Genomic DNA, 72089 nt, shown 5'->3' with positions numbered 1-72089 from the left:
CACTCACATGTCTCTACATGAATGATTTGTAGATCACATCATTTGTATCAGTATACGAAATGGGTCGCATCCAATAGTGTTACCAGGATGAAATACCCAACTTCATCCATATATTTATAGACCATTTAGGCTATATACTATAACTTGGTCATGTTTATGTCATCACATAAAGTTAAAGTATTCATACTATAGCCAAGGATTTATTTATTGGATTTTCATTATAAAATGCAATATCAATGACTTTATTGAATAAAATATTCAATAATATTTTATTGATAAATAGAATGTTTAACACAAAATTTACGAACTGCGAGTTCTAGGATATTTCCCATAATTGATATACCAAATTTAAAATAAATCAATTGTAATGCATATATTATGACAAATATTCGCATTGATTTACAAAAAAGAAAAAACTCAAATAGTTATATTGATATACTAAATATATACATTAATATATTAGTAAAATTTGTCAATAAGAGATTACAAGTGTAAACTTTGACTAATTTATCGGCAATTTATCAGTCAAGAGCATCATATCAACTATCAAGTATATAAAGTATATCAACCAAATGTATCAAGTTTATCAGTAGTATAAACGAGTGCATGATTGACAAGTATATCAAGTGCATCATTATCAAGTATATCAATCAAGTATTTCAAGTGTATATTAGTAGTATAGCAAGTGATAGAGAGAGAGAGAAAGAGACATAGAGAGAATCAAATAGCGAGAGCATTATATTTGCGAGTATCAAGTGCATCAAGTGTATATAGTATTTATCAAATGTATAAATATATATTAATAGTATATCAAGTGTATATCAGTAGCATATCAAGAATGTATCAAGTGTATTAGGTGTATATCAAATATAAGACATGGGTATATCAGACATCAATTAATAAATGTTTGATTAACTTTAATTAAAATGATGTATATCAATAATATATCATCTATATATATTCAACATGAGGTATATCACTTAACAAATATACTTGATCTTGAGTACATCAACAACAAGGGTATTTTAGACTTTTAATTTTTTAATGTTTGGGTTGCGTCAATTTGTTAGATCTGCACAAAAAGAAAAAGTGAAGCCACACTAGCAAATATGAAATCCTATTTTGTTATACATGCAATTGCCCTGTATTAATCCCAAATTAGATAAAGAAAAATAATTTTATTTTTGTAAGCGAATATTATAGGTGAATTAGAAAATAATTGTAACAAGTAATTTAAACCCACATCAATCACATTGTTTCCTTAACTTTAAATTTTAATATTGTTTATAAAAATTAAGATATTTTTGTTAAAATAAAAAACGAGAATTGATGTGGAACTAAAGTTAGAAAAAAATAAACATTAGTTACACTTCAATTTCATTTAAAATATGAAAATTATTATTATAAAGTAGAAAAGAAATAGAAAAAAAAAAAAAAAAAGAATTGATTTGGAACTGAAATGTAACAAGGATTATGTTAAAAAAAATAAAAAAAAAAGTAAAAACATGTTTTTGACATGTTTTCAAAAGTGAACCACATTTTTTAAAATGTTTTTTTTCTAAATAAAGTTATAAAAACAATTTTTAAATTGAAAAATAGAAAACTCAATTGGATATCAAATAAATCTATTTTTTAACATTTGAAAAATTAAGAACCAATTAGTTATACAACACCTAAAAATAATTTAAAAACTAATCAATATATAAAATATAAATATAATTTTTCTATCTACTATAACTCCATGTTTTTTTAAGTTCTAAACTAAATTTGTAATTTTAAAAATTAAGATTTCATTTGATAACCATCTGATTTTCTATTTCAATATTTGATTTTGAATTTGAGGTTTTGGTTTTTGTTTTTGGGTTTTCAATTTTTAAGGAAAAAAAAAAAACATATGTTTGCTTATTGCTTTCAGGAACAAAAAATAAAAAATATGTCTTAATTATGTTTTTGTTTTCTACTTTTTAAAATGAAAATAAGATTTTGATGAATTTTTTTAATTTAATATATTTGTTAAAAAAACAGATATTTTTACAACAAATTTCTATCTAATATGGGTTGTTTTTAAATATAAAAAAATAAACTAAAATATAGAAAAATATAGAAAAATTTTAGAATTATCCATGATAGACGTTGATAGACATTGATAGATTTCTATCAGTGTCTATTAGTGATATTGATAGACATTGATAAATCTATTAGTGTCTATCAGTTTCTATCATTGATATTTTAAAATTTTGTTATATCTTATAAATATTTTCATTCATTTTATCATTTGAAATAATTTCTCATCTAATATCATATTTATAAAATTATATCTTTTTTTTAATTCTTTTTTAAAGTCCATATTGATAAAATTTTAGAAAATTATGATAATTTTAATTTTAGTTTATTAATATCCATTGAAAAAAAATATATCATTCCGTTAATTTTAGTAGGGGTTAACATCAGCCGAATGGGATCAATTTTCCATGAAAACGTCACCGAAATCGTCATATTTGGTTTGAAATGTCCCAAAAATGCACATTTTATTTTGGTTCTATAAATCGATCGGTTGGGGTTTGTTTAATTGACCAACCCTTTTTTTATAACACATTTTTGGTTTGTTTTTTTCCGTTTCTGATTTTTTTTTCCATTTTCTATTTCATTATTTTTTTCTCCCTTTTTTTCCACTCTACTCATAATTTTCATATTTCAATTATTTTAATATATATAAATATCTATCAAATAATACCTAATAAATTAGTCATGCAAATTACAAAATTCCAACATAATTTTAAGATATTTGAATTTTATTATTTATAATAAAAGTATATTATTATTAATAAATTATAAATGTTATAAAATAATAATTATAATGATTATATAATATTTAATTAATTCTATCAGGGTCGAGCGATTCTATCAACTTTTCGGTCGAGATCGAGTCAGTTTAAAACTAAAATTCAATAAAATCGCCCCCGACCAGTTTTTTTGAAAAAATCGATCTCCAACCCTCGGTTCAACCGGTTTCGATTGTTCGGCCCGATTTTTCGACCATACCTACTCACCCCTAAATGTTAGGCGATTTTCCAAAAAAATATACTCTCTCATGAAGTTTTGTAGTTTTGTGAATAAAAAAAAATAAGAATAATTTTAATTTATTCATATTTTCTAATTATTTTAATTTGAAATTTTAAAATCGTTTGGAAAAATTACTTTAAGATATACTTGTTAAAATCACAAATGAGAATTGATGTGGAAGTCAAGTAGAAAATTCTTTTTATATTAATTTACAATTTATTTTATATATATGAAAAATAGAGATTGTTATTATAAAATGGAAAATAAATAAAAGTGAGGGAAATATTTACAATTATTCTATCAGTAAATAGACACGAACAGAAGTCTATTATTAATAGTTCTAAAATTTTACTATATTTTATAAATATTTTGATTCATTTCTCTATATTTAAAAACAGAAATAATACAATTTCTTAAATTTGAACCAAATTCGTGCGAGATGGGAGCCAATTTCTTAACGACTACACCACAGGACAATTTTAGTGCAAATGAGCACGCATTTTACAAACTAAAAATTGTTTTTAAAATGATCTACTTAACTAACCATTTTAAAAATGATTTTAAAATTGAAGAAATAAAAAAACTTTGACCTTCATAATTATTTGATTTTCTATTTTTAAAAATTGAGCCTATAAATATCTCTTCGACCTCTAAGTTTATTTATTTTGTTAACTATTTTCTATCAATATTTTCAAAGATCAAATCAAGTTTTGAAAACTTAAAGAAATAGTTTTTTTTAATAACAACTAAGTTAACACATTCTTAGCACTCTCATTATATCTCACCATCTATTCATTGATATAGAATAAACTATAAAGTACAAAGAATTCCTCCGATAAAGAAAATGAGCGAGAAGGGCTAGAGAGAAGCCACAAGCCCAAAGCAACAAATGACATACAGGCAGCCAGGTTTAGTGAGATGGAGGTTGAGTTGTAATCATTAAAGATTTCTTTTTATCGATAAGTCCAACAATCTATCAAAGAGAGTATATTTTCCCAAAGACTGACTTCACTACTAAGAGTATCGTTGACACTGAGATTATTTCTTTGAATCCATATTGTCCAACACAACAATATATGAGTTGAAGATGATATTGTTTCTTTTAGAATTTAAGTTTAGGCCACAGAGGTTTTTGCAAAGAATAAACAGGTCAGTATTATTGTTGATGTTGATCCCCAACAGGTTATATGCAGCCTATTCCAAAGGAAGTTTGCCACTCCACAACGAATAAATAGATTGTCCATATTTTCCCGTTGTTTTTATAGAGTGAGCACCAATTTGGGTTTACAGAGTGGGCACCTCCATCGTGTTTAGACATTTGTGGAGAGTGGTCCACAAGAAGAACTTGCATTTCTTTAGAAGGTTGAGCTCCACAACCCGACAAAAATATGTGTATTCAAAATTGGTATGTTTCTAGCATCAAGTTGGTAGAGTGCTTCCTTGACCGAGGAGATGTGAAAACCTTTGTTTGCATTGAGCTTCCATCTTGGTTGATCTGAACCTCTATTGTTATCAACTATGAAGCACAGATACAGATACAGTTACACGATACAAATACGATCGGATACGACGATTCGTCATTTTCTAAAAAACTAAGATACGGATACGTCTAATGATACATCATTTTTTATATTTTTTTAATATATATATATTTTCTAAAAAAACGAGGTTACTAATACATTGAAGATACATTTTTTTCTTAAAAAAATGTAGGTTATAGATAAATTTAGCATACAAGTTAATAACAATAACACAAAATAGAATATAAACACTGAAATACAATACAAAAAAGATAACATTTAAGATGTTGAAGTACAATAGTTAATAAAATGCAATAGAAAAGTGACTCATATTACAAAGAAGAAGATGATGATTAGAGGGAGAAGTTGTAAGCCCTCACTCCCTACAAGTCGAAATAAAAGAGCAACAAAACAGGAAAGAACAAAACAGAGACAAGAAGAAGGGTGAAGACGATAGAAAATGTAGCTCTGCTACTCCTTGCTTTTATTTATGAACGATTTCTTCTATAAGAACCCTTCCATACAGTCATTCAAACAGTCCCTCTCGACCTTCCCTAAAATGGATCAAACCTCTCTAAAATATAACTCTCCCCTACCTCTCTGAAAGAAGAAAATACAAACAAGGAATATCGCAGCACCTTAGAGAGAGCTGGGCACTTCTCTCCTCACCAAAAACCTCATCACTTTTAGCAAATTCCTTTCCTGCCTCCTTCAGTACGATCCTTGCCCTTTTGTAACAGACTCATGGTCCTCTCCATCCTCTCTCCCCATATTCTTTCCTTGATCATCATTGGTTGTTGTGACATTTCCCTTTTTACCCCTCCTTTTATAAGTATATATTATTTATGGCCTTACAATACCTCTCTTCTCAAAATGAACCTTGTCCTCAAGGTTGAAATGAGGAAACTGTTGATTCAATACTCGAACATCTTCCCAGGTTGCTTCATTCTCGGACATCCCCTTCCATTTGACCAGCCACTCGTGTGTTGCCATGTCTCCATTACATCGTATCCCCAAAACAGTCTCAAGTGCAGTTTGCAGCTCAAACTCCTCAGTCAACATGGGAGGGTGTTGTTGGATCTGTTGGCCTTGTCCTAACTTCTTCTTGAGCTGAGAGATGTGGAATACATTATGTATTTTAGCTTCTGGTGGTAAACCTAATCTGTAGGTTACTTCTCCCACTCGTTCAGTTATTCTATAAGGTCCATAGAATCTCGGTGCCAGCTTTTCACTTCTTCTTTTTGCCAATGTTTTTTGTCGGTAAGGTCTCAACTTCAAGTATACTTCTTTTCCAACCTCAAAATTCAATTATCTCCTATGTTTGTCGGCTTGGTTCTTCATTCTATTCTGAGTTGTGGCCAAATTCTCATTCAAAGCATTGAGTGCTAAGTCCCTCTCTTGTAACTGTTGTTCCACGATGTTGTTAAAGGTCTTCCTGTCCCCATAAGTGATTAGGGGTGAGGATTGTCTCCCATAAATGGCCTGAAAAGGGCTAGTTTTGATTGAGATATGGAAGGTTGTGTTGTACCATAATTCGGCCTATGCTATCCATTTGTTCCATTTCCTCGGTTGTTCATTACAAAAACAACGCAAGTAAGTCTCTAAACATCGGTTCACCCTCTCCGTTTTTCCATCAGTTTGTGGATGGAATGATGTACTTCTCTTAAGTTTCGTTCCCATCGTTGTAAACATCTCCTTCCAAAAATTGTTCATGAAGATTTTATCTCGATCAGTCAAAATAGACAAAGGTACTCCATGGTGTCTCATTACTTCCTGAATAAATATTTCCGCGACTTACTTTGCTGAAAAGGGTGTTTGAGAGGGGTGAAATGAGCATACTTACACAAGCGGTCTACCACAACCATTATAACATCATACCCTTCAGCCTTTGGTAACCCTTCCACGAAGTCCATGCCCCAATCCTCCAATATCATGCATGGAATAGGGAGTGGTTGAAGTAAGCCTGCTGGTGTGAGGGTCTCGAACTTGTTTCTTTGGCATATTTCACACCCCTCAACATACTTTTTTACATCAGATTTCATTACCTGCCAATATAGCTCTCCACTCATTCTCTTCTATGTTCTCAAGAATCCCGAGTGTCCCCTGACACCGAATCATGGAATGTATGCAATAGTGAAGAGATTAAACTAGATTTTTTTTTATAGTACTAACCTGTTCTTGTAAGTTAAACGGTCATGTTGCCATTTATACCTTAGCATTCCCTCTGGATTTTCCTTCACAAGGGTGATGATTTTCTGTAGTTCCTCATCTTCCTCTACTTCTTTCAAAACAACTTCAATATCTATAATAGTTAGTGCTAATAGTGTACTCAATTCCCCTTGTTCCCGCACTCTTGACAGGGCATCTGCGGCTTTGTTTTGTAACCCCGGTTGGTATAGGATTTCAAAATCATATCCAAGTAGCTTGGTTAACCACCGTTGGAATAGGGGTTGTACTTCTCCTTGCTCTATCAAGAATTTTAATGCCTTCTGGTCCGAGATCACTATGAATTTGCTTCCCAAGAGATAATGCCTCCATTTTTCTACTGCTAGAACTACTGCCATCAACTTCTTTTCATAAATAGACTTCCCTTGGGCCCTTGCTGATAATTTCTGACTGAAATATGCTATAGGTTTTGATTCTTGGGACAGAACAGCCCCTAAGTCGATTCCTAATGCATCTGTTTTTATCATAAATCCTTTTGAGAAGTCTGGGAGGGCTAGGACAAGGGCCGTGACCATGGCTTGCTTCAGATTTATGAAGGCTTGATTGGCTTCTTCACCCCATTTAAATGAATTTTTCTGGAGAAGCTTAGTAAGAGGGGCTGCTATATTCCCATACCCTTGCGCAAAGCGTCGATAGTAACCGTGAGCCCCAAAAAACCTCTTAGTTCAGACACATTCTGAGGTTGTGGCCACTCCCTCATAACTTTGACCTTCCCATAATCAATTTCTACTCCATTAGCTGATATCCAATGGCCTAAGTATTGGGTTCGCACCTGACAAAAAGTGCATTTTTTTTATTTGCATACAGCTTGTGATCTCAAAGCACATTAAAGACCACTCCCAAGTGTGTTCCATGTGTTGATAGGTTAGGGTTGTACACCAATATGTCGTCAAAGAAAAAAAGTACAAATTTACGAAGAAAAGGATGAAAAACCTGGTTCATTAATGATTGGAAGGTGGCTAGCGCATTTGTGAGTCTGAACGACATGACAAGAAATTCATAGTGACCTTCATGACTTCGGAAAGCTGTCTTCTCCATGTCCTTCTCATTCATCCTGATTTGGTGGTACCCTGATCTCAGATCCAACTTAGAGTAGACTGCTGATCCATGTAATTCATCTAACAGCTCCTCATTGACCAGTATAGGGAACTTGTTAGCCATTGTTGCTTGGTTTAGTTTTCTATAATCAACACAAAACCTCCATCCTTCATCTTTTTTCTTTACTAATAGGACCGGACTGGAATATGGGTTGTGGCTTGGTCGGATGATTCCTGCCTTCAGCATTTCCTCCACCAACTTCTCAATTTCTTCTTTCTGGCAGTGGCCGTACTTATATGGCCTTACATTCATCGGTCTCTAATCCATGTTCATCAATATGCGATGGTCTACAACTCTTTTAGGTGGTAATGCCCTTATTTCCTCGAATATGTTCTTATTTTCTTCGATCAGAGCTCGGATCATGAGTGGGAGTTCTTCTGCCTCCTCGAGTTCCTCTTTCCCTTCCTTCTTTCCTTCACTGTCATACTCATAATTTTGAAACTCTACCAAAAAGCCTTGGTTTTCCTCTTCTCAGGATGTTGTGAGTGGTCTTGAAGGAAACCTATGCCTTGGTTAGGGAAGGATCACCCTTCAAAATGACTTGTGAGTTCCCTGACATAAAAGACATGGTTAAGGATGGCCAATGTACTCCCATGAATCCCGTCGTGCACAACCAAGGCATCCCTAGTACTACATCCATCTGTCCCAAATTAATCGCTAGGAAATCGGCTTTAACACTGAGGTTGGGTAGTTTAAAATCAATCGCCTTACAAATCCCTCCCCCTCTTATAGCATCCCCATTTCCGATGACTACAGAGAAGCTCTTCCTATTCATTGGTATTTTCAGTTCGTCTACTAACCTTTTATGCACAAAATTGTGTGTGGCTCTGCAGTCGATCAGGACCACTACTTCCTCCCCCTTCATTTTCCCTCTCAGCTTCATTGTTCCCCAGGCTGATAGGCTATATATCGATCTCAATTTCGGCCGTTTTCTCTATTTTTTCTTCTTCCCGCAGCTCCCCTTTTTCCTCCTACTCTAGGTTGAGTTCTTCGTTATCATTGGTAATGAATAACATCAGTTCCCGGTTCTCCTTCAGCTTGTATCAATGGCCTAGGCTGTATTTCTTATTACAACGAAAACATAGTCCCTTGTCCAGCCGTTCGTGAAACTCACTGTCTAAAAGTCGTTTCATGGGTGGCTCCTTCTTCACGAAGTTGGTCTTTACAGGTAAGGTGATCCTTTTAGTCCCTTGTGTATCCAAGCTCATCCCGCACTTCAGCATCGAATTCTCTTTACCTTGGGCTTTCTTTTTGCAAGGCCTAACAACCCCCAGATCTGCTAAAGCTATCTTCAGGGCTACATTGCGGTCGCTTACCAGTTGGGCTTCATACATACATTCCTCCAGAGTGGTTGGTTTTCTACTGATCACTTCAGCCCTCAAGGTTGGTTCCAGTCTGTTTACAAACGCATCTTTGAGAACTTCTTCAGCTAGGTCAGATAAGGGTGCCGAATACGTGACAAATTTCTTCACATAATCTGCATAAGATCCTTCTTGCTTTATCCTCAATAACCTTACGCCCAAGCTCCCTTCTCCGGTCGGTCTATAGTATTTCGAACATCCTTTTTTTCCTATGTACTAATAGGTCTCCGGTTGTGGCTCCATTGAAACCAGTCCACTTCCTCCGGCCCAAAGCTGATGACAACGCTCTTAACCTTCTCCTGATCAGATAGCTCGTGGATTTCGAAATAGTGCTCTGCCCTGTACACCCAAGATTTCGAGTTCTCTCCAGTGAAAACGGGTATTTCCAGCCTCTTGTACTTGCTTTTATCGGATCCCCCTCCTCCACTGATGGGGGTCGACTCGGTTTATCAACCTTTCCTTTCATTTTCATCCTCCTCCCATTAGAAGTGCTCGACTCTTCAGCCTTTGAGCCGTATTACTTTCTCTCATCTCCTCTGTCAACTTCTCGATGTTCTTGCACAAACCCAGCAACATCTCTTTCATCTCCGATACTTCCCTCTCATTCTTTTCAAGCCTTTTCTCTATTTGTTTCTGAGCCATCGCCTGTGTACGCCCCAGGATGAAGCGACTCTGATAAAATTTGTAAGCTCTCACTCCCTGCAAGTCAAAATAAAAGAGCAACAAAACAGGAAAGAACAAAACAGAGATAAGAAGAATGGTGAAGATGATAGAAAATGTAGCTCTGCTACTCCTTGCTTTTATTTATGAACGATTTCTTCTATAAGAACCCCTCCATACAGTCATTAAAATAGTCATTCTTAACCTTCCCCAAAATGGAGCAAACCTCTCCCAAAAATGACTCTCCCCTGCTTCCTCGAAAGAAGAAAATATAAATAAGGAATACCACAACACCTTACTTTTGTAACAGACTCGTGGTCCCCTCCATCCTCTCTCCCCACATTCTTTCCTTGATCATCATTGGTTTTTGTGACATATCCCTTTTTACCCCTCCTTTTATAAGTATATATTATTTGTGGCCTTATAGAAGTATGAAGATAAACGAAGAACTTCTTCATTGAATTATTGAAGATATCCAAATGGTTTATATTTTTGTGGACTTTATAGGGACTCAAATATGAAGATGAAGATTAGATGATTCTAGGGTTTGGTCTTTTATTTATTTATTTTCTTTTAGTTTTGGACTCGAGTAGTGAGATTTTTAAATAGGTTGCCTAGTTTTAGATTGGGAAAATTTAGATAAGTTGCTTGTCTTTTTCTTTAAAAAAATGTACGTGTAGAAATAGATATGTCAAATCGCGTGTCAGATACATATTTGAAAAGTATCTGGAAGTATTGGTATCTGATACGTGTTTGATACGAATTCTTTGCCTCACATGAAGTATCTGTGCTTCATAGGTTATCCGAGATGAGAAAATTCATTTTTACCACATCCCAAAAAGATAGTTCTCTTTCAAGGAAAGGCCTATGTGGATGAAAGTCCCAATCGTTTGTAAAAGAATTCAAGCCTTCACTTATTGTGATATTTATGTGTTGAGTGATAGCAAAAAGCCTGAGGAAGTGCTAGACCAGGCGGATGTTGTTGTTCCAGTTCTTTTTCCACAATGAAATTTCTTCACCATTTTTAACATTCCACTCCAAATTTGTTTTGAACCAATCTAGGTCTTTTATAATGGATCTCCTAGGAGCTTTCATGCTGCTAAAATTGCCTGAGGTTTATATCTTCTCAATATAAGTTTGTTTGTATTTGGCAAGAATGATTCTCTTCGGTATGGAATTTTCTTCCGATATAAATCTCCAAGGCTATATTAAAAGAAATAGTTTTTAAAAACTTGTTTTTGTTTTTGAAATTTGGCTAAGAATTCAAATCTTTTATTTAAGAAATATGAATATCATGGGCCCCCTAGTATCTAAGATATGACGGTACTTAGTTATTACCACGTGCACGTAGATTGAGTTGATGTTGGCTGTGTTGAGATTACTCTACACCAACTAAGGTACGAGGTTGAAGGATTGAGCAAAAGAGTTTTCTCTCAACTAAGGATTATGTCCGTTAATGTTTTCCAGCAGTTTCACATTAAAAGTTTTAAGTATAAGTTTGCTTGGTAATTTTCAGTACATATGTTTTTTTTATAATCACTCATTGGGCTAGTAGCTCATTCTTTCAAATGTTTTCTTTTCCCCAGGTAGTGGTCATCTCCCTAGAGGTTAGTTGCCTTCTTGCTCTGCCACTCAAGAACTCGAGTTAAAGCTAAAGAGAGAAGTGAAGTTTAGGTGCTTATCTTTAAAATGTCTGTATATATGTGTTGATAATGTTTAGGGACTAGTAAGAAGTTAGGACCCACTAGGTGTTGGTATCTGTAATTATGTTATGTGTGTGTTGAACTCTAGTCACCCAGGTTATTTTATTAAGTCATATTCAGAGTTGTTGTGTAGTGATTTCTTGTATCCAGGGTAATTGAAGCAGGGTAAGGAAATCTATATGGGTAGTAAGTGCCAAGGATTGGTAACTACTGCCATCACATTCTCTCCTTGATTAAGTGGGTAATCTAAGAGGGGGTGTGACAAGTTGGTATCAGTGCATAAGGTTTTGAGAGAGAGTTCATGCATTAGTCCAGGATCATATAGTGGGTTCCTAACATGTGTATTCCATAATTAGGTAAGATGTCGAGAAGAAGTGGCAAGCGGAGAAAGCAGACAGCAGATGAGGACCTTGACCCTACCACTAGAGATCTCGAGGTTTGAAGGGATCTAGATCCAACTAAGAGAAAAGGGCGAAATCCAGTAGTACAGGAAATGACTTTAGAAGGTGAGTCGAGTACCCCGCGGGTAGGAGAAAATCCTCAGTTGGAAGATAGAGTATTTGATAGTATTGCCCAGAGGTTGGTAGCGAACGTAAGGTCTATATAGGTGGATCTAAAGAAAAATTAACGCATTAAAAGGCTAAAGGCCTTAGGTGCAACAGATCTAGCAGATGCCGAGATCTGGCTTGACTTGATAGAAAAATGTTTCAATGTGATGAGATGCCCAGTCGGTTTACTAGTGTTTTTACTATAGAAAGGAGCTGAGAAATGGTGGAAGATCGTAGATGTCAGAAGGAACATATCTGAAGCTATGTCATGGCCAGAGTTTAGAAAAGCTTTTGAGGAGAAGTATTACCTCAGCTCGTTCAAAGAAGCTAAGAGAGATGAGTTCCTCAGGTTAGTTAAAGGTCGATGAAGATCGCTGATTATGAGCTGAAGTTTACTGAGTTGTCTCAGTATGCTCTTCAGATCATAATCAGCGATCTTCATCGATCCTTTAACTAACCTGAGGAACTCATCTCAGATCATAGTAAAAGAGAAGGATAGATGTAGAAGATTCAATAATAGTTTGAGGAAAGAGATTCATACATCAGTCACATCTATAGCTAACTGGATAGATTTTACTCAATTAGTAGAGGCAACTATCAGAATTGAGAGGAGCTTAGCTGGTGAAGAACAGGAAAGAGTTCCAGAAGAATCAAAAGGTAAGAGTTTCAGGCCTTATTTCTGTGGACAGTCAGCAATGAAAGGTCAAACAGTTGGGAGTCAGCAGGGCTCGAGTTGGAAGAGATCGAGAAATCCAGCTGGTTCAGTTAGTAGATCAGGGATAGGATGTACTGGTAAGTCTGTAGCTAGTACCACTAGGAAAACCCCATGTGCGAATTGTGGTAAGCATCATTTAGGGACATTTTACAGTAGAAGGAATGTTTGTTTCCAATGTGGCCAGGTAGGTCATTTCAAGAAGGATTGTCCTCAGTTAGTTCGAGAGGCTCAGGTAAAACAAAGGATGATTTCTCAGATAGTAGATCAACCAAAAGCAACTGGAGCCAGAGGTGAAGGTTTCAGTGGAGCCAATTAGAAAGAGGTAGCAGGACGACCTCAATGAAAAAAATCTAAATAGAGATTCAGTGAGAGGAATCAGATCGTTCAAAATCCCATTGAGAAAGAACACATACAATTACAGTCCAAACGGAAACGATTATGCATAAATAGTAAATTACAACATGTTTCTTTAAAAGACTAAACAAGGGATAGAGTATGCAAACCTTTGAAGAACTCTTCTTCAAGTACCTCTCGATCGTTCAGCAACTCGTTCAAGAACACAAACTTGAATGCAACGATCAAAACACGATTTCAACGGACGACTGGATGAACCTCAATCCCGATCAAGTCCAACTCGATCCTCAAGCGAAATTAGAACACAACAACAAGAGTTATTTTGGTATTCTCAGTGTGAGAATCCATGAGTTATGGGCTCTGTATGACTTTGGATTGAGGAAAGCAAGAGGTAGACAATCGAGTAAGTGGGAGATGAATGTTGTCTATCGTATAGACGAAATACTCGATTGTTTAGAAAGATGAAGCCTAGCATATAGACTTTGCTACTCAATCATGTAGCAACGAGTAAACGAGTAACTATTGTATAGTAAACTTGTAACTCAATCATGTATGCTCTCTATGCTATCGTTTAGTAAAATCTTTTTACTTGAGCCTTTTTGTGAGATTTTTCCGAATGAATCATCAACTGAATTTTGGAAAAAAAAATTCTTTCATCTCATAGTTACCATGAAACTTCCAATAATCTCCCACTCAATTCGGTTATTAGAGAAAACAAATAATTAATTATCATATAATTAATATGTTATAAATAAATATAATAATCAAATTATCATATTATATTTGTAACCTATAGTTTTAATATTTCATCACATGAAACATGTAAACCATAATTCTTTTTCTATTTTATGGTATTTAATATAAACCATATTTATATTGATTCCTCTAATGATAATGTATCAAATACATCATATCAATTATATCACATATAATTGAATTTTCTTTTGTTAATTTGAATACTTCAAATTAACCTAAAATCTGATTCTCAACTTGAACCCATTGAGCTATCAAGGGGACCTCATAGACCTGTAGTTTGAATCTCCAACGGTATGTGAATAACTAATTAAACTCTTTAATCAAAAGATCCACCATTTGTTAACTGTTGGTCATTCCACTGAAGACCGACAGCTGCACTCTTCACATTACAAATATATTTCTATGTCCATATGACCAATCAAAAGTGCGATGACCCTTCACAAATCGCTCGTAAGTACATCTGGGCCAATTCACCATTTTGCCTCGTGTAGTTACATCTAACTCCTTAGGTACCATTGATTCCTCTAATGAACAACAAGTCATAATTCTATTATGACTAAGTCCTCTCTGGCCACTATGCTCAAGATCTAGAATCAGTCCTTAAGGAAGCAATTTATCTGCTTACCCTTACTTCAGGGAAGAAGTGAATTCCGTCTTGTGTAGCTGAGTTCCCAACTCTCAATTCAGACGAATCCCCAAAATGATAGGCTTGTTGAGTTCGCAATCTGGCCACTCTCACCCATACAAATTAAAGGACTCCCTTATAGGCAGGAGTTCCCAACTCACTCAGCAATAAGGTTATGTCACCTATGGTCATTCTATTGAAATGTAAGTCTCAATTATCAACGACATTATATAAAGAGACTAATCATCCCGTGGTCCGGTCTTATACAAACTCTTTGTATAGGATATCCCCGCTCATATGTCTCTACATGAATGGTCAGGATCAGACCATTTGTAGTACTTTACAACACTTGTAACATCTACAAAGCGGGCTATATCCGTAGTGTCACCAGGATAAGGTATCCTTCCTTTATCCTTATACTACAGACCATTTAGGTTATTACTTAAGGCATGATCCACTTGTATGTCTCCACATACATGCTTAAGTTACATGAAATAACCATAGATCTTAGTTTATTGGATTTGAGTAAATGCTTATAAAATAACATTTATTTTATTAATAACAATATGTGTACAAAAAGTATAAAAACTACGAGACCACCGGGAGAATTAGGACACTAATCCTAACACTCAGCAACAGGGTAGAGTATATGTAGTAACCCGCCTGGGGTGGAGGAGTCACCAAATGTTGTAACTGGTAAAGTAACTTTATATAACCAATTTGGTTATGTATTATCAGATCCTGGTGCTATACTTTCATTCATATCCAACATGTTTTCATTGTATATAGATAGGATGCTTGAAAGCATGCCCGATGAGTTGTTTATTTCTACACTTGTTGGAGATATACTAGTAGTGCTGAAATATTACAGGAACTGTGAGGTAATAATTAAAATCCAGAGTTTATGGGTTGATTTAATTCCTCTAGAATTGCTTGAATTTGATGCTATTCTAGGCATGGAGTTTTTAAGTAAATATTATGTCTTTATTGATTGTTTTAAGAAGAAGGTAGTATTTAGAATGTCAGAAGAGAAGGAGATATTGTTTGTCAGAAGCAAAATACTTCTCCCTAGTAGTTTGATATCAACAGTTAAAGCTAGAAAGTTGTTGAGCAAAGAATGTGTTGCCTATCTGGCACATGTGATTGTTTCATAGGATAAGAAGTTAAAGCTAGAAGACATGTCAGTTGTGTAGGAGTTTCTGGATGTGTTTCTTGAAGAGTTATCAGGATTGCCACTTGGCAAGGAAGTTGAGTTTACTATTGATTTAATTCCAGGTATAGCCCCTATTTCGTAAGCCCCGTACAGGATGGCATCAGCAGAGTTGAAAGAGCTAAAGGTACAATTATAGGAATTAGTGGACAAGGGGTACATTAGACCCAGTGTGTCACTCTGGGGAGCGTCAGTTCTGTTGTGAAAAAGAAGGATGACACTTGCAGGTTATATATAGATTACAGACAACTAAATAAGGTGACGATCAAGAATAAATATCCATTACTCTGTATTGATGATCTCTTTGATCAATTAAAGGGAGCCACAGTGTCTCTAAAATAGACCTGAGATCAGGATATCACCAATTGAAGGTAAAGAGGCGGATGTTCCTAAGACTGCTTTTAGAACCAGATACGAGAACTAGGAGTCCTTAGTAATGCCATTTGGTTTGACGAATGCCCTTGTGGTATTCATTGACTTAATGAATAGTATCTTTCATCCCTATCTAGATTAGTTTGTAATTGTTTTTATTGATGACATCTTAGTATATTCAGGTAGCAGAGAAAAGCATAAGGAACATCTGAGGACGGTGCTTCAGACGTTACGAGAAAAGAAGTTATATGCAAAGTTCAGTAAGTGTGACTTCTGGCTAGATCAGGTCATGTTTCTGGGGCATTTGGTATCAGCAGTAGGAGTTAATGTAGATCTCCAGAAGACAAAAACCATAGTAAACTAGAAGTGACCTACTACGGTATCTGAGGTACGTATTACAGGAGGTTTGTGGAAGCCTTTTCTAGGATAGCTCTTCCATTGTCTAACTAACAAGAAAGGAGGTGAAGTTTGAGTGGTCGCCTGAGTGTGAACGTAGTTTTCAGAAGTTGAAGGAAAGACTAGTGTCTACACCAATACTTACTCTTCCTACCTCATGTAAGGAATTTGAGATTTATTGTGATGTGTCCAGGCAAGGGTTAGGATGTGTTTTAATGCAAGAGGGTATGGTAGCCTATGCTTCTCGACAATTAAAGAAGCATGAGTGTAATTACCCTACACATGCTCTGAAGTTAGCAACTGTAGTATTAGCTCTGAAGCTAAGGAGACATTATTTGTTTAGGGAGCGTTGCCACATATTTACTGCTCATAAGAGCTTAAAGTAAATTTTTTATTAGAAAGAACTGAACTTGAGACAAAGGAGATGGATGAAGCTGATCAAATATTATGATCGTACTACAAAGTACCATCTAGATAAAGCAAATGTGGTAGCTGATGCCCTAAGCAGAAAGTCAGGAACGGTAGGAACTACTCTCTGTTCCATACGAGGTTATTGCTGCAGGAATTAAAGAGTGTTGATGTTGTTTTAGCAGTCGGCCAAGCAAGGAGTTTGGTAGTTTCATTTCAGGTACGATCTACCTTAGTTGATGATATTTATCGTGAATAGTTAGGAGATTCTGATCTCCAAAAGATAGCTAAAAAGGTAGGTAAGAATCAAAGGACATACTATGAGCTAAGAGCAGACAAAGTTTTATTCAAAGAGGGTAGGATATGTGTACCTAATGCCCTAGCTTTGAAACAGGCCATTCTAGAGGAGGCTCACAGTTCAACCTATGTTATGCATCCAAGAAGTACAAAGATGTATAAAACATTAAAAAAAGTCTTACTGGTGGCCTGACATGAAAAAAGAGATAGCAGAATTTGTTAATAAGTGTTTAATTTGCCAACAGGTAAAGCCTGAACAGTAGAGACCCACAGGATTACTTAATCCACTCCCAGTACCAAAATGGAAATGAGAGCATATTACGATGGATTTCTTATTTGGCTTGCCTAGAACACCTTCAGGTATGATGAAATTTGGATAATTGTTGATAGGTTGACGAAGACGGCTAAGTTTTTACCAAGAAAGATCACTTTTACCCTAGATAGGTTGGCCAAGCTGTATGTTGACAGGATAATAAGTCAGTATGGAGCTTCAGTATCAATAGTATCTGATCGAGGCCTAAGGTTTACTTCGAAGTTCTGGCCTAGTCTACAGAGAGCTCTGGTTACTAAGTTACATTTCAGTACAGCTTTTCATCTGTAGACAGATGGTCAATCAGAGCGAACAATCTAGACATTGAAAGATATGTTAAGAGCATGTGTACTCCAGCTTAAGGGAAGTTGAGATACCCATTTGTCGTTAATAGAATTTGCATATAATAATAGCTATCATTCCAGTATTAGAATGGCTCCATACGAAGCTTTGTATGGAAGGCCTTGTAGAACACCAGTGTGTTGGAATGAGGTTGGAGAAAGGAAGCTGATAGGCCCAGAACTTGTGCAGCAGACTTCAGATAGTGTTAAGTTGATCAAGAAAAAACTGAAAATAGCCTGAGACAGGTAGAAGAGTTATGCAAACAAGCGAAGAAGAGAGATGGAATTTGAAACTGGTGATCAAGTATTCCTTAGATTGTCTCCCTGGAAATGAATATTCAGGTGCAGGAAAGGAAAGCTAAGTCTGAGATATATAGGGCCATATGAGTTAGTAGAGCATATATTGGCCCAGCTGCGTATAAGTTAGCTTTACCTGTAGAATTATCTCGGATTCACGATGTCTTCCATGTGTCTATGTTGAGGAAGTATGTATCATGTCATATTCATGTGTTACCAAAACAACCAGTACAGTTAAAGGAAAACCCAGCTTATGAAGAATAACCAATTGAAATTCTTGATAGAAAGAAGCAGATGCTGAGGAACAAGACGATATCTTTGGTAAAGGTATTATGGAAGAATCATGGAGTTTAAGAAGCCATCTGGGAGATCGAAGAGCAAATGAGGAGTAGATACCCTCATTTATTCACTTAATGAACTTGTAACAAATTTCGAGATGAAATTTCATAAGGGGGAGATAAATTGTAAACCTCAAATCCTATTTTCCGTACTTAAGTATGTTAATTAATATGTTAAGATTGATTAAGTAAGAAATTCTTAATAGAAAGGAGTAGGTGTTGAGGAACAAAACGAGGTATTATGGAAGAATCATGGAGTTGAAGAAGCCACCTGGGAGATCAAAAAGTAAATGAGGAGCAGATACCCTCATTTATTCACTTGATGGACTTGAAGCAAATTTCGAGGATGAAATTTCATAAGGGGGAGATAAATTGTAAACCTAAAATCCTATTTTTCGTACTTAAGTATGTTCATTAATATGTTAAGTAAGATTAAGTAAGAAATTCTTGACAGAAAGGAGCAGGTGCTAAGGAACAAAACGAGGTGTTATGGAAGAATCATGGAGTTGAAGAAGCCACTTGGGAGATCGAAGAGCAAATGATGAGCAGATACCCTCATTTATTCACTTGATGGACTTAAGCAAATTTCGAGGACGAAATTTCATAAGGGAGAGGTAAATTGTAAACCTCGAACCCTATTTTCCCTACTTAAGTATGTTAGTTAATATGTTAAGTAAGATTAAGCTTATGATAGTATTATGTTTGTAGGGAAAGGCTTGAGAATGCTAAGAAAGAAAAAGAAAAATGTTCTAAGTGTTGATTATCAACGGCTCGTGGGTATAAGTGTAAGTGAGCTTGGTTAAAAGAAGAAAATTTGGCTAAGTGTGGAAGCCAAGATGCATTGTCAGTGAGCAGCAACCTTATGCATCATTTAAGGTTAGATTGAGTGCAAGACAGGTGTTGGGGTAAGAGGAGACACAGCTAAGTGTTGGGCGAAGATGATGCTATGCGCTGTGAGTGAGGACACCACCATGATGTTTACCTTCGTATTCTCGGTGGGAGAATTCAGAATTTATGGACTCTGTATGAACTTGACTTGAAGAAGAGACAGGAGAACAACAATCGTGTAGACGATCGAGCAAGTAGGAGATAGAAAACTGTCTATCACATAGACGATGTGCTCGATCGTTTAGTAAATGGCAGCTTATCGTATAGACTTAGTCGTGCGATCGTTTAGCTACGACCAGCTAAATGACTATCGTATAGTCAAAGCTCCACGATCATTTAGTCTCTTTACCTGCTATCGCTTAATGAAACACTTTCACTTGATAGCTTAATCCGTGAGTGACTTTCCGAATGAGGCAACTCCTTAAATTTAGGAAAACATTTTTCCTTTTATCTCACGGTTACTATAAAACCACCAATAACCTCCCACTCAATTGGTTATTAGAGAAAAAAAATTAATTATCAAATAATTAATATTATTATAAATAAATGTGATAATCAACTTACCATATTATATTTATAACCTATAGTTTTAATATTTCATCTCATGAAACATATATATCATAGTTCTTTTTCTATTTTATGGTACTTACTGTACATCATATTTACATTGATCCTCCACTTGATGTATCTCATACATCACACCAATTATTTCATATATAATTGAATTTCCTCTTGTTAATTTAAACACTTCAAATCAACCCTAAGAACTGATTCTCAACTTGAATCCATTGAGCTACCAAGGGAACCTTATGGACCTGTAGCTTGAAGATCTAACGGTACATGAATAACTGACTAAACTCTTTAGTCACGGGATCCATCATCCGTTAACTGTCGAGCATTCCATTAAAGACCGACAACTGCACTCTCCTCACTACAGATATATTTCTGTGTCTATATCAACCAATCAACAGTGCGATAACCCTTCACAGATCGCTCGTAAGTACAGTTGGGCCAATTTATCGTTTTGCTCCTATAGTTACATTTAACTCCTTAAGTATCACTGATTCCTCTAATGAACAATAAGTCATAGTCTTACTATGACTGGATCCTTTCTTCCAAAGAGAGGATGTGGCCACTATGTTCAAGACCCGAAATCAGCTCTTAAGGGAGTAATCTACCTACTTACCTTTGCTTCGGGGAAGGAGTGAATTTCGTCTTGTGTAACTGCATTCTCAACTCCTTAATCAAACAAATCCCCAAAAAGGTAGGCTTGTTGAGTTGGCAATCTGACTACTCTCACCCATACTAGTCAAAGAACCGCCCTCAAAGGCAGGAGTTCCCAAAACACTCAGAATTAAAGTCATGTCACCTATGGTCATTTAAGTGAGATGTAAGTTTCAATTATCAACGACGTTATATAAAGAGACGAATCATCTCGTGGTCCGGTCTTATACAAACTCTTTGTATAGGATACTCTCGCTCGCATGTCTCCACATGAATGGTTAGGATCAGATCATCTGTAGTAGTTTACAACACTTGTAAACCTCTATAAAGCGGGTCGTATCCGTAGTGTCACCAGGATAAGGTATCCCTCCTTTATCCTTATACTACAAACCTTTTAGGTTATTACTTAAAGCATGATCCACTTGTATATCTCATATACATGCTTAAGTTAACATAAAATAGTCATGGATCTTTGTTTATTGGATATGAGTAAATGCAAATAAAATAACTCTTATTTTATTCATAACAATGTGTACAATGTTTACAAACTACCAGACTCTAGAAGAATTAGGACACCAATCCTAACGCTTCATAGGCAGGAGTTTACAACTCACTCAGAATTTAGGTCATGTTACCTGGTCATCCTGATGAAATATAAGTCTCTATTATGAACGACGTTATATAATGAGACTAGTCATTTTGTGGTCTGGTCTTATACAAACTTCTTTGTATAGATTACCCCCGCTCACATGCCTCCACTTGAATGAATCAGATCACTTGTAGCACTTTACAACAATTGTAACATCTACAAAGTGGGTTGTACTCGTAGTGTCACCAGGATAAGGTATCCAGCCTTATCCATCTTTTACAGACCATTTAGGTTATCACTTAAACATGATCCACCCGCATGTCTTTACATACATGTTTAAGCTACAAAACCTTAGATATTAATTTATTGGTTTGTGGATTAATACAACTAAATGTCAAATAAAACATCACATATTTTATTATAAATAAAATGTTTGTACAATACAATTACAAACTATAGGACCCTACAAGATTTAGGGCATCAACTCCAACAGTTATGTAGTGATTTCTTGTATCGAGGGTTATTTAAGCAGGTTAAGGAAATTTAGATTGGTAGTAAGTGCCATAAAAGGATTGGTAACTACTGTCATCACATTTTCTCCTTGATTAAAAGGATAATCTAGGAGGGGGTGTGACATCCCCCCTCTACTCCGAATAACATAATAATCACTTAGTCATTTTCCCTCTCTGAAAATGTCCATCAAGTTTGGAGAAGAGTTATGGCTCCAACAGTTCACGTCCATCACTCAATGGTTTATTGATTGCTTGTGTGCGCGCCCGAGCATCCGTCCTACTGCTTGTCACGCGTGCCCGTGCACCCATGAGCACTGCCTCACCTACGCATGCCCATGCGCTACTTGGCATGCACCGGGGCCTTCCCAGTGCTTGCTATCTTGCCACGTTTGATTGCTCGTGCATGCCTCTGCACCCACCAACCTCCATCCCAGCACGTGCACCCACCCACGCTCATTTGTGTGTTGATGTAATGTTTGAGGCCCACCTATCTTGGATGTGTGCCAAAGCATGCTATTAGCTGGGCCACCTTGTGGTCTCTGAACATGGTTGCCACTCCCGTGCGTGCTCAAAAGTATGCCCTCTCGCACCTTCATAGCCTTGAACCTCATATGTTTCCATCTCTGAAAAAAGTCTTGTGACACAGAACCTTAATTAGATGCCAAATAGACCTGTTTTTAAAAAACTAAAAACCAAAAATAAAAAATCAATTGGTTATCAAACGACCCCTAAGAAACTAAATAGACAATTAAACATAAACTTTTAAGTTTAAAGACTTACGATTTAATAAATCTTCTTTTTCCTTTTTAAGACACGTTTTAGAGTAATTTGAGACATGACAATATTGATTTTAAAAACTTCAAAATCACTTTTCCAAACAAGTCACAAATTTGATTTTAACAACTTCAAAATCACTTTTCTAAATAAGCCACGAATTAATGTCACACTTAGTTCATATAGTTAGATTAGGTGAACTAAAGAATTATTTTTGCAAAATGTAGGGTATTGATCAAATGGCCTAATTCTTAGGAGTTGATCGTAAATAATGATAGGTTTCAATATGCAAAACATTTTAGTTGTTTTGTATGAGATCCGATCCTAATAAATTCCATCCTAAATTTTTTTTCTTTTTTCTTTTTTCTAATATTTTAAATATTTTCCCACCCTCAACGATAATTCAAATATCAAACTATTAGAGAAGTATGTAAATATTTTAATTCTAAATTGGTTAAGTTGCCCGATTTTCATGACTTGAAAATCGAACAATTGTAAATAGTTTTACCTTGACACGGTTTCAAAAAAAAAAAAAAAAGTTATATCAATTCTAGAAAACAAGCCTTCAAATCTCTAAGATGGTTAATATTTTGTTCATTTTGGACATTAACCTTCATGACTTTGTTTCTTGTTTTATCCAAAAATCTTTATACCAATCGAGATAATTGTAATTCCTTATAAACCATGATCATTTTTCATCTAGTTATGTGAGTCTTTGACATTCCTAACTACACAACTATTAAAAAAAAATTCTTATTGTAATCATCCAAATAAATAATACTATCTATCCTAGAAAATATTCATTAAAAATATATATTAATTTATGAATACATTTAAGTGCTATCTTGGATTGTATTCATTTTTGTCCAACCTATTCAAGTATATAATTAATTAAAAAGGGTCACATGACCAAAACTTTTATTATATATATATATATATATTTGTAATTAAAAGAAATGAATGATTATAAATGTGCGAGGACATCCGAGTATTATTCTTAATATATATCAAACTTCTCTTATGGCAAACAACAAAAAGAGGCAATATGTCAACTAAAAAAATAATTTACCATTTATGAAGAACAAAACACAGGCCTAAAATTAGAATAAATTCTCCCTATTTCGAGGATCTAATGTTGTGTTCCCAATGAGATCCCCACCGTTCATCGGCCCAAACACAAAGAATGGCCATTGGAAAAAATGATGGACATGTCGGGTACACACACTCGTGCACTGTTAGCTCTTTTATGCAGTGGAAAATTGAGAATCGAGATGGGGGACTTTGCTTCTGCCCCACTGTTTTGTTCATCAAAATCATGTTATCTTTGTAGTGAAGAAATGAAAAGTAGGGTAGTCAATCACTCCATGTGCCCTTTCTCTGTACGTGTGTTAAACAAATCGTACAACCCATATCCCATTTCCATATTGCCTTCATCTAATCTACTGTTGGAGTGTAATTAAAGTTTTACGTTGATTGGACAACAGAAAGACTTCATGGTGTACAAGTAAAGATAATTATCGTCTTATGGACGTGAAACAAAAATTAAAACTATAAGAGACCATTTGGTTTAATGTTTTAAGACTCCGTTTGAGATTGCGTTTGTAATCATAAAAAGTAATTATAGAAAAATCTAACTGTCTACCTTGTTTTGTAAAATGAATTATTTATTAATCTAGCAAAATCACTCTCTAATTTTAACTCAGGTGTAAAAGCGTAGAGATACTAATTTTTAGATTTAGTCTATTAACCATTTAACTAAATGTATTATAATAATATATTTGAATATTAATATATTTTGTTATATGTTTTTTTAAATGTTAATTAATTCATCTTTTTATAAGAATTATTTTTTAATCATTTTCCCAAAAAGAAATCTTTTAAATTTTTTATCAAATTATTTAGATCAAATAAAATTAGTTGGGATTTCAATCATAGATATTTTAAAATAAATTATAAATTAATTATCTAGACAAAAATAATTGAAATAATAACTCTAGTTTGATTCATATAACTAAATTACATAAATTTAGTATTAATTTACCAAACAGCATAGCCAGTTTTTTCTAATTTAAATTAAAATTTACTAAATACTACTTTACTTCCTTTCGCAGTTGCACAACTATCAATAATTATTTTAAAAGCTACAGCAACCTTAAATGGAGCCTAAAGATGCCCAAGAATTAAGTATAGAATAAAAAGTATGAGAATAAGATTGTTGAGAATTAAGGATTACTGTGTTTAGTTGTACATAGGAATGTTATCAAAATTTTATGGTAATAAATTAGTTTTGTATTTTATCTATAAAATTAATCATGAACAAATCTATAAAATTTTAATAGATTAATTGATAAACAATAAATTAAATTCAAAATTTTGAGTAAAATTAATTATATAATTATTAAATAATAATATAATTAAATTATTAATTACAAATATTTGTAAAATGAGTAATTTATAATTAAAATTATTTGATTACAAAATTTGATATATCAATTTGATGAATTTATATAAATATGATGTATTAACGTAAGACTATATTACTTTACGATGAAAATGAAAAGAATTGATCTCATAACCCGAAAACTAAAGAGATGTCAATGAATAATCAATTTGATGTGGCAGTCCTCTAAATAATAATTAAGTGTGAATTCGAAAATCTACAGAGCCCAAAGCATTTCTTCTTTTGTTATCGTGATGCAAATTGCTTCTCCAATTCTAACCTTCTACAAGGTTGATTTTTCGTGAAGTATATTGAATGGTTTTGATCGAATTGTCGTTTGACTGAACATGGACCCACTAATTCAATCTAACCCATATTTGAAAAGGGTTGGCCCATAATCCAAATTCTTACACTTGTCCATCTCCCTTTCAAAAGATGTGACAGTGGTCCCGAGTTGTGGAGGTATGGTAAATTTTCGTATTTTTAACTTATTAGATTAAAAAAATTCTAGAACTACTGTGATGTAATAAGAAATTTTTTTCATATCTTATGACCATAATCTTTAGGCATAATATGAGTCCACAACTATCAAAATGGAATTCAAACAACAGAACTCTTTGAATTATGTTTATGTGTTTAATAATTTTCTTAAAAGAAAAGAAGGGCACGTGTGAGGTAACCCTCTATGGCTTTGCCGTATGGATTTAGAGGGAAGGTAGCATGTGTCAGATGTTTTTAGGGGTGTGATTAAGAGGGGTTGGGACCCATGACTGCCAACTCATCACAATTTAAGGGAAATAATCAAGTGGATCACTACCTGAACTCGAGTGAGGGGTGTGAGAATTGAAAGTAGGATGACAAACTTCCCCACGAGGTCGCATCTACAACCCAATCGGAACGTAGAATCCTTGATTTGATTGGATATGGGATCAAACCAGAGATTTAAATTGAGATATATATAGACTACCGAAACAATAGTTGAAAAGCTATTGTTTTAATTTTTTTTTTAATTTTAATTTTCTAATATAATCAATTTAATTTTTAATAATTTTTAATAAAATAACATAAAAATATATTTTTTTAATTGTTAATTTAAATAAATATATGTAATAATAATATTAATTTCTTACCTGAAATTTACAATTTCATTGTAAATATTAAATTTAATTAATTTAAAATAATAAAAATACAAAAATAAAAAAACAAGAATTTTTAAAATGGAAAATGGAATGGAGGCGGGGATTAAAAATCTCCATGAGGATAGGGATGGGAGTGCATCCCTACCCCGCTCGGACCCATTACCCTAATTGAAAGCCTAATCCCAGCTGTATCCTTGAAAACCTGACATAATACCCTTTTGAACCTTTTGTCAACAAGACGCATCTCCTCAAATATCTGTTAATAATAATTGTTTATTCTTGAAATTGGATTGAGTTTTTGTTGGGTCCAAATCCAAATAATGTTAGATTCAATGTAAACATTTGAGTTGTAGGTCGAAATTCAATACAAGATGGATTCAGATCTAACCAGTTGTATTTTCAAGAGTAAACTCATGAAGAGTTAGATATTAAGTAGACAATTAACACTATTTAGTCTATTAATAGAGGACTTGCACTCCAAATTAGCTTCTTGTCAAAAGACCAAACTTTCTAAAATAACATCAATGAGTTCTCATCAAATGGCGTATCAATGCATGTTTCAGAGGGGAGAAATTAAAATAATATTGTAGTTTTAAAAACAATTTATAAAGATAGTGTTGCTTTGAAACTATTTACAAAACTATGATTTTTTTTTTAATAGGTCGAGTGTTGAAAATTTGACCAACCTAGGTCGAATTTTCAACATTCGACCTTTACATTTTTTCTTTTCTTTTTTTTTTTTTTAAATTTTCTATTTTATAAATATGGTTGTTTTTTTAATTTTTTTTTAATATGTCGAGTGTTGAAAATTCGACCTACCTAGGTCGAATTTTCAACATATGTTTGTAATAGCTAAGTGATCGTGTAGGAGTTTATGGACGATCGTGTAGTGAGGAAAGAGAGCTTTCGAGAGTGAGAGTTTGGAAGACGCTGTCGTGGAGAGGCCATCGCAGCATGTCGCTCATTGTCTACTTCCACTAGGCGATCGTATAATAAAACTCAGCGATCGTGTAGTAAAACTCAGCGATCGTGTAGCACTTGGTAGACGATCGTATAGTAAAAAGTATGTGATCGTATGGGTTCTGAAAAGGCGATCGTGTAATAGTAATAATTAAGCGATTGTGTAGGAGTTTGTGGCCGATCGCAAAGGATTTAGTAAGCGATCGTTTAGTCATACTGAGCGATTGTGGAGAGATTGTAAACGACCGTTTAGCGTCTCATAAGCGACCGATTAATCTTGTTTGATTCCTATCGTCTAATAAAGAAGTTGTTTATCGTTCACTTGTTTTTTCCAGAAGTTTGCACCTATTGTTACATTAATAAAGAATTACTAAATGATCGCATATTAATTTTACTAAACGATTGTGTGTGATCGTGTATAATTACTAAACGATCGCATTGTAATTTACTAAACGATTGTGTGCAATCGTGTATAATTACTAAACGATTCTTTAATTTCCTTTAGGTCGAAGGTTTCTTCTTTAATTTTTGACCCTCGACCTCTTCTTCAATTTTTGTCCTCTTTCTTTACTTTCCTTTAAGTCGAGGGTCAAACCCTAGACCTCTTCTTCAAATTTTATCGTCTTCTTCTATTTCCTTTATGTCGAGGATCTTTAATTTCAAAATTCCCGCCCTCGAAAACTCCAAAACAACCCTAGATTTCTAAATAGTTTCAGAACCACTATATTTTCCTAATCACAATAATAATAATAATAATAATAAAACTCCTTTCAGAAGCCTCCTTTCTTTATTGACGAAGCTAATTCGAATGTGGCCACACGAGTTTTTTTTCCTGATGTGTGGGGCGTCAATTTTTATTTTTATTGAACTCACTTCCATATAAGGCGTTGATCGAGCAAGATTCGTCTCCCATGTTTTCTTCTTACTCTTAGTGGTCTTTTTATAGTTAGGTTGGTTTTGGGTCATGTTTTTATTTGATCCTTAGGTTTTAAAATGTTACATTTCTAATCCTTAAATTTTGAGTTCTGTTTCAATTTAATCTCTAAATTTAAAATATGTTACAATTTGATCTTTCAGTTTTAAGATTTATCTTTTTAACTTAAATTTTTCACTTAATACTCACTTTCAGTCTCTTGCTTTAATCTCTATTAATTAAATAAAAATAATTATGAAGTGGACTTTCAAATTTAATTTTATTAGTAATGAAAATTAGTGATAATTAATTATAACTCTTTTAAATTAACTAATAGACATCACCACTTAAAGAGGAAAAGTGGGTGTTTAGAGAAAAATCAGGGTTAAACATGTAAATCTTGAAGTTTAGGGATCAAATCAAACCGAAGCTCAAATTTCAATGATGAAATCGTAATATTTTGAATCTAAAGACTTAATTGAAACCTCACTCAATATTTAAGAACTAAAAATATAATATTTTGAAACTTAAGGATGAAATAAAAGTTACTATTATAGTTTTGGACGAAACTTGAAATAGACTCAATTTTGTTGATTAAACCATTATTATTAGGCAAAAAGATTAGATTGATGGCTGAACTAAAACAACTTAATTTTAGTGGGATCTAGTTGTAGATTCAACCTAAATAACATGGACTTTATTCTATCTTTTTTTTTAATAAAAAGAAGTAAAATGTATCAACTTATACCGTTGAAGAACTATCAATCCTTTTTAGTTTTTTTTTTTCTTTTTCTATTTATGATTATCAACCTTGTTGATGACAAAATCTAGATAAGAGACATTCATATGGCTTTCACATGTTACAAGTTGTGAATTTGTATTTTGAGGAAGAGGCCGTTGTAAAATAATTACAAAAACACACTTGTATGTTGTTTGCCATAGACAATCTGATGCTTAAATTAATTTTCGCCAGGAGAGTTAGAGCAAGCAATTTAGGTAAGAGAGTGAACTTACTCGATATGGAGCTATCATGCTCTATATATAGTGGGATTAAACCTAAGACTTCCTTCATTCTATTAGGAAAAGTACTCAGATTTCTTTCGTCTTTTTAGGAATAGGACTCTTAAAAGTTGGATTGAGCAACACTTGGACTCCATATAGGATTGGCCGACCCAATTGTTTTATCCTCTCTTCTTTGGCAGCCGTCCAAAGGAAAAGGACGAATTGATCGTTGTCTTGATCTCCGAGACTAAGGAGGGCCAATTGGGTCGAGTGACCCAAATGCTTTGCCTCCCTCTCGTCTTTGACATCTATCAAAACGGGTGAGGTGAGGTGGCATCGATCTCAAAGAGGCGAGCCAATTGGGTCAAGTGACCCAATTGCTTCGTCTACTTTTCATTGAGATCTTTCATAGATCTTCTACTCGTCTTAAATTCGATTGGGATGGAACAACTTTTCTAATCTTACTCCCAAAATTGATTTCTTCTCACAGGTGTTGAAATACCCACAACAAGCATAACCATCATTCATTTTTAATTAGAAGAGATTTATACATCTACATTTTCATATTCATTTGTTATTTGTTATTATTATTTTTATTAAGAATATAGGATCTATTTTGATTTAAGTTTTAAATACTATTTTGATTATGACATTTTAAAATTTGATTCATGTCTATTATCTACTTTCAATTTTATTTCATTTTAGTTTACATATTTTTTAAACTTTAGTTTTTGTTTTGCATTTTAGTAAATTACAAATTTAAAAAATACATACTTTTGTAATACTATTTTTAAAATTCATTCAACGATAATCAATATAACATCTTTCTTTTTTCAAATATATATATATATCTTTCAAACTATTTAATTTTATCTTGTTTAGTTTACAATGAGATAAGAGATTATATATTATATTGCCCAAAAAGACATCTTAAGACACAACTAATAATAAATTCATCCCAAGTAATTAGAAAAATTGCAATGGATGCCAATTTGAATATATTATATTGTAGATGTGTCACCCATATTTAATATTTTATAAATATGGCAAAAACTTCAATTTAGATTTCAAATCATTTTTTATTTCATATTTTTCCTAAACAATCAATTGATAGAGAGAGAAAGAAAGATAGAGAAGGAGAGAAACGTATCGACCAGAGATCGGATGTCCGATAGAACGGTGGCTGGCGGTAGATGGTGTGCAGTAGTTGGTGAAAGAGATATTTAGGGGGGAGGGGAGGGGATTATAAAAGATCAATGCATCATTATCAAGTTCATCAGAAGTATATCAGTCAAGTGTATCATTATCAAGTATATCGGTCAAGTGTATCAAGTTTATCAACAATATAAACGAGTGCATGATTGACATGTATATTAAATATATCAGTGAAGCGCATCATTATCAAGTATATCAAGTAGATCAGTCAAATATATCGGCAGTATAAGCAAGCGCATGATTGACAAATATATCAAGTATATCAATCAAGTGCATCATTATTTAGTATATCAACTATATCAATCAAGTGTATATTAGTAGTGTATATAAGCGTATACCGGCAATGAAGGCATTTGTGGCATTTTACATCTTTTATATGTGGGTTGGACTTCATTTTTTCCATTTCTGCAAACAATAAACATGCAGGATATAGGCCTTATTAATGTACTTTGTTTTACCATTTTCGCAAGTGCCCACGTAATCAAAGGAAAGTTATTAAATTATAATCTTAATAGATTAAAGGGGGTGTTTGGCACACCAATATGGGTTGAGTTGAGTTGGTAAAAATTATCAACTCAATTTCGCCCCATTAACTTTAATAATGTTGGTGGAGTTGAGTTAGTTTTTTTTTTTTTTTTTTTATCAACTCACCCCAACTCATTTCAACTCTCCCTTCAATTCACACAAACTCTCTCTCCTTCTAATATTTTCAATGGCTCCATCCCGGCCATCGTCAGCGATTACCACTACCGCACTCCACGTGACAAACTCCGACGACCACCTTCGCGCGACCAACTCTGGACTTCGGTAACCACCTTCGATGACAACTTTGACAACAAACTCTGATGACCATATTCACTCGGCTAACTCCGATGACCAACTTCAGTCTCTAGCAACATCGACGACCAACTCCGACGACAAATTCAAGCTTCAACAACCACTTTCAACGACAACTCCGACAAAGACTATCTTCGATGATCAACTTTGGTGAACACCACCTCTGTCAACTAACACTAACATTTACCTTAGACAACCAACTTCGACGGAGACCACCTCTAACAAGACCCTTAATGACAACCTAAGTCTTAGTGTTTCAATCTATTTCATTTCGAACCTTTGAAGGTATGTTGTATTATGTTTGATTTTAATTTTATTTACATTTAGTTTTATCTAATCTAAATATAGTTTGTTATCTTACTTGTAGTGCCCAAATTAATTGCAAAATTTCTTTAATAATTAGTTTGAGGTTTATTAGTTTTAAGTTCGGATTCTACTTTTTATACTCCAAATTTTGTTTAATTGTTGGGAAACAATTTCAATGTATCGAGTGTTAGTCATTATTATGTTTTTTTTTTTATGTTAAGTATTTTTTAAAATAAAAAAGTGTTTAAATGAAAAAAAATATTGAAAACTATTTTTTTTCTTCAGACCTTTAGTAAATCTCAAATTTAGTTTTTCAAAATTAATTTTAATTGATATTGGTTAAATAATAATATAATTTTATGTAAGGAAAGACTAAGAAAAATTATTTTAAATGACAAAACTGTTGAAAATATTTATAAATAATAACAAAATTATTTTTAATTGATATTGGTTAAAATTTTAATTAGAAAAATGGGGAATCTCCACGTGAAAACAGGGAATGGGACCCCACGGGGACCCCGTTTCCACGACGGAGAATCCCCGCCTTCAAATGCGCGGGGATGGGCAGAATTTCCCCTAGGGCCAGGGACGGGGGACACCCCTCGCTCTGCCCCGGCCCCGTTGCCAATCCTAAGATAGACAATAAATTTTACTATATTTATGAATATTTTGATTCATTTTCCTATATTTGTAAAGAGCCCAAAGATTAAAATATTTTCAAAATTTATAAAGAAAATATTAATACAATTTTTTAAACAAAAATTAACAAAATAAACAAACATCATAAACTAAAAAATTTATTGAAGGTAGATTGACTAAATTTTGACCTTAAAATTTTAGAGACGAAAATGAAACAAAATTGATGGTAAAAAATCAAAATGATAATTTAATCTATATTAGATATATATTAACATAATGACTATATTTGCAACCATTCCTATTATATATGATATCAATACCATAATTACACTACAAGGTTGCACTTCTACATACTATGCCAACTAATTTAATTAAATGGAATGAATGAATAAATAACAGAATTGTTTTTTTGAAACATTAATCAATTTCGTTATGCACTTATGCTTCTCTATATATCATAAATATAATAAACCAAATATGATGCTTTATTTATTTATTTATTATTTCCTACTTTAAGCAAATTAAAATTTAGACTTTGGAAAGGAGAGGTAATTAAATTCTTGACCAGTTTAGCTTTATTTTAGTTGACAATGAAATTTCATTTCCAATTCAAGGAAAAAACTGTAATTTTATTTTGTATAAAAAAAGCCCTATAATCTCACTACTTAAAATCTTCATTGGATTATTATTTAAGCTTACTATACTTTTCATTTTCTTTTTAAAGAAACATTAGTGAAATTTTAGATCTCGTTGGGTAGTTTTTTGTTTTTTAAAATTAAGTCAATTTCTTACAATGATTTACATTTTTTTTTAAGTACAATGATTGAATTTGTAGTCTAATTCCAAAAACAAAAGCTACTTTTTAAAATCTACTTTTTTATTTTTTTTAGTTTTAACTCCGAGATTCTATATATTTGATGAAATCTTGGCTGAATAACTCCAAAATTCTTTATATTTTCCCAAGTCTTAATTTCTTATTTGCAAAATTTGAACTTTTACAAAACTTAAAAATCATAGTGCACTCGAGATCTATATCTAAAAAATCATAATTAGTAAATTTATTTACAAATTTGGAAATTCATATAATTGTGGAAACAAAAATTAGGGTAAAGATTTGAAAATTTAAGTAAAAATTTGATATAAGATTTGAAAAAATAATTGAATTTGGAGAAAATTAGAAAATATATAAGATTTGAAAATATTATATAATATTTGCAAAAATTAGTAAAATTCTGGTGTTAATATAGAATTTATTGAAAAAGTACAAAATAATGGATAAGTTAGAAAAAAAATATTTTTTTAATTAAATACCGGTGATCGATCCGTCCGAGATGGATGGAGAAAAATTAGTTTAACCCGAAGTCAAAAAATGTGCTAGTTTAGAAAAGTGACAATTTGCCGGGTAATATCCATGGTGCAAGATACAAAAACAAAGCAGGCTATAGCATAGCATATCTATTACATCTTCGTTGAGGATATTCTGGACATTACACAGGTGCTAAATCTAAATTATGCTGTGGCAAATATGAAAATCTTTATTATTATTATTATTATTATTATTTTGAGGGAGAAATCCGGAAAGCTTACGAAATTAAAATAAAAGGTAAATTAAACCTAATCCCATCATGTCCGTCACTCGTTGTCTCTATTTTTTCAAAAAAATCATTAAACTAAAAATCTTATCTTTTTCTTCAATGTACATTTCCCTTTCTGTTTACAACGTTACAATTTTATTTTTTTTAAAAGAAGAAAAGTATATATATTAATATGAATATTCTAATTAAACTATTTTTTCCTTTAATTATAATAAAACCCATATGAACTCAACACTATTTGGACTTTTTCCTCCTTTGGCTTGTTTTTATTGTTTGTTTGTTTGTTTCAATAATTTTTTTTTTCTTTTTTACTCTCCTTTTGGTTAATTTTCAAAACCCACCTCACAGGCTGAGGCTGAGGCCCTATCTATTGGCTTTGCTTCCATTTATTCTCAGCTTTAATTTCCCTTAAAAATCCCGACTTTCTTGTTCCCTTTCAACGGCTCAACCCCTCCATTTTTGTCCTCCATTCCAAATATGATTTTTAATTTCAATTCTTATGTAATTCAATCCCAACCCTTCATCGTCTCTGCTATAATCACCATATAGATTCTCTACTTTGTGTTTCCTTGTTTCGTTTTTTACCTTAACCTTTACCTGCTTGTCTCGCGTTTCTAATTTTCTTTTTGGGAGGAATCGATTTCTTCCCATTTTGTTGTTTCTTCTTCTTCTTCTTTTTTTTTTTTTGAATTAATTAATGTAAGAGCCGACCCAGAAGGCAATAAATTAATTTTAATTTCTTGTTGGGTTTTTAAAGATTTAATTTTTTTTTTTTAATGGCGGATTTGATGGCAATGGTGGCGAGTTTTTGGAGAACATTTCTTCTTGTGTAGGTGTAGCTTTTCTTCGTGGAAGTCTTGGGGATAAGACCCATTTTTGTGAAACTCAGGTACGCAGCCTTCTAAAGCTCCAAAATAGACTAATTCTCATGGTTTGAAGCTGGTGGGGTTTCTTTATTTGACGAAATCATTTACCCTTTTGATATTAAAGAATCAAATCCACGAAATCCCCTTCTTTTTTTTCTTTTCTTGATCTAATCGGAATAACCCCAAGAAATGTATGGGACTCAAAGCAAAAGAGATATTGCTCTAGAATTGCAAGCTCAGATTCCAATTCTAAGGCCGAGTATCCACGCGAGGAGGGCGAATATTACAGTTAAGTTTCAAGATCTATATGGGTTCACAGTGGAAGGCAATGTGGATGATGTTAATGTGTTGAATGAAGTTAGGGAAAAGGTTAGACAACAGGGTCGTGTTTGGTGGGCATTGGAAGCTAGCAAAGGAGCCAATTGGTACTTGGAACCCTCTGTTTCTGAAGGGATCGCCCTCAAATCCTCCCTCAAATTATCAACCCTTGCGAATGCCATCACTTTGAAGAAGTTGATTAGGAAAGGAATTCCGCCGGTTCTTCGTCCCAAGGTTTGGTTCTCCTTATCCGGAGCTGCGAAGAAGAAATCCACGGTTCCTGATAGCTATTACAATGATTTGACCAAGGCTGTCGAAGGGAAAGTCACGCCGGCCACTAGGCAGATTGATCATGTATGTTCTTTTCGAATGATCCTTGATTTTGGATGACTATGTACTTTGCAGCTCTAATTCTGTTCTTCCTTTTAGAATTCTGTTCTCTCTCACTCCCTTGTTAGTGAATACCTCATTGATTTTCCGTAGGCATGAGTCTCATCCATTAGCCAATCCAAGTTAGTTTCGTAATCCTATTGAGGATTTTGTATGCTTTGATTGTATGAGTTTTCGATTCTCATTGAAAATGAATATCAGAATTGCATTTCATCTTGACCATAAGGAGGGGTGCATCTTTTGTGATTTAGCTTTGGATTAAATATTTGAGTAGTTTAGGGACCTTAATTGTCTTTAAATCTACTTAACAAGGCTAAACTGATGAGGCAATAAATGGTACAGATGGGATCTGGAGTTAAATTTACTCTTTGGGTGGATTTGAATACAAATTTAACGTTAATGAGCTTGATTGACTCTCATAATATTTGGATGATAATAAAGTGTATGTTAGTTATTGTTGTTGTTGGTCCTAATTTTGTGATTCATAGTTTCAATTTGTGTTGAGTTATTGGTTTGTTCTTGTAACCACAAGATGCATGCCCTCATTGTGATTTGATTTATCCTTTCGTTCATTTATATTGGGTAAAATCATTGGAAAACCTTCGGTGCATATGATGTCTGGTATAATTTCTCTCTTAAGTTATAAATGATTGGAGTTCATTCACTTTATTTCATGATGCTTTCAATCATTTCAACTTGTTCCTGTGTCTTTTTATACACATGCAGGACTTGCCCCGTACTTTTCCTGGTCATCCTTGGTTAGACACACCAGAGGGTCATGCCGCTCTTCGTCGTGTTCTTGTTGGGTATTCCTTCCGTGACTCCGATGTTGGATACTGTCAGGTGGGTTTGTTTTCTCCTTTGCTCTAACATAACCATCTGCTCAGTAAATTAGCATAATTTTAGGATGGGTTTTTGCCTGTATACTTTACTCGTAGTTTGTGTGAATATGCATTTAGTATTCCACATCCTTTCTTCTCAGTCGAAAACTGGGATTCAACTCTCTCTCTCTCTTTCCGTCCTCATGCTTTGTTTCTCTAGAATATTGATTCAGAGTATGAAAATGATTTCTAGTTGCTATGGTTAAAAGACATGGTTATCACATACCATTGGTATTAATTTTTTTGTGGCTGAATCAGACCTGTAATTAATAGAACACTTTGGAATTAACTCAATTGTTGTGCAGGGCTTAAACTATGTTGCTGCATTGTTATTGCTCGTGATGAAAACGGAAGAAGATGCTTTTTGGATGCTAGCTGTCCTCTTAGAAAATGTTTTAGTTAGTGACTGTTACACGACCAACTTGTCAGGATGTCATGTCGAGCAAAGGGTGTTCAAAGATTTACTTACCAAAAAGTGTCCCAGGTGCCTTACTTTGTTTTGACATTCATTTATTGTCTAGTAAGTACAAGCATTTTTTTTTTTTTTTTAAAAAATTGGAGTGTAAATGCAGGATAGCTGCCCATTTGGAAGCATTGGATTTTGATGTCTCCCTTGTAGCCACTGAGTGGTTCCTGTGTCTTTTCTCTAAGAGCCTACCTTCTGAGGTTAGAACTATGCTCTCTCTGGGTGTCCATGCTTGATTTTTTTTTTAATCTTTTATTTTTACAAGAAAAAGAAAACTGATTTCCTTTTCAACAGTGTCGAACCACTTAGGAGGCATATGGATTGTTGAGTTAGTTATTATAGTCTATGATTATTTTAGTGTGTGGATGCATATGGAGTGCTGAGTTGGTTATTATAGTCGATGATTATTTTAGTGTGTGGATACATATGGAGTGCTGAGTTGGTTATTATAGTCGATGATTATTTTAGTGTGTGGATTATAATAGTTTGTGTTTAAGTGTAGACTGTTTTAGTCTGTGTTATAATAGTCTGTGCTTGAGATGCAAACTATTTTACTCTGGGTAGAAAATAGCAAGCACCGTAACAAAAAGGGATTTCAAATAGTGTTACTATAGATACTTGTAGGTTATAAATAGTTGTAAATACCACTATTATATTTGAAACTCCAAACATGGAGTGGACTGTAATAGCTAAGTCCACCAATTTCAAGTTGCAGGGCCAAATACCCCTTTAATTCTTGAGCATTCAAACACTAGAAAATGTGGATTGTATACACGTTAACTGTAACGATATGGAATAATGGGAAATATCCAGTTTCAGACCAAATGGAACTCAAATTTGATAGTCCTTCAACATTGTCCATCTTTTGGATCAATAGTACTAACACAGCTGAGAGTTATACAAGTCTATCTGATGTGTATTCATGCATAGATGTTTGTATTAGAAAAATGTCTATACCATGTTTTAGTTATTGAAGAGACTGAAACATATACATGTTTGGGGTCTTTTTCACAGACGACTCTTCGTGTTTGGGACGTCCTTTTCTATGAGGGAGCAAAAGTTCTGTTTCACGTGGCTTTGGCTATCTTTAAGGTAACTGCTTGGAACTTGTAATCAATGCGATGGTCGAGATTTCTGTTTTCACCATTTGTTGAAAGTCAGATCAATGGCCGTACTTGATCTCGAGCATTTCATAATTATATCTATATTTTGGATTTCAGATGAAGGAAGGGGAGTTGCTTATAACTCATCATGTGGGAGATGTGATTAATATTCTACAGAAAACTACACATTACCTATTCGATCCCGATGATCTATTGACGGTAACTGTCTTACATACAATAACATCTTTGCAAATTCATCTTGATATTGTTGTAGACTATGCCTCTGCACGTTGTAACTTACCGTGGTTTGAAGCTTCGACCCGACATTCCTTTTCCGACGAGGGTTTAAAGAAAGCTTTTGGATTGTGAACTTGCAGGTAGCATATGACAAAATTGGATCAATGACTACCAACACTATATCGAAGCAAAGGAAAAAGCAAGAACCAGCAGTTATGGCTGAGCTTGACCAGAGATTGAGGCGACTAAATTCCATTAAAGCGGATGACAAATAAGCCCTTTCATTCCCACCTGTCAAGCTCTGATCAAACTGTAACATTATAGCTATACACGACTTCCCTTCCCTGCCTCAGAGAGAGTAAAGTAAAACCAAAAAAAAAAAAAAAAAAGAAAAAAACCAAAAACCAAGAGAGCATCTGTTTTTCCATGGTGTTTGTAGCTTTATAAAATGTAAATTACAAATGTTAATACTTTTTATATATTGTTAATTACACTGCTAAAGAGAGAGAGCGTTATGGGTTTCCCCCTGCTCTGTAATTGCTGTTCTGATGTAATGAGTAATCTGTCAATGGAATCAGATTTTATTTCTTTTTCCAAGTTGTGTTTAGTTTCACGCTTCAGCTCACACTTTCCTATTTAGGGGAAAACTTCTAATGCAAGGGACGAACAAAGACTTCCTCATTCAACATGGGATCATGAAAATAACTAAAAACGAGTGAGAAGTTTCTGTCAAACAAGAAAAAGGATGAAGAAAACTGATTAAAAGGGCAGTGAAATAGTTGGGAAAATATGCCAAAAATGATAGCAAAGGCCGAGTATTCCGAACTTCCGTGTGTTTTTAGTTATCCACTGACTTACAAAAGTGCAATCTTTATAACAAGTTTCAACCCCTTATTCTTCCTGGATCACTGTTTCCATCGTCTTTATTCTTTGACAATCAGAAGCGAGGAACAAAAACGAAGAAAAGAAGAAGAATCGAGTACTCTCTCACTCTCTTATGGCAAACTTTTAGGAATTACTTAAACCCCACAAACCCCTAAAGACGTTTTAAAGTTCTTCGAATTGGAGCGCCTGATTTCGAAATCTCAACTTACCCAATGCCCCCAAGGCGCAATAATCCTTGGACTTTGGACCTCGACCCAGACCTTTACGGAATCGATCTCGACCCATCTGATTTTCGGGTCGTCTCTTCCCCTGAAGAAGGTCCCAAACGGTGACATTTTCTCTGCATCTCGTGCTGGAGATGTCGACCGCCTTCGCTACCTGCTTGAGTCCGGCGTCAATGTCAACGCTCGCGACCAATGGGACTCTGTCGCGCTTTACTATGCCTGCTTGGCCGGACATCTTGACGCTGCCAGAATGTTGCTCGAGAGCGGCGCTATATGTTCGGAGCATACATTTGATGGCGATAGGTGCCATTATGCTGCGCTTAATTTGAAGGTCCGGAAGCTTCTGAAGGCATTTGAAGCCCGACCGCCGCCGCTCGGTCCATTGCAGGCTGCGTTGCGTGAAACTTTCTTGGGGTGTAGAGCTAATAGAGTGTATTTGGAGCAGGTGGAGAGCTTTCATCATCCTTCAGGTGAAGTTTTCAGTTCTGGGTTCGAATCTATTGGCTTTATTGATTCTATTTTGGAAACTAGGTATTGAGACATCCAATTTTTTCCCATGAGGTATTTGGTTTTTTTGTTCCATTCTTCATTTAGCTTTGATAGTCTATGAAATGTCAATCAATGAATCCAACCATTGGAGGAGTTATTGGTGCCTTTTCTCTGTCTAGTGAGTTTGCCCTGCATTTGTTTCTTATCTGTCCTAGTTTATAGAAAATGAAATGAACAATTAGATCATGTTTCATATGTTAATCCACAGCAGGAGTTTGTGTTTATTCTGTATCTATCAGCCAACTGCAATTTACCTGATGTCCTTTCCCTCATCCCTGTATTTGTTTGCCAATGCTCATATGATGACCATCTAGCAGGTGTTCCTTTCAATTCAGAATCCAACTATGAGTTCTTCCCTCCCGACGTTTCATTTATTGTTCAAGGTAGGCCGATTGAAGCTCACCGAGTTATCCTAAGTGCTCGCTCTCCTTTCTTTAAGAGAAAGTTTCAAGTTGATTGGAAAGATCGCAAGGAAGTTAGATTCTCAAAGGAAAAGCTATCTTATTCAGCTCTATACAGTCTCCTTCACTTCTTTTATTCTGATAGACTGGAGGTTGCTGTAGATGATATGGAAGACCTTATCAGAATTTGCAAAGTATGCAAATGCGAATCGTTACTCAAAATTCTTGAGAAAGAACTGGTTCACCAAAAGTATGCCCAGTATAAAGCTTTGGGTGATGTTGACAGCTCAGTGAAAAGGTTCATCTTGCAGGGTGTTTCCCTTCCTGAAGAAGACCGCCTTCCAGCAGCTTTACAGCGGATGCTTCAGATTGCTCTAGCCAACTCGACTAGGGAATATGGCCAAGACTGTGATGCTAATGATTTACCTTTACTTGCTAGTAAAATGCAGACCAATGATCACATGGATGATCTTGCAGATATTTGTGTTCGAGTTGATAAAAAGTCTTTCCGCTGTCACAAAGTTGTTTTAGCATCGAGGTCAGAGTACTTTAAGGCAAGAATATCTCGCATCAAGGATTTTGGTGAAGGAAAAAATGAAATCTCAGTTCACACTCTTCCATTTCTTGAAGAACATGATTTGAGCATGGAAGCATTTGAAAAAATGATAGAGTATATGTAAGTTCTGATTTATCCCACCCTTTTTAGATCACTGTGGTTGGAGATTGCCTCTGCAGTTTTAAGCAGAATCCTTTAATAATTCTTCAAAATAAGCTGTGATCCCGTCCACTTGTTTGAAATAATTTGGTTGTTGGTTGGTTTCAGGTACACGGATTGTTTGACGGATATAGATCCTGATCAGGTATATTTCTAATGCCAACTAGAACTGCTTGCAAATTCTTGATGGTTCTACTTCTAAATTTTTGTTGTCGATTGAGTAGGCGGAAGAAATGTTTGATGCTGCTTCGAGATATCTTTTATTCCCTCTTAAGCGAGCCGTAGCTGATGCTTTGCTGCCACAATTGGAAATGGTTTCTCCAGCAGAACTGTGCCAATGGTTAATACTGTCCGATATGTACGTCAATATTTTTCATATCAATCCTCAAGTATCTTCAATTTTGTAGAAATCACTAGCTCTTGCGTTGTTCACTTTTTAACTATAAAAACCACATCTTTCTGATGTTGAAGTAATCCCATGAGTTTTAGCTATTTGTAGAATAACCGAGGTAAGCTAAACTAAATTATGAAATTCAGCTGTATGGTGATTAGACAATTGACTGAAACATTTACATGTTTTTGAACTTTGGACTCAGCTATCAGTGGTTTTCTCCTTCCAGGTATGGTGTTATCAAGATTCGTGAGTATTGTTTGGATACAATGGCTTGCAATTTTGAGACATTTGCTGATACTCGAGAATTCAGAGAGATGCTATTGACACTCCCTCCACCATCAGGGGATTCCTCGCTCCGTACAACAGCTCCGAGCGCTCCAGGAGCTGCAGTGAATACAGATCAAGGCAACCTTCTTGATGATCTACGAGAGAAATGGCTTGAAGCTGAAGCTGCTGAACTTGATAAGAGAGATGAAAGTGCCCTGCTTTTTGATAAGCGTCTTGAAATGCTAATGCTCATAGCAGAACAAGAAAAATCTGATGAATCACCTGATGAAACTGGTAACCATCCTGCAGTATCTGCCTCTCCTATCTAGTTTAGATTGAATGGAGAATTTTGGATTGACACATTGTTTATTCAGGCCGTCACACAAATGTCCCAGGATAATTTAGTTGGGGGTTTTGTAACTTTAGTCGCTCCATCATTGAATCATAAATTTCTTTTTAGGTGTTTCATTTTTTGTAATATATTACAAAAGCTTGTGTTGTAATAAATGTTTACTCGTTCATTGTTTAACTCGGTCTCTCTTTACCTTTTAATACTCGTCTGGAGCAACATGAATCTAACAAAACCGTCGTATGCCATTGCATTAAAGAATTGGAACATAATAGCTTTGCAACATTGCACTAAACAAAATTGAAACACAGAGAAATAAACTGTAGTGAAAATACTTCATCTTTATCCATCCTCACTAAAATAGGAGCAGTCCACCTGAAATTGCTAAAACCAACTGGCTCCAGATTGCTCCTCCGGAAATCCTAAAGGAAGAAGACGGTGACTCTGCCGATGATGGAGAGACACTGCCCTCAGTTTCAGCAGATGGAGTATCAGCAGCAGGAGCAACGTTGGGGCTCGGTACTGGAGCCGGGGTGGGAGGGAAATCATTACCAAAGATTGCCTCCGGAAGGAGTACATGATCGACTTGGTAAACTGCAACAGGATCGGTTGAAAGCACACTACTACTCACTTTTGTGTTGGTCCAGCCTGAGCTGATGTGTACAGTGCCAGATGCATCAGTAAAATTCAATGTGTACTGCTCACCGGCAAATGTTGTAATGGGACTCTTTTGGCTAAGGTCGTTGAAATCAGCCAGGGTGTAGTAATGTGGTAAGCCATGAAAGAGTAACAGTGACTTGAGTTGGTCCTTGGTGAGATTGGACAGAGAAGGCTTCTTGAGGGATGAAAATGCAGTATCTTTTGGCACAAATATGGTAATTCCCTCTTCAGAATCGTTGGCTTGCTTTTGGAAGGTGTCAATGACTTTAGTGGATTCAAGGTAGCCAAGGAACTTGTGGAAGGGACCAGCTACTGTGAGCAAATCAGCGAGGATGACAGATTTGGCAGCTGGTGCCGGTGCCGGGGCTGGTTCCGGTGCAGGAATCGGGCTAAGTGCAGGAGGCTTAGCAGCAGTTCGAGCATGTGTCGGTGAAGAGCACAGGAGTATCAGCCAAATACCAAACAAGAGAATCATGTAAAGTTTCATCTTTTTCTGTTTTGTCCCTGAAATTCACAAATGCCATCAAATTAGTTTCTTCAGATGAATAAACCAATTCAACTACAAAGAAAAAGAAATGCACGTCCAGAAGAACCCCATTTCTAGAAACAGAAACCAGAGTCCTTATATTCGGTTTCTGAATTCCTAGTATAACTCATTTAGCAGAAATAGGGAATAAAAAGAAAAGATCACAAGAACTCAATTGCATGTTATGCATCAGATGACTCAAAACATCATTAGAGAAAAAGCCTTAGGCAATGCATGTGAAGAGAAGCAGCAATTAATACAATGGCAAACAATTCATGTGAAGAGAAACAAAGAAAGAAGCAGAAAAAGGGATGAAGAAAAGTAACTGGAAGAAGGCAAAAGCAGAGAAGGATGAAGAAAAGTGGAGAAAAAAGAGGAGTATATAAATGAGTAGTGTTGGGAATGTAAAGAAGGGAAGGTGGAAGTTACAACTTACAACTTACAACTGGTGAAGGGTGTATATTATGGAATTGCAGACCCCAGCGGTGGTTCTATTTGTTCCTTATAAGGGATGAACAAAATATTAACAAGACGGAGACATGTAGGTTGCTCTTTCACTATCATACAAACATCTAATTAATGTTGTTTGTCAATATCCCTTCCACCTATGCCCCTTACCTGCCTTTCTACCTCATACTCATCATTTTCTTCCATTCTTACCATTTTGGATATGATCATCTTGTAATTTTGGATCCAATCATCTTGGACTGTAGAGTTAGGGAAAATAAAACATTAAAGCAAACGTAATCAATCAATCGTAATATAAAAAGTGGGGCCATTTCAATACGTTTCAGAAAACTAGTTATCAACATTTTCTGAATTATGAATAATAAAAAAAATTCATGTCCTTAACCATTTTAAAATCATTCCTAAACATTGGGCCGGGAAGATGTTTCAAAGCCTATGATGGTTTAAGTTTAAGAATGTTCAATTATATGTTTCCGTAAACAGATGTTAAATTAGCTGATGATGAGCTTACATGACATGATTAAATTAAAACTTTTGGAAGAGAAATTTGGCTATCTAAGAAGTCATTTTTTCTTTTTACCAATTCGTTAGGAATTTTAGAAAATTGAATAACGAACGTGAAATGTTTCTCTCATATGATTTAATTCCTCTTCTAAATTTTGTGCTGACTCACTAAATATTATGCTACGTAGATGAATTGTAAGTTAATTATAACATTCCTATTAGTATAATTGAGAAATATTAAAATGTAGTTTGACTAAATTGAAACTATTTAAATAAGGACTAAATTGAAAAAAACAATAATAATAATAAGGGACCAAAAACATAGTGGTATTATATCATGTGAAATAGAAGCAAAAGGGAAACACTCCTCTACTTGTTTATGGGAACTTCCTTTGGTAATGAGTTTATTCTTTGACATGCTTTCTCAGTAAGTTTAATTGAATCCCCAAGTAATGCTTAAGAAGTAGTTGGTGGCTTTTGGATGATTATTAATGCACTCGTGTGATAATTGAGGTATGCTCGTTTGGTATGTAAATTTATTTATACAATTGTATACGTTTTCAAAGTTTTATGAAGATTTGTAAATCTAGCTAATTTTCTTTAAATTATAGTGTTTGTAATTAGAGGTGGGCATCCTTGGATTTTTATAATATAAAAAATAGTTTGTTACTAAAAAAAAAAAAAAAATCTAATTTTTTGGTAATTTTGAAAATAAAGACGAAAATAGTTTGAAATATCACTATGATTAATATACTTTGGATTTCATTTTATTTTGATCATTATTATAGAACTTCCTAACAATTACCAAATGAAAATAGAGATTAAAGAAAGAAATATACAAGAGATTTATAGTGGTTCAATTCTTAGGAGGAATCTACATCCACTAGCAAGCTCACGATCTTCCTCTATTGATTATGAGCTGATAAACATTCAAATACATAAAGTTTTTAGGAGAAAAGAAAAACTAAATTAAGTGATCATAAGCCATGCAAACTCCATTCCAACAATCAAAACTAATCTCAGCAAAATTTTCAACTTTTATCTAATTTTAATACGAACTCGTATTTTATAACAATTACCTACTAAAACTAATCTTGTAACCATTTTTTTTAATAAAGCTCGAACAAAACAAACAATCATCCATATTCATGAACAAATATTTTTTTGCAAAGGTGATATATTGTTAAAAAGAGAGTACACAAACTAATATTAAAAACGACATTTAATTTATTCAAACTTTATTAACACTCAATAACATAACCATTAGTATAAGCTTAAATCAATCCTAGAATAATTGTACCAAAAACTTGACAAAATAGCCATCCCACACCCACCCTCCACTCTAAATCATGAATAAAACAAATTAAACTTAACTAATGCTCTCATTCGCAAGATACATACAAGCAATCGTATCCTTGACAAAAACAAAGTCAAACAATGCTCCCACCCACACCCACCCCTACTCTAATCCCACACTTCTACACAATTAATTTTAAGATTATTGTAACAAACCTAACAATCATTCCACATCCATTCCCCTACACAAATTAATCTTAAACACAACATTTAACTTATTCAAACTTCATTAACAATCCTAAACATAACAATTACTCTAAACTTAAATCAAACTTAATAAAATAATCATCCCACACCCAACCCCTACTTTAATTCATGAAATTAAAAAGCAAATTATATTGAAACAGAACTAATCCCCTCACTTGCCATGTATACAAAACAAGTCAAACAAGGCTCTTAGCTATCCCACACCCGCCCCTACGTACGCTCATCCCACAAGAAAGCGATCATATATATTTCATAAAACAAGCCAGAGACAAGGCTACCATAACTATTGGAATAAACATTCGGATCAATTATCCCCTCTTAGAAAATTAATTAACTACAAATAATAATAATAATCAAGCGCATGACACAAACAATCTATATCTCAAAATAAATAATCTTGGCGACAAGCGACAACAATATAAGAGAATAAATTAGAGAGCGTCAACTAACTACTATTGGGGATGATGCCCTAAATTCTCGTGTCCTGTAGTTTGTGAACATAGTTTTGTACGAACGCTTGTGATGTATAATATATGATATTTTCTTCACTACTTGTCTTTGAACATTGGATGTTTTATTTGTTTTACCACAAACCAATAAACTAAAATCCCTGGTTGTCATTATGTAACTTAAGCATGTATGTGGAGAGACATACAAGTGGATCATGTCTTAAGTGATAACCAAAATAATCTGTAATATATGGATATTAGGAGGGAAACCTTATCCTGGTAACACTACGGATGCGGCCCACTTTGTAGAATAGTTACAAGTGTTGTGACTTGCTACAAGTGGTCTGATCCTGATCATTTATGTGGAGACGTGCGAGAGGTGGCGTCCTATACAAAGAGTTTGTATAAGACCTGACCATGAAGTGTTAACGTTTTCTTATATAACGCCGTTCATAACAGAGACTTCACTTCACTAGGATGACCATAGGTAACACAACCTCAATCTTGAGTGAGTTGGGAACTCCTGCATTTGAGGGCGGTCCTTTGATTTGCATGGGTGTGAGTGGCTAGGTTGCCGACTCAAAACTACCACTTTGGGGATTCGTCTGATTTGGGAGCTGGGAACTCAGCTACATAAGATGAAATTCACTCCTTCCCCGAAGTAGGGGTAAGTAGATAGATTGCTCCCATAAGGGCTGATCTCGGGACTTGAACGATGTGGCACCACACACCTTCTCGTGGCCCAAGAGGTGTCCACACATAGTAGGACTATGTTTTATTATTCATTAGAGGGATTAGTGGTACTTAAGGAGTTAGATGTAACTATAGGCGCAAAACGGTAAATTGGTCCAGTTGTACTTACGAGCATCTGTGAAGGGTTATCGTACTGTTGATTGGATATATTCAATGGACACAAAATATATATGTGGTAAGGAGAGTTCAGTAGTCAGTCTTTAATGGAATGCCTGACAGTTAATGGATGGTGGATCTTGTGGCTGTCCTCAAACACTGTAGCCGTGAGAGCACCCATGCCAATCAAAGGACCGCCTCATGCAAATCAAAGGACCGCCCCATGCAAATCAAAGGTCCTTTGAGGGTGGTCCTTTGATTTGCATGGGCCAGTCCTTTGATTGGCATGGGTGCTCTCACGGCTACAGTATTTGAGGATAGCTACAAGATCCACCATCCGTTAATTGCTAGACATTTTATTAAAGACCGACAACTGAACTCTCTTTACCATAGATATATTTTTATGTCCATTGGTATAACCAATCAACAGTATGATAACCCTTCACAAATGCTCGTAAGTACAACTGGGCCAATTTATCGTTTTGTCCCTATAGTTACATCTAACTCCTTAAGTACCATTGATCCCTCTAATGAACAATACAACATAGTCCTACTATGTGTGGACACCTCTTAGACCATGAGAAGGTATGTGGCGCCACATCGTTCAAGCCCTAGGATCAGCCTTTCAGAGAGCAATCTATCTACTTACCCCTACTTTGGGGAATAAGTGAATTTCATCTTGTGTAGTTGAGTTCCCAACTCCCAAACTAGACGAATCCCCAAAGTAGTAGGTTTGAGTTGGCGACCTGGCCACTCACATCCATGGAAATCAAAGAATTGCCCTCAAAGACAGGAGTTCCCAGCTCACTCAGGATTGAGGTCATGTTACCTATGGTCATCCTAGTGAAGTGAAGTCTCTGTCATAAACGACATTATATAATGAGATATTAACACTTCGTGGTTAGGTCTTATACAAACTCTTTGTATAGGATGCCCCGGCTCGCATGTCCCCACATGAATGATCAGGATCAGACCATCTGTAGTAAGTCACAATATTTGTAACTATTCTACAAAGTGGGCTGCATCCGTAACGTTATCAAGATAAGGTTTCCCTCCTATATCCATATACTACAGATCATTTTGGTTATCACTTAAGACATGATCCACTTGTATATCACCATATACATGCTTAAGTTACATAATGACAACCAGGGATTTTAGTTTATTGGTTTGTGGTAAAGTAAATAAAACATCCAATGTTCAAGACCAGTAGTGAAGAAAATATCATATATTATACATCACAAGCGTTCGTACAAAACTGTGTTTACAAACTACAGGACACGAGAGTTTAGGGCATCATTCCCAACACTATGGTTATCCTATGAAATGTTAATCTCTTCAACCAACGGTGTTATAAAGAGAGATTAATCATTGTGCGGTCTGGTCTTATACAAACTCTTTGTATAGGATACCTCCACTCACATATCACTACATGAACGATTAGATAACATTATTTGTAATACTTTACAATTTTTCTAACAATTATAAAGTGAGTCGTATCCATAGTGTCACTAGGATAAGGCACCCAACGTTTTCCATATACTACAAACCATTTAGGTTAATACTTGAACATGATCCACCTGTATGTTTACCATATATTGTTTAAGTTACATAAAATAACCTTGGATTTTTCTTTAATGGATAATTGCATATATAAAATAATCAAACCATTATTTCAAATAACTTATTAACTATGAGGTTTTAGGGCATACATCCCAACAATCTCCCACTTGAACTAAAGTTGGTGAGACATAAGCAATGAGACATGTATCCTAGGGCACACTCTATACCTAACCTGCTCTCTCACTTGCCCTAGCACATTAGAGACAAATTCTTCTTTGCAAATTGGATGCCTCTAATTGTTCTTCTCCACTATATCTCTGGAAATGGACCTAACTTATCGAAGTGCTTTTGAGAGAAAAGGGAATTGTGTTTTTCAGAAAATAATCCTTTGTATTCTTGAGAAAAGTGAAAGATATTTTAAGAGAGAGAGTAGTTTTTCACGTAAAAACTGTGCTACTGGCTAATGCAGACTCTACATTTTTAAGAAGACAGGGGAAGTGCAACTCCCCATTCTCCATAAACTACCAACTCCCGTGTAATGCATGGGAGCTTAATTTAATTTAATTTAATTTAATTTAATTCAATTCAATCAATTAAACATTTGAATCATATTCATGTTGGGATCTCTATCATAAATCTCGTAGTCTATAAAATTTTGTAAACAAATTTTAATAAATAAAATATATTTTTTTTTCATTTAAATGTTATTTATCAATTGTAGAACTCAAAATCCAATACACTAAGATCCAAGATTACTTAATATAAATTGAATAGTATGTGGTTGACGTACAAGTAAATTATGTTTAAGTATATGGATTTGGGTGCCTTATCTTGATAACACTATTGGATACGACCCACTTTGTAAATGTTATAAATCTTGTAAGTGTTACAAACGATTTGATCCAAATTGTTCATGTTAAGGCATATAAGTAGAGATATCCTATACAATGAGTTTGTATAAGACTAAACCACAAAATATATAATCTCTCTTTATAGAACTGATAAATGAAGAGATTGATATTTCAAACGATAACCATATAACTTGATCTTAATCCTAATTGAATTATGAACTCCTATTTATTAGGGTCATTCTTTGATTTGTATGGATGAGAGTGACCTTAGTTGTCGACTCAATATTCCTACCATTTTGGGGAAGATACCAAATGAGAAGTTGGGAACATAACTTCATAAGATTAAATTCACTCCATCCTAACTTTAGGGTAAGTAGATAGGTTGTTCCCTTAACTGTTGACTAGGGGACTTGAACAATGAGATCTCACCCTTTCACTGGCCTAAGAGAGATTTAGTTTATGGTTGGACAATAAATAGATTATTTATTAGAGTATTAATGGTACTTAAGGAACAAGAGGTAATTATAGGGATAATTACGAGAAACTCGTGAAGGGTTGACTTACTTCAAATGGTTACATTTATTTGTTTTTAAGAAGGTAATTACATTTACTTAGAGAGCTCTCTTAGAAGAATTATGACTCACCTTCTCTCCCTCTAGAAAAAAAATCTTTTTGCAAAATGTAAAATAGAGAAAAGTTCACTATGTTTTCTCCCTACCCTTTCACAAAGGATCCTACAATCCTCATTGTTCCAAGAGAATAGTGGAGAAGACCATATTGGTGGTGTCTGAATCAAACTAATTCGTGGTGTTGTGCTTTCAAGGTTCGGTGAAGTTTTGTAGAAGAGTACTCCAAAAGGTATTTTGATTTACACTTTTATCTTTCCTATTAAACTTGCTTAAACTTATGTTGATTTTTTGTTATGTAAAAAATTATAGTAACAAAATTTTGCAGAAGTGATCATACTCTTCTACAAAAGGAATTCAATTCATTCAATTAATATCAAAGTCTATTTTTTTCTGCTTTCAATTTTTGTTCTGGAATTTTATAAAATAAAATGGTGGGTTCAATTTTTTCTGTACATGTATGATGTATCGTTTTAAAATTGAACTTGCATAATAGATATTTATAGATTTTGCCATTTCGATATACAATTTACTTTGTTTCGACCAATATTAGGGCCCATTGTTTTGGGCAAATTACTTGTAAATCGAGTCTTTTAAGTCTTATCATTCTTGGTATTTTTTACTATGAAAAAGACTAAAAAAAGAGGTAAATTTGGAATTCAGAGTGCAAACTCGAGAGGTTTTTGTGCAGGTGCTATCTGACCATCATCTTTTGTGCATCATGAAAAGCATCTGACTATCTGACTGACATTGTTTGTTCGTCATGGATTCTCCTAGAGATTGGAGTTTTATCTAGGCATGATTGATGCGAAAGTTGGTCGAAAGTTAGGGTTTTTGAGTCCTCATTTGAGAAGATCTTCACAAATTATTTATCATGGAGATGGAAAATTTAAAATAATTATGATTTTATTTTTTTATTTTAGGAATGCCAAAATCCAATTTATTATTGCTATTTAATTTAACAATGCATTTGATGTATGCTTTAAATTATTTTAATTTGTATGTTGCATATAGTATACCATATAGAATAAAATCTCACTATAGATTAAGCATGTCGTGCATTATATTTAAATATAATTGTTATGTTTAAGGTTTAGTTTTTTTTTTAAAGTATGTACACTCATGGTATATATTATATGGTATGCATGATTATAATATAAGTGTTATGTTATATAGTTTAATGTATGATTAAAGAATGTATACTATATAGTTTTATTTTCATTGAATATGCATATAAACGTTATATTATGGTTGTTAAAGAAAATAAATGATGCATGAAGCATGACATTAAATAGTTTAAATATAATTATTATATTAGTAATGTCATTAGATGCATGTTATAGACTTTAATTTCTTTAATATAAAAGTTATATGACATAGAAATTAAAAACTATAATAAAGAGTTGTATGCAAACAGAGGGTTTTAATTAATGTTTTTAAAAGGTTTAAAAATTAGAAATTAAAACTTTATGTTAAAATATTTCAAATAAGATTAGAAATATGATAATCTTTTACTTGTTTTAATAGGATTAAAATAAGATAATAAAAGATTAAATTTATAAACTATTGACTAAGTGACTTTTGACTAGGAACATTCTGTCTAGGATTAGGGTATTTAAGCTGATCATAAGGAACATCCCTATATGAGAACCGATCTAGAGGGTGAATTAGTCAACATTTTATAAGCATGCAATAAGTAACTAAATTTTATTAAAATGTTTAATAAATGATTAATCATATGTTGTTAAACTATCCAATATAAGTGTTATATTGGGCCAATTAACATCACTTAGATAAGTGACTTAGCCTAAGTTTACCTAAGTAATGAACTGTAATTTATGAAATATTTAGTGGGAGAATAATGATATATATTTTCTCTCATGTTTTCTACTAAAGCTCACATTGTGAGATCCATACTTGACCTCGTGGTGTCTTGGGCGCATCCTTCCTTCGGAAGGTGTTTGTATGAGTCAATATCAAGATAAATGGAGAGAGTATTTATAGTAAGTGGGAGAAGGATATGTGTCAACATTCCTACGATCTCCATCATCAGCTTGTAAAGTGAAATTTCATACTCGGCCTCGTGGTGCCCTAGGTGCACCTTCCCTTGGAAGTTGTTTGTATGGAATCAACATCGGGGCAAACTCCAGAAATGGATTAGGTTGCCTTAGTTTTTATTCCAATTTGTCTTTCTCTTAGGTAGACCTATTGGGGTCGAATTTTGGGATCTAAAATGGAGGGTTACATTTACAAGAATTCATTAAATAAGTTAATGTTTTCTTGACAAAAAATAATGGTAACTAAACACCACAGGAATAAGAGTTACTTTAGTGTATTGTTTGGTTGAGAATGTCTCAATTTGTGAAAGAATAATCGACTACCCTTTGGTAGCTTTTAATTCTAAATCACTGAAGTATCAGTGCAATATAATATGAGTTTAAGGGTTTTCATTATTATGCTTCTTAAAATTAGATTGGTTTTTTTTGAAGAGTTATGCAGTTTTCTAACTTAGATTAAAATTTGTTTATTTAAAAAGAAACAATGACTAATGTTATTATTAACTTGCTTTCTGTTGATAAACTTACTGGTGATAATTACACAACATGGAAAAACCCTATCAACATTGTGTTGGTAGTTGACGTCATAAAATTTGTCTTAATTGAGGAATATCCTCAAATCCCGCCTCTAATACCGCATGAAATGTTCGAGAGGCATATAAAAGATGGATTAAGGCCAAAAAGGCCCGTGCATATATCTTGGCCAACTTATCTAAAGTTCTAGCCAAGAAGCACAAGAACATGGTCTCTGCTAGAGAGACATGAAATCGTTGCATGATATGTTTGGACAACCGTCCTCGTAGATCAAGTATGATGCTCTCAAGTTCATCTTTAATGCTTGGATGTAAGAGAGGACCTCTGTTAGAGAACACGTTCTTAACATGATGATCCACTTCAACATGACTGAGATGAACGGGTCAGTTATTAACAAAGCCAGCCAGGTCAGTTTTATTTTGGAGACTCTTCCGAAGAGTTTCCTCTAATTCTATAGTAATGCTATCAATGCTGTTATGAATAAGCTAGACTACAACCTAACTACCTTTCTTAATAAGCTGCAAACTTACTAGTCCTTGATGAAAGTCAAAGGAAAACATGGGAAGGAAAATATTGACAGCTCTTCTAGAAACTTTCACAAAGGTTCAACCTTTGGGACTAAATTTGGACATTCCTTTTTTGAATCTAAGAAGTGGAAGAAAAAGAAAGGTGGAAAGGCAAATATTCCACCTAGATAATTGATTAAGAAGTCACTAGTCATGTTTGTTCTTCTTTATAGGGAATCAGTTCCTGGAAGCAGTTGGACACTAGCGAGATGAGCATGAAGGTTGGAACAAGAGAGGTTGTCTCCACCATTGTCGTGGGGAGCATTAAGTTATCTTTTAAAAAATCTTTTTTTGTTATTAGATAATGTTTATTTAGTTCCTAATATAAAAAGGAACTTAATTTCAATTGCATGTCTACTTGAACAAATGTACTCAATTTCTTTTAATGCAAATAAATCGTTTATTTTCAAGAATGAAGTTGAAATTTGTGCAGCATCTTTAGAAGATAACTTCTACGTGTTAAGACTGTTAGCATAAAAAATGCTCCTCAATACTGAGTTATTCAAAATAGCAACGACTAAAACTAAAAGATAAAAAGTTTCTCCTAAAGAAAAGACCCACCTTTGGCACCCTAAGACTAGGTCACATAAATCTCGATAGGATTGAGAAATTAGTAAAGAATGGACTTTTAAGTGAGTGAAAAGAAAATTCATTACCAGTATGTGAGTCATGCTTTGAAGGCAATATGACTAAAATACCTTTTACTGGAAAAAGTTATAGAGCCAAAGAACTTTTAGAACATGTACATCCAGACTTTGTGGTCCGATGAATGTTAAGGCAATGAGAGGTTTTGAATATTTCATCTTTTTTATAGATAATTAGTCAAGATTTTAGTTTCTTTACCTAATGCTTCATAAGCCTCAAGCTCTTGAAACTTTCAAAGAGTATAAGACTGAAGTTGAAAACTTATTAGGAATAACAATAAAAACACTTCGATTTGATCGAGGTAAAGTATATATGGATTTAAGATTTCAGGACTATATGATAAAACATGGAATCACATCCAGACACTCAACACCTGGTACACCTCAACAGAATGGTGTATCTGAAAGGAGAAATAGAACGTTGTTGAACATGGTTCATGAAGGAATACACAAGCATGCAACGGAAGCAAACAAAATCAATAAGCACTCCAAGTACATTTAATTTGAGTTCTAAAGCATGCATATTCAAGTGGGTTTCAAGTTACATACCTTTTGATGAATACTTCCAATTCTAAATCAACAGTGAACCACCAAGAAATCTTCTCTACTATTTTCAGCCTTGAATTTGAGTGGTGGAACTCAAATTTTAGTGAATTTGTTAAGTTAATGTTATGGGTTTTGGGAGGAAAAAGATGAAGTCTGTAGAAAACCAATTTTCAGCTTCAATGCCTTAACGTTTTCTCAGCCAATTTTTGAAGTGTTTTTATTACTTAACTACATGCAGGTAACATCGGTAATGGAATTGGCCAATAGCTACTTCAATTGGAGAGTAGATTTGTGTGAAGATGCATGAGTTGCACCTCATGCTTCAAGATGAAAGTGGGGAAAACCCATATTCATGTTTTTCCAATTTCCAATTTTTTTCCTTTCAATTAATTCTACAATTAATCTAATTTTGATTTAATTAATTCTTAATTAATCAAATCTAAAATTAAAAATTCAATTTCTTAAATTGAATTTTAAAATTGGAAATTAATTTGATTTTTAATTAATTAAACATATTTAATTAATTAACTAATTTAATATCAAATATCAAATTAATCACACATTTAATTTAAAACATGAATCTAATTCATGTAATTAATATCTAAATCAACATTTAAATATTATACATTTTCCAATTTTGTTTAATTTCAAAAAATTAAACTTTAATTGTATCAAATATAATTATGCAAACCCTAATTTGAATTTGAACTAATTCAAATTCAAAAACCCTATTTTCAATTTGAACATTTTCAAATTGAAATTCAATTTAAACAATTCAAATTGATATTATTCCAAATTCACTCAATTTAATAATTCAAGGTGTTTATGTTTTACAAGCTAGTAGAGGGACCTTATGGACCTACAGATCATGAGCTCCAACGATTATGATTAATTTGCTAAACTTTTTAGATCGAATCTGTGAACCCCGAATCCCACTTTTACACTTAAGTGTGTTTTCTTATTTAAATTGCCTTAATTTTCCACTTAATTGTGTGTCCCTATTTAAATTTGTATAAATAAGTTGAGTAAGTTGATGAGAAAGTTAGTATGGAATGGTGAAGAAAGAATGGGGATTTGAAAGGAGAAAATAATATTGGAAAAGTTGGGGGAAAATTATTAAGTGGGAATTAATATAGGAATTAAGTACGTGAAATTAATGTGGAATAATATGAAGATTAAGTTTGGAAAATTTGGGGAAAAATATGGCTAAGTATGAAAAATTAGGTGAGGTACGGAGTAAGGAATTAAGGAAAAATATAGAAAATATCATTTTGGAATTATCCTGGAAGATCCGTGTAAAAATATCATTAAGTGGTGAGTAAACGGGTAAAAAAAAATTATATACGGGGAACAATGATCACAGTAGCTAAGAGTGAGATCGTTGAGAGTGAGATCGTTGAGAGTGAGATCAGCGAGATCGTTGAGAGCGAGATCATTGAGATCGAGACCAGCGAGATTGGAGAGGAAATGGGAGAGAGCGAGATTGGATAGAAGATGGGAGAGAGCGAGACCAGCGAGAAAGTTGGAGAGAGCGAGAGTGGAGAGAGCGAGATTAGCGAGAAAGCTGAAGAGAGCGAGAGTGGAGAGAAAAGTTAAAGCTGGAGAGAGCGAGAGGGAGAGCGAGATTGGAGAGAGCTGACCAGCGAGATTGCTGGAGAGAGCGAGAGTGAAGAGAGCGAGACCAGCGAGAAAATGGGAGAGAACGACACTGCCGAGAGTGGAGTGAGTGACACTGCCGAGAGCGGAAAGAGCGAAAGCGCCTATGCGTTAGCCTTGCTTTGTCCGATTCGAGCGTCACGCCCACGCCTCGCCTATGCATTGAACGGCCGAGCAAGTTTCTGGGCAATGTATTTGGACGTGTTGGGGTAGATTATGCATGTAAAAACCCTATTTTGAATACAAACAAAGCTTGAAAACGTAAGGGCAAACGTCAATTAGAATCGAGGTGTCCGATTAAGAGAAATTCTTAAAAGTTAAGAAATTGTGTTGGATGCGGTTGGGAATAACACATTGAACTAAGGTGAAGTCAGCTTACGTTGATAAAGGGAGGATTAAACATTTGGCCATGCAGCCAAGTAGGTGTTGTCAATCCCACAAGCAATTTGAACGCCTATAAATAGGGAGTTGGGATTTCATTTTCAAATCACACAAAAATCATAAATTTCGTAGAGAAAGTAGAGGGCAGTGAGGGTTCAGAGGAATATGTCAACTTTGGACGAGGAGATCTTCCAATATACTCGTGCGTTTGGAGTGATTCCAAAGCTATCTGAAAGCTCTGGAAGTCTAGTTTTCAGAGTAGGGCTGCCAAAGGAAAAGGCTCAAAGGAACTAGGCTGGAGGTTGAGAAGAAGGTAGAAGGGTCAGACTATTGAATCAGTCTGGGCCAGTCTCGAAGATTTTGAGATTCCGGCCAAATCACAAGGAATTATGAGCTGAACGTTTAGGATAAGATTCCTAAGAAATTTTAGAATAAGTTTGTAGAAGGCAGTATTTCCAAATAAGGTTCGGAACTATAAGTAATCTAAGTTGTAAGTTGAATCTGGATTCTAGGGGTGAAAAAGGGACCCGAGGAGCTACTAGAGTGAAAAGTTCCTAAGAGTTCGAGGTGAGTGGCTAAAATGTTTTCGAACTAAAACGTTTTTAAACTGTTTTGATTACAAACGTTTTATAAAAAGCATGTTTGCAAAAATAATTCTCATGCCTACTAGTTTTATAAAGTGGTTTTCAAGCAAGATCTGAATTGTGTTGTGAACGCATGCATATTGTTGAAAAACTATTTACATATGTATATGTATTGATTTTATCCAGCATGCGTTACCATCTTTAAAGCCATGTTGTATATGTGTTATACTCTACACGCTTTAAAGAGAAAAGTTGTTTATAAATAGTTTTGGTAAAATGCGATGCCGAAGTACAAGGAGAAGGCATCCACCCAACTAGATACTGAAGTACAAGGAGAAGGTATCTATTGGTACTGAAGTACGTTTGAGAAGGTACCAAGCCAAAGAGATACTGAAGTACGTTGGAGAAGGTATCCTAGTAGCTCGATACTGAACTACAAGGAGAAGGTATCTGAGCAGTAGTACCTAATGTGTGAAGGTACTTAGTGTGGCCACAGGTGAATAAAGTCAGAGATTGAGCAAAAGAGTTCTCTCTGGACTAGTAGTTGGTGTTGGGATTATTTTACCAGTTATACGGTACTTTAATTTGAGAAATGATTTTACTATTTTATGTTTAAAACAGTTTTATATACATTACGCTTGGAAATTATTTATGCTGCAAAAGTTTATATTTCAGATAAAACTATTTTCTGAAATTATGCATGAGAATTTACTATGTTTTTTCGGTCACTCACTATGCATAAGCTCACCCCGTTTTCAAATATTTTTGTTCCCTCCAGGTAGCGGTCAAATTCTCTAAAGACAGCTCAGTATCTGCTCTGCCACTAAAGGGCCAAAAGACTTGTAACCGTTTTGCTAGGTGGTTACTGTTAATATTGTACACATGTTACTATTGTTCATATAGGGACTAGGGTTTGTGGGTTTTGGGACTTGTAAATCTAATGTTGTAAATACTCTAAACATATTAAGTTTCTAAGTTAATAAATTGTGGGCCTACAGCCGCCCCGTTGCATATAATTTGTATTTGGTATCAGAGTTATTCCGCAAGAGTTTTTAGGCAGTAAGTGTCAGCCTAAGGGTTGATAACTGCTGCAGTCACGCCCTTCTCTAGGCTAAGAGGGTGATCTGGGGTGGGGTGTGACAGTTTGGTATCAAAGCATAAGTTTTTGGGACAATTGAGGAATTAGTTGATACCAACTTGGTATCAAAGGATGGGTTATACGTAAGTTTGGGAAAGATTTAAGCTAGCTTAGTACTAAAACATAAGACTTTGGGTGAAAGAGAGAGTTCATGCATTAGATTAAGTCCCATAAATAAGTCTTTAACATGTGTACCTAATAATTAGGCAAAGATGCTGAGGAAAAGAGGCAGACTGAGCAAGCAGACTGTGAAGAGGAATATTGACCCTACCAGTGGAGGTCTTGAGGTCTCGTCAGACCCAGATCTGAAGGGGAAAAGAGTTAAAGACTCAGTAGAACAGGAGGCAACTTTTGAAAACGAGTCTAGTACACCAAAGGTGGGTGTAGATCCTGAGATGGAGGATCGAGTGTTCGATAGAGTCACTCAAAGATTAGCGGCGAGTGTAGGATCAATTCAAAATGATCCAGAAAAGAAATTCGGCGTCGAGAGGCTGAAAGCTTTAGAAGCCACGACATTCGATGGAGCCACAGATCCATTAGATGCTTAAATCTGGTTGGATTTGATTGAGAAGTGTTTTAAAGTTATGAGATTCCCTGAGGACAAGGTCGAGTTAGCGACATTCTTGCTGCAAAAAGGGGCTGAGAAGTGGTGGAAAGTAATAGAGGCTAGACGAGGTAGTTTAGGAGCTATGACTTGGTCTGAGTTTAGACAAGTATTTGAGGATAAATACTACCCTAGTTCTTTTAAAGATGCGAAGAGGGAGGAATTCCTTAGGCTAACTCAGGGAGTAATGACGGTTGCTGAATATGAGCAAAAATTTACTGAGTTATCTCAGTATGCCCTCCCGATCATCACGGAAGAGAAGGAGAGGTGTAGGAGATTTGAGAGTGGCCTAAGAAGAAAAATATGTACACCTGTTACCTCTACATCTAATTGGGTGAATTTCACTCAGTTAGTTGAGACCGCTATCCGAGTAGAGCAGAGTGTAATGAAGGAGGATGAACTTTAACCAGGAGAAGGACAGTTTAGAGTGCCTGGAGAAACAAGAAGTAAAAAATTTAGATCCTCGTTCTCTGGACAGTCGGGGATAAGGAGTTTTGGAGGCATGAGCCAACAAAGTTTGAGTCGAAAGAAGTCAAGACCTGTAGCTAAACAAAGTGGTAGATCAGTATCAAGTCGTGATAGTGAGACGATGGCTAGTATGAGGAGGAAACCACTTTGTGTAAACTGTGGTAGGCCTCATATAGGGGTATGCTATGGTAATAGAAATGTGTGTTTCCAGTGTGGACAAGCTGGGCATTTCAAAAGAGATTGTCCTCAGCTAAGTTGTGGAACACAAAATGAATAAAGACAAGTAACACAGACGGGGAAACAACCTAGAACGATCGGGACTAGGGGAGAAGGATTCAGTGTAGCTAAGCAGAAAGGAGTAGCTGGACGACCCCAACAGCAACCGCAGCAACAACAGGGTAGAATGTACGCTATGACACACTAGGAAGCGGAAGAAGCTCCAGATGTTGTAACTAGTATGATAACTTTATGTAATCAATCCGCTTATGCATTATTTGATCCTGGTGCTACACACTCATTCATATCTAGTATGTGTGCATTACATATAGATAAAATACCTGAACGTATGGATGAGGAATTATTTATCTCTACGCCTGTAGAAGATACTCTAGTGGTACATGAGTATTATAGGATTTGTGAAGTAATTCTTGGAGACCAAAGTTTTTGGGTCGACTTGATTCCATTAGAATTATTAGAGTTTGATGTTATCTTAGGTATGGATTTCCTAAGTAAACACTATTCCACTATGGATTGCTTTAGAAGAGAAATAGTATTTAGGAAACCCGGTGAAAAAGAAATAACTCTGGTAGGAAGTAAAAGAATACTCCCAGGAAGTTTAATATCAGCGGTAAAAGCTAGAAAACTGTTGAGTAAAGGATGTAAAGCTTATTTAGCATCTGTAGTAGTTTCCCAAGATAAGAAACTAAAACCTGAGGATGTACTGGTAGTACAAGAATTCTTAAATGTGTTCCCTGAAGAATTACTAGGCTTACCGCCTGATAGGGAAATGGAATTTACTATTGAGTTAATTCCTGGTATTGCACCTATATCCTAAGCACCATATAGGATGGCCCCAACGGGGTTGAAAGAATTAAAAGTTCAATTACAGGAACTTGTGGATAAGGGGTACATTAGACCCAGTGTATCACCTTGGGGAGCGCCAGTCTTGTTTGTTAAGAAGAAAGACGGTACTCTTAGATTATGCATAGACTATAGACAGCTGAATAAAGTGACCATTAAGAATAAGTACCCACTGCCTTGTATAGATGATTTGTTCGATCAGTTAAAGGGAGCAACAGTGTTCTCTAAGATAGATTTGAGGTCAGACTATCACCAATTGAAGGTGAAAGACACAGATGTTCCTAAAACTGCATTCGGAACTAGATATGGACATTTTGAGTTCCTAGTAATGCCGTTTGGACTGACAAATGCTCTTGCAGTATTTATGGACTTGATGAATAGGATATTCCATTCTTATCTGGATCAGTTTGTGATAGTATTCATAGATGACATACTAGTGTATTCCAGTAGTGCGGAAAAACACAAAGAACATCTAAGGATGGTATTACAAACTTTATGAGAAAAGAAGTTATATGCCAAATTTAGTCAGTGTGATTTTGGTTAAATCAAGTCATATTTCTTGGGCATATAGTTTCAGCTGATGGAGTTAGTGTTGATTCCCAAAAGATAGAAGCAATAGTTAATTGGGAACGACCTCTGAATGTAACCGAAGTACGCAGTTTTCTGGGTTTAACAAGTTATTATAGGAGATTCGTGGAGGGTTTTTCTAAGATAGCCCTTCCATTGACAAACCTGACCAAAAAAGATGTGAAGTTTGAATGGTCGCCAGAATGCGAGCATAGTTTTCAAATGCTGAAACAAAGGTTAGTATTAGCACCAGTATTAACTCTACCTACACCAGGTAAGGAGTTTGAAGTTTATTGTGATGCATCCCGACAAGGATTAGGATGTGTGCTGATGCAGGAGGGAAAAGTAGTAGCCTATGCTTCGCGACAGTTAAAGAAACATGAATGTAATTACCCTACACACGACTTAGAATTAGCAGCAGTTGTGTTAGCTCTAAAATTGTGGAGACATTACCTGTTTGGTGAGCGATGTCATATATTTACAGACCATAAGAGTCTAAAGCATATCTTTGATCAAAAGGAACTAAACTTAAGATAGAGAAGATGGCTGGAATTGATTAAAGATTATGACTGTACAATTGACTATCACCCAGGTAAAGCAAATGTGGTAGCTGATGCCTTAAGTCGAAAAATTAGATCAGCTAGAGCTAGTATCAATTCAGTGAAGGGTACACTGATTCATGAGTTGTATAATGCTAGGTCAGCATTATCAGTCGGTCAAACTGGAGGGTTACTAGCTTCATTTCAAGTACGTCCTACGCTCGTAGAAGATATTCTATGTGAACAATTAAAGGATTCAGATCTTCAGAAGTTAGCTGAAGAAGTTGATAAAGGATTGAGGACAGATTACCAATTAGGAGCTGATAAAGTACTATTAAAAGAAAGTAGAATATGCATACCTAAAGATCTACCAAGGGAGGCAAGTATGAATTTGAGTTATTCTCATTTAAAGTTTGAGATAGAATTGTTAGGTGGTAGATAGCTTGGTTTAACATCTAGCTTAGAGATAGCTAGGAGAGGTATCATTGGAAAACTAAGGAATACTCAGGTTCGGTAGAAAAGGGAAGTTAAGCCCGAGATATATTGGACCGTATGAGATAATAGAAAGGATTGGTCCAATGGCATATCGATTGGATTTGCCTCCAGAATTATATCGTGTTCATGATGTGTTTCATGTGGCAATGCTTAGAAAGTATATGCCAGATCCTACTCATATATTATCTGAGCAACCAGTACAGTTGAAAGAGAATTTGTCATATAAGGAGAAACCAGTGGAGATTCTGGACAAAAAGGAACAAGTCTTGAGGAATAAGACAATCCCATTAGTAAAGGTGCTATGGCGGAATCATGCTATGGAAGAAGCAATATGGGAAGTTGAGGAGCAAATCAGAAATAAGTATCCGCAGTTGTTTAACTGACGGACTTGTGGCGAAATTTCAAGGACGAAATTTTATAAGGAGGAGGTAAATGTGAACCCCGAATCCCAATTTTACACTTAAGTGTGTTTTCTTATTTAAATTGTCTTAATTTTCCACTTAATTGTGTGTCCCTATTTAAATTTGTATAAATAAGTTGAGTAGGTTGATGAGAAAGTTAGTATGAAATGATGAAGAAAGAATGGGGATTTGAAAGGAGAAAATAATATTGGAAAAGTTGGGGGAAAATTATTAAGTGGGAATTAATATAGGAATTAAGTACGTGGAATTAATGTGGAATAATATGAAGATTAAGTTTGGAAAATTTGGGGAAAAATATGGCTAAGTATGAAAAATTAGGTGAGGTACGGAGTAAGGAATTAAGGAAAAATATAGAAAATATCATTTTGGAATTATCCTGGAAGATCCGTGTAAAAATATCATTAAGTGGTGAGTAAACGGGTAAAAAAAATATATATACGGGGAACAATGATCGCAGTAGCTAAGAGCGAGATCGTTGAGAGCGAGATCATTGAGATCGAGACTAGCGAGATTGGAGAGGAAATGGGAGAGAGCGAGATTGGATAGAAGATGGGAGAGAGCGAGACCAACGAGAAAGTTGGAGAAAGCGAGAGTAGAGAGAGCGAGACCAGCGAGAAAACTGAAGAGAGCGAGAGTGGAGAGAAAAGTTAAAGCTGGAGAGAACGAGAGGGAGAGCAAGATTGGAGAGAGCTGACCAGCGAGATTGCTGGAGAGAGCGAGAGTGAAGAGAGCAAGACCAGCGAGAAAATGGGAGATAGCGACACATTAGGATTCTTACCACAAAGTGATCTAAAAATTATTGCCACATATTGTTTTCCTTACTCCCTGAGTTTGACCCTGGGCTTACCAGGAAACTCATTAGGATTTATACTTGGGTCCTATTGAGAAAACTTGTTTGAACAACACATTTTCTATCACCACAACCCGTACCATTATCTCATCGCATAAAATAATGCATCACCGGGCAACCCCAAATTCTGAAGTGACGTAAATTTCCTTTGCATCCTCTCCAGAGCTCGTAAGGTGTTTCAGAAACACTTTTCAAGGGAACCATGATCAAAATATATATTGCAGTCTTAACTGCATAACCCCAAAAAGAACTTGGTAACTGGGCATAACTCATCAGGGAAGAAACCATGTCCAACAAGGTTCTGTTTCTCCTTTTTGCCACACCATTTTGCTGAGGTATGGCAGGAGCTATGAGTTGAGACTGGACTCTATACTTTATCAATTAGTTTTGGAATTCCAAGTCCATATACTCACCACATCGATCTGATCGAAGTGTTTTAAGTTTTTTACCTAATTGATTTTCAACCTCAGCTTTATATTCTTTGAACTTTTCAAATGTTTCAGACTTTTGGTGCATTAGGTAAATATGCCCATACCTAGAATAGTCATCAATGAAGCTGATGAAATATTCATACCCTCCTCTAGCTCTAACATTCATCGGACCACAAAGGTCAGAATGTTTGAGTTCTAAGGATTCTTTGGCTTTAAGACGTTTTCCATAAAAAGATATTTTAGTCATTTTATCCTCAAGACATGATTCACAGGGGGTAATGAATTGTCTTCTAACTTATCTAGATGACCGTTCTTAACTAGTCTCTCAATCATGTTGAGATTTATATGACCTAGTCTCAGGTGCCAAAGATAGGCATTTCAAGAAACTTTCCTTTTCTTATGAGTCTCAGCAGTTTTAAACATCTCTATGTTTAAAACGGCCTTTACTTCAGTTGGTTTTAACAAATATAAGTTATTTTCTAATTTTGCAGAACAAATATTGTTATTTCTTGAATTGATGAACACTTCATCATTTAAAAAAAAACTCTATAATTTTGTTCCCGCAAGCAAGAGATAGACATCAGATTCCTTTTCATAGATGGAATGTAATACACATTTTTAAGATAAATATATCTATCTCCTACAAATAACTTCATATCTTCTACTACTTTAGCTGAAACAACCTCCCCAGTCTCTATCTTAAAGATTGTTTTACCTTTTGTCAACTGTCTCCAGAACTTGTTTCCTGAGAGAAAGTATAGACATGATTAGCGGCACCTGAATCAATTATCCAGGTCTTATCGCTCTCCACTAAACGTTTCGAAAACAAGTAAATCATATTCGTCTTGTTTTCTAAAATTTGCATTTTCATCTATATTGTTCAAAACTTTATATATGTCGGGAGATAAAGGACAATCTTCTGTTAAAACCTTTTTAGAATCATTATCCGCAAGTAATTTGTATGTTGATTTGATTTTACTGTTAACTAATTCGGAAGGGAGTATTCTAGAAGATTTCGACATGTTGAAAATTTTAAACAAATTCTAATTAGCTTATTGTAACTAAATCCAAAGTTTAATTTTTAGCAAAACAAGTAATAATATACCCATAACCATTATATATTTGCAACAATACTATAGTGAGTCAGAATATGTGCTACCGAGGGACAGTCAGATACTCCTTCACTAAAGCAAAAATTTTGACTAAACACTATCTCCAAAATAACTTTTATTCCTATAGTCGTTTAGTTACCGTTTTTGGTCAGAAATGACTAACCCTTTAGTAATTATGTAAGTGTAACCCTCTATTTTCGGACGCCAGAGGTCGTCCCCAACTATGCTACCGAAATGGAGAGTCAAGGTTGGGAATGGACCTAAGAAATCCTATCCATTTATGGAGTTTGATTTGTTCCAAATCCTATGTTACAATCCTCTGAGGGGATAACCGTCGTTATACGACTAGTAAGGGCCGCCTAAAGTAAACTAGCAGGCGCAACATAGGAATCTCACGGTCCAAACTAACGGAAGAGACTGTAGGATATGTAGACACATATCATTCACCCACTTACTATGAACCACTTCCCCTATTCACCTTGCTCTTAACCCATATAAACACTTTTTGAATGGAGCAGTCGAGGTATAATCGACACAAAACGTTGTAAGGATCTCACAGTGTGAATTTTGTGGGGCCGTGAACGTTGAAATCAAATGTATCATATACTTGATTTTTATATTTGAACGATTTTCCCTTATTTACCAGAATCCAGATCTATGCAAATACTTTCCGAATGGAGTAGTCAAGGTATAATCGACACTAAGTACCCCTTAAATCTACATTGTAAACTCTTAGGGATGTGAGAGCTAAAAATAACATATCATATATGTAATCTCCCACTAAAGTGTTATAATAACTTTATCATATAAGTTGTTAAACTCCCACTGAAGTGTTCTACTATTTGGGTAAATTTATACTTAGGATCTTTTTGACTAAAATAAAAACAATCCTAAGTCTATGTGGTTTATCCAAGTTTAATGCTTATAATTGGATTTTAACCTATATTGACTAGGTGATAAACCATTTTATTACCTTAAACCGCTCACGTACGCTTATAAAAACCCATTAACAACACTCAATTATTCGGCCATAATCCCCAAGTAAGAGGTGTTACATAGACCATCAACTTAAGTACCCCCAACCTTAGACAGAATTATATATCGGTTGAGTTTGTAACTGCATTTTACAAGATGTCGACCTAATTTAACTTATTTTAAATGGGTGATTTAACTTACGTGAGCATGCAACTTATCTTTATTATGGATTTTAATGTCTAATTCAATTTTATAACAATTTATAAAACTTAGACATGCTTATACATCCACAACATGCATCAAAGGCATTCAAATTTAATATAACAATTATATTAAAAATAGAAACCCTAAACATGCATTCTATACATTATAACAATTTATAACATATACTCAATGCATGTAATATGCTTCCTATGGTGGGATTTTAAATCTAAATGACATATGATATGCAAAAACATGTTTGAATTTAAATGCAACATACATCACATGCATAATTATTTAAAAAAAAATATTGATATGATTCAACTTTGGCATCCTAAGCAAGCATAAAAGCTAATTTATTAATAATTAGGAGCAAAAAGAGTTTCCAACTGGTGTAGAACCATTCGAACCAACCCGAACTAGAATCGAACCGCTCAAACCGGGCCTCCAAAGTCTTCAAAAGAGTTGAATCAGTCCAAAATAGGTTGAACCAGACCAGACAAGAGTTGAACCGGTCGAACCAGAAAAACCCTGCGTGAACTGGCTCGAGTGTGCGCCTTGGATCTGGGCTGGGATGAGCAACGTCGCAACGCTTTCACCCCAGCATTGCGACGTTGCAGGAAGAACACCATAAATCTACGCTAGCGCGAAGAACAGCGTTGCAACGCTGCCTGGACAGAAGCCCATCTGCAGAAAAATTCTCCTCGACCTTGCTTGCTTCAAACATCAAATTACAACTAATTTGTACTCTAATTATTCCAAATAAATTACAGACTCTAGAGCACACATATAAGCTCATCAATCAAGAGCCAATTACAAATTTAACTTGGAAATAAAAGGAGAATATAATGCCAAAGCTGAAAAAACCATCCATATCAGTCCAAACATACATTTTTCAGAAATTCACCCACCAAAACTCAAATTAACGTTAATTGAGTGCTTAAATCACACTTTGATACCAATTGAAGGAATACACAAGCATGCAACGAAAGCAAACAAAATCAATAAGCACCCTAATTACATTTAATTTAAATTCTAAAGCATGCATATTCAAGTGGGTTTCAAGTTACATACCTTTTGATGAATACTTCCAATTCTAAGCTGCTCTTCACGTTAATTCAACTCCAAATCGACAGTGAACCACCAAGAGATCTTCTCTATTATTCTCAGCCTTGAATTTGAGTGGTGGAACTCAGATTCTAGTGAATTTGGTAAGTTAATATTATGGGTTTTGGGAGGAAGAAGATGAAGTCTGTAGAAAACCAATTTTCAGCTTCAATCCCTTAACCTTCTCTCAGCCAATTTTTGAAGTGTTTTTATTACTCAACTACATACAGGTAACATCAGTAATGGAATTGGCCAGCAACTACTTCAATTGGAGAGTAGATTTGTGTGAAGATGCATGAGTTGCACCTCATGCTTCAAGATGAAACTGGGGAAAACCCATTTTTATGTTTTTCCAATTTCCAATTTTTTTCCTTTCAGTTAATTCTACAATTAATCTAATTTTGATTTAATTAATTCTTAATTAATCAAATCTAAAATTAAAAATCCAATTTCTTAAATTGAATTTTAAAATTGGAATTTGATTTTTAATTAATTAACTAATTTAATATCAAATATCAAATTAATTACACATTTAATTTAAAACATGAATCTAATTCAGGTAATTAATATTTAAATCAATATTTAAATATTATATACTCTCCAATTTTGTTTAATTTCAACAAATTAAACTTTAATTATATCAAATATAATTATGCAAACCCTAATTTTAATTTTCAAAAACCATGTTTTCAATTTGAACAATTCAAATTGATATTATTCCAAATTCATTCAATTCAATAATTCAAGGTGTTCATGTTTTACGAGCTAGTAGAGGGACCTTATGGACCTACAGATCATGAGCTCCAACGATTAAGAATAATTTGCTAAACTCTTTAGACCAAATAATCAGTATTCGTTAATTATCGAGTGACACCATTATAACTCGATAGTAGCACTCTCCTCACTGTAGATATATTTGTGTCCACATGATATAACCATAACTAGTAAGTCAACCCTTCATAGGTTTTTCATAATACCAACTGGGTTAATGTGTTGTTTTACCCTCGATATTATGTCTTGTTCCTTTAGTTCCAACAGATCCTCTAATGAATAATTTGTTTATGATCCAATCACTAAACCTGATCCATTTCGAGCCAGTGAGAGGGTAGGACCCCTTATTCAAGACCTGAATTTAGTACTTAAGAGAACGACCTTTCTCCTATCCCTAAATCGGGTAGGCGTGAATTTCATCTTGTATCCTATGTCCCTTGCTATCTACCTGGTCTTACCCCTTAAATGGGTGGCTTATTTAGCCAGTACTATTAAGCCAACCCTCACCGATGAAAATCTCAGGATAATCCCGAATAAACAGGAGTTCATAGTCAGCTCAGGATTAAGATCAAGTTACCTAGATCTTCTAAGCGAAATAGTCAGTCTTAAACAATAAACAACATTATAAAGTAACAATGACTTATTTCTTGGTCCAATCTTATGCAAACTCATTGCATAGGATGCCCCCACTCCTCAAGTCAATACATGAACGAATTTCGATCACTTTGTTTGTTGTATCTTTACAATAACTTGTAACAGCTACATAGTAAGCCGCATCTAATAGTTTTACCAGCTATAGACCGTTTTGGCTATTTACTCGAACTTGATCCATCTTTATGTCTCTACATAAAGTTCGTGTATTCATATAATAGCCATGGATCTAAGTTTATTGGATTTAGACTCTATGAATGCAATTAATAGATTCAATACCTTTATTGAAGAAATGTTGAATAATATCTTTTATTGATAATAGTATATGTTTAGTTTTACAAACTGCAAGTTTTAGGACATAAAACCCAACAGTTCGACCTATGATAAGTTATCCTCAATTACCTAATTCTTTTTGGGGTTATGCAATAGAGACTGCAGTTTACATATTGAACAACATTCCATCAAAAAATATTTTTGAAATACTTTTTGAGCTGTGGAAAGTTCGTAAAGTTTGTTTACGGTATTTCAGAATTTAGAGATGTCTAGCACATGTGTTGACAACAAACCCAAAGAAACTAGAACTTCGTTTAAGAATATGCCAATTTATGAGCTATCCCAAAAAGAGACCAACTTGGTCTCTTTTATGATCCTTAAAAATACTACATTCTTAGAGAAGGATTATATAAGAGACCATAAACCACACAGTAAATTAATTTTATGTGAAATTTCCAATAAAAACTTTAGTATGTCAACAATAGTTGTTGACAATGCTAGTACATTAACAAGAGTTGTTGATGGTGCTAGCACATATAGTCAAAATCATTCTCAAGAGTTGAGAGAGCCTCATCATAATGGGAGGGTTATATCTGTTGGGAATGTCCTAAAACTCATAGTTCGTAATATATGAAACATATTCTATTTTTCAATAAAAGTATTATTGAAATTCCATTATGTTATAAAATCCAATAAATGAACCCATGACTATAGTATGAATACCTTAACTTTATGTAGAGACATAAAAGTGGATCAAGTTATAGTATATAGCATAAAAGGTCTATAAGTATATGGATGAGATAGGGTACCTCATCCCGGGGACACTATGGATGCGACCCACTTTGTATACTGATACAAATGATGTGATCCTAAAATTGTTCATGTAGAAACATGCGAGTGGGGGCATCTTATGAAAAACTCAATCTTAATCCTGAGCTAACTATGAACTCCTGTTTCTTCGAAATTATCCTTTGATCTGCATAGGTGAGAGTATTTCAACAGCACTGCTCAATAAGCCTCCCATTTTGGGGATAAAATCAGATAGATAGTGAGGGGCATAGTCCTGCAAGAAGGAATTCACTTCTACCCATTTTAGGGTTAGTAGATAGGTTGTTCTCCTAAGTATTGATTTCTGGTCTTGAACAAAAGGGCCTGCCCTCTCATGGTAGAGAGGGATATAGTTTCTTAGTTGGACTATAAACCAATTGTTCAATAGAGGATCAGTGGTGACTTAAGGAGCAAGATGTATTTATAAGAGAAAAATGGTGATTTTGACCTAGCTGTAAATACGAACGACCTGTGAAGATTCTTCTTACTGATTATGGTTAATCAAGTGGACAGAAATATATCTACAGTGAGAAGAGTGCAACTATCGAGCTATAGTGGTATGTCTCAATAGTTAACAAATATTGATTAATTCGGATTAAAGAGTTTAACCGATTAATCTCAAATCATTGGAGCCATGACCTGTAGGTCCATAAGGTCCCTCTACTACTCGTAAAAGATTAAACCATGGATTAAAATATTGAGTGAATTTGAAATATTCAAAGTCGGTTTTAGGGTTTAGATTTGAAATGTTCAAATTCATTTTTTAGTGTTTGGATAATTATATTCGATATAATTAATGTTTAAATTTATTGAAATTAAACGTAATTCGAGAGTTCAAAATATTTAAATAATGATTTAAATATTGAATACATAAATAGGGATTCATGTTTGAATTAGTGTTTTTATTAATTTAATATTTGATATTAAATTATTATTTAATTAATTAAATTTGTTTAATTAATTAAAATTAATTTCAAATTTAAAAGGAAATTCAATTTTCGAAATTGAATTTAAATTATATTTAATATATTTTTAAATTAAATATAATTAATTAATTTAAAATTGGAATTTTTAAGTTTGAGTGGAAAAATTCAAGTTTAAGATTTCTTAGTAGATTTCTCCTCATTTTAACACCTATCTCACTTACTAAGTGCTAATTGATGTGTCAATCAGCTAAATTAGTTAGTGTTTGCGTGTTCGAACTTAATAAAAGCTTCAAGATCTAAATTTGAAGCTCCATGCAATCCAATTTGACATAATTTCTGAAAAAATTGTTTTTGCTCTCAACTTCTCTCAAACTGATCTCAATCCCTCTCAATTCAGAGTTCCATCACTTAAATCCAAGGCTGAGAGTAGTAGAGAAGATTCTCTTGGTGGTCTATTAAAGATTTGAAGGTCAAATTCGTGGAGATAAGCAATAATTTGAAGGATTCTACAAAGGTTGTACTTTTGAAACCCTTTCTTTAAAAACTTTTTTTTTTTTTATCATGTTTGTTACTCAAATTAAGTGTAATTAGAGTACTTAATGATTTCGTTAGCTTCCATTTTATGCATGTTTACTCTATAAATTGGTATCAGAGCATGATTTAAGCAATCAGTTAACATTAATTTGAGTTTAATGGGTGAATTTCTAGAGATGCATGTTTGGTTGACTGATATGGTGTTCATCCAATTTTGACATTAGATTCCTCTTTAATTATGTTGTTACTTTTGTAATTGGCTCTTGATTGACGAGTCTTAATGTGTGATTAAGGTTCTGTAGTTTTATTAGAGTCAATAGACTTGAAACTAGGTTGTAATTGAAGTTTCAAGCAAGCAAGCTCAGCTGAAAAATCTGGAGAAATAGCCACTGTGAGGTAGGGTCGCGACGCTGCCCATACATCGTTGCAATGTTGTTCTTCTTGAAACCCGAGGCATTGCAATGTTGGGATGAAGTGCTGTAACACTGCTCTTCCCAGCCTAGAAACGCGTGTGTTCATAGATCGGTTCGTGGGAGTAGGTCGATTCAACCGGTTCAATTGTCTAGGGGTTCGATTCAACCTTTTTTGGAAATTTGGAGGACTAGTTCGAGCAGTTTGAGTCCAGTTCAGGTCGGTTCGGGCAGTCCAGAGGCTCCTTGAAGCTTTGTGTTTATTTTGTAATAAATTATTTTATTGCTTGCTTAGGATGCCAAAGTTGGCCCATATCAGTATTGTTTAAATATTTTATGCATATGATGATGTTATATTTAAATTAAACATGTATGTGCATATTGTATGCCATGTAGATTTAAAATCCCACCATAGGAACGCATGTTTCATGCATTAATGTATGTTATAAGTTTGTTATAATATATATAGTATGCATGATTAGGGTTTCATAAGTTTAATATAATTGTTATATTCATGTATGGAATGCTTAAGCATACATTATAACATGTCTATAATTTTATAAGAGTTATAAAATGAATTATGTTGGGATTGGTGTCTTAATTCTCCTGGAGTCTCATAGTCTGTAAATATTGTACACATTGTTATGAATAAAATAAGAGTTATTTTATTTTGTATTTACTCATATCCAATAAACAAATATCCGTGGTTATTGTATGTAAACTTAAGCATGTATATAAGATATACAAGTAAATCATGCCTTAAGTAATAACCTAAAAGGTCTGTAATATATGGATTAAGAAGGGATACCTTATCCTGGTGACACTACGGATACGGCTCACTTTGTAGAGGTTTACAAGTGTTGTGAACTACTACAGATGGTCTAATCCTGACCATTCATGTGGAGACATGTGAGCGGAGGTGTCCTATACAAAGAGTTTGTATAAGACCAGACCACGAGATGATTCGTCTCTTTATATAACGTCGTTGATACTTAAGACTTACA

At 34.5% G+C, this 72089-nt stretch overlaps 2 protein-coding genes and 1 pseudogene across 4 annotated transcripts; 2 read left to right on the top strand and 1 right to left on the bottom strand.

Moving 5' to 3' along the window:
* Nucleotides 1–33674: 33674 nt before the first annotated feature.
* LOC120088018 (Ypt/Rab-GAP domain of gyp1p superfamily protein) lies at nt 33675–38489 on the top strand. Its single transcript, XM_039045039.2, has 7 exons — nt 33675–35169; nt 35932–36048; nt 36392–36570; nt 36659–36752; nt 37567–37644; nt 37773–37874; nt 38033–38489. Exons 1-7 carry the CDS (start codon nt 34687–34689, stop codon nt 38165–38167), a joined length of 1188 nt encoding a protein of 395 aa, XP_038900967.1. The 5' UTR covers nt 33675–34686; the 3' UTR covers nt 38168–38489.
* A 364-nt stretch (nt 38490–38853) lies between these two features.
* Nucleotides 38854–41856, top strand: LOC120088017 (ankyrin repeat family protein). Its single transcript, XM_039045038.2, is given in 6 exon segments — nt 38854–39073; nt 39075–39471; nt 39868–40627; nt 40775–40811; nt 40891–41024; nt 41287–41856. Coding segments are annotated over 6 exon segments (1782 nt in total). The 5' UTR covers nt 38854–38989; the 3' UTR covers nt 41657–41856.
* A 47-nt stretch (nt 41857–41903) lies between these two features.
* Nucleotides 41904–43431, bottom strand: LOC120088019 (fasciclin-like arabinogalactan protein 7 pseudogene; annotated as a pseudogene). Of its 2 annotated transcripts, none has more exons than XR_016523914.1 (2): nt 43299–43431; nt 41904–42840 (listed from the first exon to the last, which is right to left on the bottom strand). The product of XR_016523914.1 is annotated as a fasciclin-like arabinogalactan protein 7 pseudogene, transcript variant X2 (transcript). The 2 variants fall into 2 exon arrangements; XR_016523913.1 differs by lacking the exon at nt 43299–43431 and adding an exon at nt 43189–43290.
* Between the last annotated feature and the right edge of the window lie 28658 nt (nt 43432–72089).

The sequence above is a fragment of the Benincasa hispida genome, chromosome 10 (assembly GCF_027475165.1).
Source record: "Benincasa hispida cultivar pf3 chromosome 10, pf3_genome.v1.1, whole genome shotgun sequence".
Lineage (NCBI taxonomy): Eukaryota > Viridiplantae > Streptophyta > Magnoliopsida > Cucurbitales > Cucurbitaceae > Benincasa > Benincasa hispida.
The sequence above is the reverse complement of the archived record's forward strand: the minus strand, read 5'-3'. Positions and strand labels throughout refer to the sequence as shown.

Coding starts and splice junctions, on each gene's coding strand:
- LOC120088018 (XM_039045039.2), top strand. CDS start 34,687: ATGTATGGGACTCAAAGCAAAAGAGATATTGCTCTAGAATTGCAAGCT. Junction 36,571..36,658: donor CTTACCAAAAAGTGTCCCAG/GTGCCTTACTTT, acceptor GTGTAAATGCAG/GATAGCTGCCCATTTGGAAG. Junction 37,645..37,772: donor TGGCTTTGGCTATCTTTAAG/GTAACTGCTTGG, acceptor TTTGGATTTCAG/ATGAAGGAAGGGGAGTTGCT.